The following is a 72089-nucleotide window of genomic DNA, read 5'->3' as shown; positions in this document are numbered from 1 at the left end:
GACAAGGGAGAACCAGTGGATGTGGTGTATTTGGACTTTCAAAAGGCTTTTGACAAGCTCCCACACAAAAGATTGGTGTGCAAAATTAAAGCACATGGTATTGGGGGTAATGTTCTGACGTGGATAGAGAACTGGTTCGCAGACAGGAAGCAGAGAGTCAGGATAAACGGGTCCTTTTCAGAATGTCAGGCAGTGACGAATGGGGTGCCGCAGGGCTCAGTGCTGGGACCCCAGCTATTTACAATATACATTAATGATTTAGATGACGGAATTGAGTGTTATATCTCCAAGTTTGCAGATGACACTAAGCTGGGTGGTGGTATGAGCTCTGAGGAGGAAGCTAAGAGGCGGCAGGGTGACTTGGACAGGTTAGGTGAGTGGGCAAACGCATGGCAAATGCAGTATAATGTGCATAAATGTGAGGTTATCCACTTTGGTGGCAAAAACATGAAGACAGAATATTTTCTGAATGGCGGCCGATTAGGAAAAGGGGAGTGCAATGAAACCTGGGTGTCAGAGTAAATCAGTCATTGAAAGTTGGCATGCAGGTACAGCAGGCGGTGAAGAAGGCAAATGGTATGTTGGCCTTCATAGCTAGGGGATTTGAGTATAGGAGCAGGGATGTCTTACTGCAGTTGTACAGGACCTTAGTGAGGCCTCACCTCGAATATTGTGTTCAGTTTTGGTCTCCTAATCTGAGGAAAGACCTTCTTGCTATTGAGGAAGTGCAGCGAAGGTTCACAAGACTGATTCCCGGTATGGCAGGGCTGACATATGAGGAGAGACTGGATCGACTGGACCTTTATTCACTGGGGGTTAGAAGGGTGAGAGGGGATCTCATAGAAACATATAACGTTCTAACGGGACTGGACAGCTTAGATGCAGGAAGAATGTTCCCGATGTTGGTGAAGTCCAGAACCAGGGGACATAGTCTAAGGATAAGGGGTAGGCCATTTAGGACTGAGATGAGGAGAAACCTCTTCACTCAGAGAGTTGTTAACCTGTGGAATTCCCTGCCGCAGAGAGTTGTTGATGCCAGTTCATTGGATATATTCAAGAGGGAGTTAGATATGGCACTTACAGCTGAAGGGATCAAGGGGTATGGAGAGAAAGCAGGAAAGGGGTACTGAGGGAATGATCAGCTGAGTTCTTATTGAGTGGTGGTGCAGGCTCGAAGGGCTGAATGGCCTACTCCTGTACCTATTTTCTCTGTATGTTTCAATGTATGTTTCTATGTATTATAAGTCTAGCCCTCCTTCTTTTCCATTTTTCCTATCCCTTCTAAAAATTAAGTATCCTGGAATATTTAGTTCCCAATTTAAGTATCCTGGAATATCCATCATCACTTCCTTGGTTTTGTACTCTCTGCATCTATTGATGAAGCCCAGGATCCCTTATGCTTTTTCAACGGCTTTCTCAACCTGCCCTGCCACCTTCAATGGTTTGTCGATATATACCCCAGGTCTCTCCCATTTAGAATTGTACCCTATAGTTTATATTGCCTCTCCTCGTTCTTCCTGCCAAAATGTATCACTCCGCACTTTTATGCATTAAATGTCATCTGCCATGTGTCCGCACATTGCAATTTACACGGACTGTATCTGTTATGTATGCAACCCTATGTAACCAGCATTCTACCGCCACCAAAGGGCGTATCTGTTGGAGTCCTAAGGGATTCCATCATCCCTTGGGAGCATTGTATATAAGCAGGCCTCCCATGCTGTACCAACATTCTTGGATTAGAATTAAGAGACTAAGGTCACACTTACTCATGTCTACAGTATTCAATCACATTACTCTATTCTGAACATAACAACTGGAGACGAGATAACGAACCATCATACGAAAATGCGGAGAACTTTTGGTATCCTGGAGAAATTCTCAGAAAATGACAATTGGGAGGCCTTCCTGGAGCGATTCGACCAATACTTCATGGCCAATGAGCTGGAAGAGAATGAGAATGCTGCCAAACGAAGGGCGATACTCCTCACTGTCTGCGGGGCAACAATCTATGGCCTCATGAAGAATCATCTTGCTCCGGTGAAACCAACAACCAAATTGTATGAAGAACTGTGTACACTGGTCCGGGAGCAAGTAAATCCGAAGGTGAGCATTCTGATGGCAAGGTATCGATTTTACGCATGTCAACGGTCTGAAGGCCAGGAAGTGGTGAGCTACGTTGCCGAACTAAGGCGCCTTGCGGGACATTGTGAATTTGATGGATTCCTGGAGCAAATGCTAAGAGACTTTTTTGTGCTTGGCATTGGCCATGAGGTTATCCTTCGCAAACTATTGACTGTTGAAACACCGAACCTGAGCAAAGCCATAACAATAGCCCAGGCATTTATGTCCACCAGCGATAACATCAAACAAATTTCGCAGCATAAAGATGTTTCGGCAAGTACGGCACACAAAGTAATGTCGTTTTCGGGCAGGAATGCATATGGCAGAACGTACATGCCTGCAGCTGCACGACCTCAGATGACTCATAGACCACCATCAAGTGTTAATGCGAGGCAGTTAACACCTTGTTGGCGTTGCGGAGGTGATCATCGAACCCATCAATGCTGCTTCAAACACTATGCGTGCAAAGGCTGTGGAACAATGGGACACCTCCAGCGAATGTGCAGACGAGCTGCAAACTCTGCAAGCCATCACGTTGCAGAGGAAGACTGATCCATGGCGGATCAAACTGAACTAGAAACTCAAAGCGAGGAGGCAGAAGTGTATGGTGTACATACCTTCACCACGAAATGTCCACCGATCATGTTAAAAGTTGAACAAAATGGAATTCCAGTTTCCATGGAAATGGACATGGGTGCTCGTCAGTCCACCATGAGCAAAAAGGCCTTCGACAGGTGTGGTGCAACAAGGCACACAGGCCCAAGCTGAGTCCCATTCACACCAAGCTGAGAACTTACACTAAAGAGCTGATCCCTGTAATTGGCAGTGCAGCAGTAAAAGTCTCCTATGATGGAGCAGTGCACGAACTACCACTCTGGATAGTACCAGGAGCTGGCCCCACACTATTCGGCAGAAGCTGGCTGGGAAAAATCCGCTGGAACTGGAATGACATCTGAACGCTTCCGTCCATCGACAACACCTCATGTGCCCAGGTTCTGAGCAAGTTTTCGTCGTTGTTTGAGCCAGGAATCGGAAGTTTCTCGGGGCGAAGGTGCAGATCCACTTGATTCCCGGTACACGACCCATCCACCACAAGGCACGGACAGTGCCGTATGTGAAGTGAGAGAAAGTGGAGATCGAGCTAGACAGGCTGCAACGAGAGGGCATCATCGCGCCGGTGGAGTTCAGCGAGTGGGTCAGTCCGATTGTTCCGGTTCTCAAGGGCGATGGCACGGTCAGAATTTGCGGGGACTATAAAGAAACGATTAACTGTTTTTTGCCGCAGGACCAGTACCCGCTACCCAAGGCAGATGACATATTTGCGGCGCTGGCAGGAGGAAAGGTGTTCACCAAGTTGGACCTGACCTCGGCCTACATGATGCAGGAACTGGCGGAATCTTCGAAAGGCCTCATCTGCATCAACACGCACGACGGTCTGTTCATCTACAATAGACGCCCGTTTGGAATTCGATTGGCCGCGGCAATTTTTAAAGGAACATGGAGAATCTGCTAAAGTCGGTTCCGCGCACTGTGGTTTTCCAGGATGACATACTGGTCACAGGTTGGGACACCATCGAGCACTTGCAGAAACTGGAAGAGGTTCTAATTTGGCTAGATCGTTTAAACGCTCGAGGTATGTTTTCCTGGCGACAGAGGTTGAGTTCTTAGGGAGAAGAATCGTGGCATGTGGCATCATACACACTGACGCCAAGATGGAGGCCATCAAGAACACGCCGAGACCACAGAATGTGACGGAGTTGCAGTCGTTCCTGGGACTCCTCAATTATTTTGGTAATTTCCTAACCAGTTTTAGCATCTTGCTAGAACCTCGACACATGTTGCTACGCAAGGGACATGGCTGTTTATGGGGGAAATCACAAGAGACTGCCTTTGAGTAAGCCCGAAATCTGTTATGTTCAAACAAACTGCTTGTCCTGTATGATCCTTGTAAACGTTAATGCTAGCTTGAGATGCGTCTTCGTATGGGGTGGGGTGTGTGTTACAAGCAAACGAATTGGGAACATTGCAATCGGTCGCTTATGCGAAGACCGAAAGGGCCGACAGCATGATTGAAAAAGAAGCTCTGGCATGTGTTTACGGGGTGAAAAAAATGCATCACTATCTGTTTGGGCTTAAGTTCGAGTTAAAAACTGACCATAAGCCGCTCATATCGCTATGCTCAGAGAGCAAAGGTATCAATACCAATGCCTCTGCTAGCATCCAAAGATGGGCACTCAAGCTGTCTGCATGTAGCTATATAATTCGTCACAGGCCAGGCACAGAGAACTGCGCTGACGCCCTCAGTCGGCTACCATTGCCCATCACCGGTGTGGAAATGGCACAGCCTGCAGACTCGCTCTTGGTGATCGATGCATTTGAAAATGAATAGTCACCCGTTACGGCCCACCAGATCAGGACTGGGCCAGCCAGGATCCTTTACTGTCCCTTGTCCATGGGAGCTGGTCCGGCGTCCCAGTGGAGATGCATGAAGAGATCAAGCCGTTCCAGCGGAGTAAAGACGAAATGTCCATACAGGCGGACTGTCTTTTGTGGGGTAATCACGTGGTTTTGCCCAAGAAAGGCAGGGAAACATTCATATGCAACCTACACAGTACTCGCCCAGGCATAGTAATGATGAAAACAATAGCCAGATCCCATGTGTGGTGGCCCGGCATCAACTCAGATTTGGAGTGTTGCATGCGCCAATGCAACACTTGCTCTCAACTGAACAATGCACCCAGGGAGGCACCGCTAAGTTTGTGGTCACGGCCCTCCAAACCGTGGTCTAGAATCCACGTTGACTTTGCTGGCCTGTTTCTAGGCAAAATGTTCTTGGTTGTTGTGGATGCTTATTCAAAGTGGATTGAGTGTGTAATAATGTCTGTAAGCACATTCACTGCCACCATCGAAAACCTACGAGCCATGTTTGCCACACACAACCTGCCTGATGTCCTTGTCAGCGACAATGGGCCGTGCTTCACCAGCGCTAAATTCAAGGAATTCATGACCTGCAATGGGATCAAGCTTGTCACATCTGCCCCGTTCAAGCCTACATCCAATCACCAGCCAGAACAGGCAGTCCAAATCATCAAGCAAAGCTTGAAACGCGTGTCGGAAGGCTTCCTGCAGACCCGCCTGTCCCGAGTCCTGCTCAGCTACCAGAAGCCACTCTCTCACTGGGGTTCCCCCTGCCGAACTGCTCATGAAAAGGGCACTGAACACAAGGCTCTCTCTAGTCCACCCTGATCTCCATGATCATGTCGAGGGCAGGCGGCATTAACAAAGCATGTACCATGATCGCGCAAGTTTGTCACGCCATATTGAGGTCAATGACCTTGTATTTGTACTCAACTATGGACATGGTCCAAAATGGCTTGCTGGCACTCTCGTAGCCAAAGAAGGGAGTAGGGTGTTTCAGGTCAAACTTGCAAATGGACAAACTTGCAGAAAGCACTTGGACTAAAACAAACTGCGATTCACAGAAACCAATAAGCAACCTGAAGAGGACACCACCAATTTCGATCCTACGACACACACACAAGTGGCAACCGATATCACGGTTGACCATGAAGCTGAACTCATCACCCTCTGCAGCCCAGCAAGACCAGCTGCGCAGCAACCCAGTGAAGAACCAACCAACTCACCTGCACCTGCATTTGTACCGAGGTGATTAACGAGGGAACGAAAAGCCCCAGATCGTCTCACCCTGTAAATAAGTGTACGATTGACTTTGGGAGGGAGTGATGTTATATATGCAACCCTATGTAACCAGCATTCTACCGCCACCAGAGAGCATGTCTGTTGGAGTCCCAAGGAATCCCAGCATCCCTTGGGAGCACTGTATATAAGCAGGCCTCCCATGCTGTTCCAACACTCTGGAGTTAGAATAAAGAGACTAAGGTCACACTTACTCACGTCTACAGTACTCAATCACATTACTCTATTCTGAACATAACAAGATCCAGTCTCAACCCACTGAAATTGGCTTTCTTCCAATTAAGTATTTTTACTCTAGATTGCTCCCTGTCTAAACCTTATAATACTATGCTCACTGTTCCCTAAAGGCTCCCCGACTGCCACTTGCTCTACTTGACCCACCTCATTCCCAGAACCAGATCCAGCAATGCCTCCTTCCTCATTGGGCCAGAAACATACTGTTCAAGAAAGTTCTCATGAACGCACTTCAGAAAATCTTTGCCCTCTCTGCCCTTTACACTATTACTATCCCAGTCTATATTAGGATAGTTGAAGTCCCCCATTATCACTACTCTATAGTTCTTGCCCCTCTCTGTAATTTCCCTGCAAATTTGCTCCTCTATATCCTTCCCACTAGTTGGTGACCTATAGAATACACCAAGTAGTGTAATGGCACCTCTAGTGTTTCTCAACTCGAACCAAATAGATTCTGTCCTTGACCCCTTCAGGACATCCTCTCTCTCCAGCACTGTAATAATCTCCTTAATCAATACTGCCACCCCACCTCCTTTCTTTCCTTCCCTATCTTTCCTGAACACCTTATATCCAGGAATATTTAATACCCAATCCAGCCCTTTATTGATCCAGGTCTCCGTTATCGCCACAACATCATATTCCCATCTGTCCATTTGTGCCTGCAGCTCACCAACCTCATTTACCACACTTCATGCATTCACACACATGCACTGTAAACCGCTCTTACACCTTCTTGTGTTCTCTCTTAGTCTGACCCTACCGAATACCGTAATATTTCTTACTCCAGTGCTATCTGTCTCCCCAATCCTTTGTGCACCTTGTTTCTCCTTTCTAATATAAGAAATAGGAGCAGGCCCCTCTTGCCTGCTCTGCCATTTAATAAGATCATGGCTTATCTGATCTTGGGCTTAGCTCCACTTCCCCGCCCACTCCCCATAACCCTTCACTCCCTTATCGTTCAAAATCTGTGTCTCTCCACCTTCAATATATTCAATGACCCGGCCTCCATGACTAATGACACATCCTGGTGGCCATCGCAGCTAAATTAGTTTAAACCCTCCCCAACAGCGCGAGCAAACCCCCCCACTTCGCCCCCCCATCCACCATCCCCCGCCCCCCCCCCAGGTCACCCACAAGGAAATTAGTCCCAGCTCTGTTGAGGTGTAACCCGTCCGGCCTGTACAGGTCCCCCCTCCCCCAGAACCGATCCCAATGTCCCAAGGGTCTGAAGCCCTCCCTCCTGCACCAAGCCATGTATTCATCTGCTCTATCCTGCTATTTCTCTACTCATGTGTTACTGACATATTTATAATTAAACACCAGCCTTTTAATTCAATGTAAACTGCACTGTAGGAGCAGTGACTGATGTTACTGGGATGCCGATATCAGGGCAGTCATTTCATTCATTAACATTCTCTGTGAATGTGGAGAAAATCGATGGTTTGTTCCTGACACCCACAGCAGGACAGACAGAGGGCAGGCAGGAGGGAGAATCACTTCATTCATTCTCCGCATGTTGGCGTTGCTGGCAAGGCCGGCATTTATTACCCATCTCTAGCCGGCCTTGAGAAGGTGGTGGTGCACTGCCTTCTTGAACCACTGCGGTGCGTGTGGTGAAGGTTCTCCCACAGTGCTGTGAGGGAGTGAATGTTTGAAGGGAAGAAGCCTTGGCGAGTTGCTTAAGTGCGTTTGTAGATGGTACACTCTGCAGCCACGGTGCGCCGGTGGTGGAAAGAGTGAGTTTGGCACTAATTAGATGTCAGCTATGGCTCAGTGGGCAGCACTCCTGCCTCTGAGTCAGAAGGTCGTGAGTTCAAGAGCCACTCCAGACACTTAATCCCATAATTAATGCTGACACTCCAAGTGCAATACTCCCAGCTGTACTGTATGAGGGGCAATACTGAGAGAGTGCTGCACTGTCAGAGGGGCAGTACTGAGGGAATGTTGGAGTCAGAGAGGCAGTATTAAGAGAGTGCTGCACTGTAGGAGGGGCAGTACTGAGAGAGTGCTGCACTGTCAGAGAGGCAGTACTGAGAGAGTGCTGCACTGTCAGAGGGGCAGTACTGAGGGAGAGCTGTATTGTCGGAGGCTCAGAACTGAGGGAGCGTTGCGCTGTCATAGGCTTAGTATTGAGGGAGTGCTGCACTGTTGGAGGGGCAGTACTGAGGGAGTGCTGAGAGGTGCCATTATTGAGATGAGATGTTAAACCGAGGTCCCATCTGTCTTTTCAGTTAAATGTATAAGATCCCACTGCATTCTTGATGAAGATCTTAATGTGTGCAGATTGGCTGCCACGTTTCCTGCATTACAACAGTGACTACACTTCAAAAATACTTCATTGTCTGTGAGGCGCTTTGGGAAATCCTGAGGAGGTGAAAGGCGCTATAGAAATGCAAGTCCATTCTTTCTTTACTGTCTGCGGCTCAGAGCTGGGGGGTTTCAGACCTGGTTCTCGCTCAGAGTGAAACGACTGCCTTTGTTCCCTGGGGACGGACAATAAATGACGGCAGATTTCAGATTCCACTCTGCCCCCGAGTCTCGGCCTCAGCTGATGTTTCCCGTCACGTTTCTCAATTCTCCTAGTTTTATTTTGATAGATCGGGCTGTCCATCGAGGATCGAATTCCATCGAGCTTTGCTCATTTATCTCGCCCTGTTTACAGATTGGTCTTTATTGCAAGGGGGCTGGAGTATAAAAGCAGAGAAATTCTGCTACAACTGTACAGGGTATTGGTGAGGCCACACCTGGAGTACTGCATACAGTTTTGGTCTCTGTATTTAAGGGAGGATATACTTGCATTGGAGGCTGTTCAGAGAACGTTCACTAGCTTGATTCCGGAGATGAGGGGTTTGAATTATGAGGAAATATTGAGTAGGTTGGACCGATATATATTGGAGTTCAGAAGAATGAGAGGTGATCTTTATGAAACATATATGATAATCAGAGGGCTTGACAAGGCAGATGCAGAGAGGATATTTCCACTCATAGGGGAAACTAAAACTAGGGGACATAGTCTTAGAACTGAGATGAGGAGAAATTTCTTCTCTCAGAGGGTTGTAAATCTTTGGAATTCTCTGCCCCAGATAGCAGTGGAGGCTGAATCATTGAATATATTTAAGGTGGAGATAGACAGAATTTTCAGCGATAAAGGAATAAAGGGTTATGGGGAGCGGGCAGGTAAGTGAGCTGAGTCCATGATCAGATCAGCCATGATCTTATTAAATGGAGGAGCAGGCTCGAGGGGCCAAATGGCCTACTCCTGCTCCGAGTTCTTATGTTCTTATTGTCACTGTAAATCCTGTGAAATGAGCGGAGCTGGGAGTTGGGGGATTGGGACTAATATCACACGGAGTGATTCAGGGAAATCATGGTGTGTGTAGCGGGAAATCAACAGGCAATCATCGTTAATTCATTCTCAGGATGTGGGCGTCGCTGGCAACGCTGGCATTTATTGCCCATCCCTGGCTACATAGCAACAGGAGGAGGCTATTGTGCCCCTCGAGCCTGTTTCACTTTACTCTCCATATAACCCTTGCTATACCTGCCCTGGGAGTGTTTGATGGGACAGTGTAGAGGGAGTTTTACTCTGTATCTAAACCATTCTGTTCCTGCCCTGGGAGTGTCTGATGGGACAGTGGAGAGGAAGATTTACTTTGTATCTAACCCGTGCTGTACCTGCCCTGGGAGTGTTTGATGGGCACAAAAAAGGGAGCTTTACTCTGTCTCTAACGCGTGCTGTACCTGCCCTGTGAGTGTTTAATGGGACAGTATAGCGGGATCTTTACTTTGTCTCTAACCCTGCTGTACCTGCCCTGGGAATGTTTGATGCCGACACTGGGTGATGAAATGGGGATGTGTTTCTGTCTCAGCACCAACATCCTTCACCTTCAGGAGCACAAGAGGAATGAAAAAAACTCCAGATTCTCATGTGATAAAAATGCAATGTGACTTTACTCAGATTCCTAGACCATAAATAATTCATTCCTTAACAGCAAATATTCATTGCTTGAGAGCTCGGCTTGTGACTGGAGCTCTGCAGATTGATGGTAACCTGGTTACTCTCGATCACTGACTGCAGATTGATGGTAACCTGGTTACTCTCGATCACTGACTGCAGATTGATGGTAACCTGGTTACTCTCGATCGCTGACTGCAGATTGATGGTAACCTGGTTACTCTCGATCTCTGACTACAGATTGATGGTAATCTGGTTACTCTCGATCACTGACTGCAGATTGATGGTAACCTGGTTACTCTCGATCACTGACTGCAGATTGATGGTAACCTGGTTACTCTCGATCACTGACTGCAGATTGATGGTAACCTGGTTACTCTCGATCGCTGATTGATGGTAACCTGGTTACTCTCGATCACGGACTACAGATTGATGGTAACCTGGTTACTCTCGATCGCTGACTGCAGATTGATGGTAACCTGGTTACTCTCGATCGCTGACTGCAGATTGATGGTAACCTGGTTACTCTCGATCGCTGACTGCAGATTGATGGTAACCTGGTTACTCTCGATCGCTGACTGCAGATTGATGGTAACCTGGTTACTCTCGATCACTGACTGCAGATTGAATTAATCCCACACTACCCGGGAGAATGGAATTGTCACTGTGAGTGTTTAATCCTCTCTCACTGCACTTCATGGGATTGAAGGCCGATAAATCCCCGGGGCTTGATAGTCTGCATCCCAGAGTACTTAAGGAAGTGGCCCTAGAAATTGTGGATGCATTGGTGATCATTTTCCAACAGTCTATCGACTCTGGATCAGTTCCTATAGACTGGAAGGTAGCTAATGTTACACTACTTTTTAAAAAAGGAGGGAGAGAGAAAACGGGGAATTATAGACCGGTTTGCCTGACATCAGTAGTGGGGAAAATGTTGGAATCAATTATTAAAGATGAAATAGCGGCACATTTGGAAAGCAGGACCAGTGACTTGGTCCAAGTCAGCATGGATTTATGAAAGGGAAATCATGCTTGAGAAATCTTCTAGAATTTTTTGAGGATGTAACTTGCAGAGTGGACAAGGGAGAACCAGTGAATGTGTGTATTTAGACTTTTGACACAATCCGTGTGGTGAAGGTTCTCCCACAGTGCTGTGAGGGAGGGAATGTTTGAAAGGAAGAAGCCTTGGCGAGTTGCTGCAGTGCGTTTGTAAATGGTACACTCTGCAGCCACAGTGCGTCGGTGGTGGAAAGAGTGAGTTTGGCATTAATTAGGTGTCAGCCATGGCTCAGTGGGCAGCACACTCACCTCTGAATCAGAAGGTCGTGGGTTCAAGAGCCACTCCAGACACTTAATCCCATAATTAATGCTGACACTCCCAGTGCAATACACCCAGCTGTACTGTAGGAGGGGCAATACTGAGGGAATGTTGGATTCAGAGGGGCAGTATTAAGAGAGCGCTGCACTGTAGGAGTGGCAGTACTGAGAGAGTGCTGCACTGTCAGAGAGGCAGTACTGAGAGAGTTCTGCACTGTCAGAGGGGCAGTACTGAGGGAGAGCTGTATTGTCGGAGGCTCAGAACTGAGGGAGCGCTGCGCTGTCATAGGCTTAGTACTGAGTGAGTGCTGCACTGTTGGAGGAGCAGTACTGAGGGAGTGCTGAGAGGTGCCATTATTGAGATGAGATGTTAAACCGAGGTCCCACCTGTCTTTTCAGTTAAATGTATAAGATCCCACTGCATTCTTGATGAAGATCTTAAAGTGTGCAGATTGGCTGCCACGTTTCCTACATTACAATAGTGACTACACTTCAAAAATACTTCATTGTCTGTGAGGCGCTTTGGGAAATCCTGAGGAGGTGAAAGGCGCTATAGAAATGCAAGTCCTTTCTTTCTTTACTGTTTGCGGCTCAGAGCTGTGGGGGTTTCAGACCTGGTTCTCGCTCAGAGTGAAACGACTGCCTTTGTTCCCTGGGGACGGACAATAATTGACGGCAGATTTCAGATTCCGCTCTGCCCCCGGGTCTCAGCCTCAGCTGATGTTTCCCGTTGCGTTTCTCAATTCTCCAAGTTCTTATTTTGATAGATCGGGCTGTCCATCGAGGATCGAATTCCATCGAGCTTTGCTCATTTATCTCGCCCTGTTTACAGATTGGTCTTCATTGCAAGGGGGATGGAATATAAAAGCAGAGAAATCCTGCTACAACTGTACAGGGTATTGGTGCGGCTACACCTGGAGTACTGCGTACAGTTTTGGTCTCCGTATTTAAGGGAGGATATACTTGCATTGGAGGCTGTTCAGAGAACGTTCACTAGATTCCGGAGATGAGGAGTTTGAATTATGAGGAAATATTGAGTAGGTTGGACCGATATAAATTGGAGTTCAGAAGAATGAGAGGTGATTTTTATGAAACATATATGATAATCAGAGGGCTTGACAAGGCAGATGCAGAGAGGATATTTCCACTCATAGGGGAAACTAAAACTAGGGGACATAGTCTTAGAACTGAGATGAGGAGAAATTTCTTCTCTCAGAGGGTTGTAAATCTGTGGAATTCTCTGCCCCAGATAGCAGTGGAGGCTGAATCATTGAATATATTTAAGGTGGAGATAGACAGATTTTTGAGCGATAAAGGAATAAAGGGTTATGGGGAGCGGGCAGGTAAGTGAGCTGAGTCCATGATCAGATCAGCCATGATCTTATTAAATGGAGGAGCAGGCTCGAGGGGCCAAATGGCCTACTGTCTTATTGTCGCTGTAAATCCTGTGAATTGAGCAGAGCTGGGAGTTGGGGGATTGGGACTAATATAACACGGAGTGATTCAGGGAAATCACGGTGTGTGTAGCGGGAAATCAACAGGCAATCATCATTAATTCATTCTTAGGATGTGGGCGTCGCTGGCAAGGCTGGCATTTATTGCCCATCCCTGGCTACATAGCAACAGGAGGAGGCTATTGTGCCCCTTGAGCCTGTTTCACCTTACTCTCCATGTAACCCTTGCTTTACCTGCCCTGGGAGTGTTTGATGGGACAGTGTAGAGGGAGTTTTACTTTGTACCTAACCGCTGCTGTACCCTCCCTGGGTGTGTTTGATGGGAGAGTGGAGAGGGAGATTTACTCTATATCTAACCCCATTATGTACCTGCCCTGGTAGTGTTTGATGAGGCAGTGTAGAGGGTGTTTTACTCTGTATCTAAACCATTCTGTTCCTGCCCTAGGAGTGTCTGATGAGACAGTGGAGAGGAAAATTTACTTTGTACCTAACCCGTGCTGTACCTGCCCTGGGAGTGTTTGATGGGACAGTTTGGAGGGAGCTTTACTCTGTCCCTAACCCGTGCTGTACCTGCCCTGGGAATGTTTGATGGAACACGAAAAAGGGAGCTTTACTCTGTCTCTAACCCGTGCTGTACCTGCCTTGCGAGTGTTTAATAGGACAGTATAGCGGGATCTTTACTCTGTCTCTAACCCTGCTGTACCTGCCTTGGGAATGTTTGATGCCGACACTGGGTGTTGAAATGGGGATGTGTTTCTGTCTCAGCACCAACATCCTTCACCTTCAGGAGCACAAGAGGAATGAAAAAAACTCCAGATTCTCATGTGATAAAAATGCAATGTGACTATACTCAGAGTTCCAGACCATAAATAATTCATTCCTTAACAGCAAATATTCATTGCTTGAGAGCTCGGCTTGTGACTGGAGCTCTGCATATTGATGGTAACCTGGTTACTCTCGATCGCTGACTGCAGATTGATGGTAACCTGGTTCCTCTCGATCGCTGACTGCAGATTGATGGTAACCTGGTTACTCTCGATCACTGACTGCAGATTGATGGTAACCTGGTTACTCTCTATCACTGACTGCAGATTGAATTAATCCCAAAATTTACATGAGAATGGAATTGTCACTGTGAGTGTTTAATCCTCTCTCACTGCACTTCGTGGGATTGAAGGCCGATAAATCCCCGGGGCTTGATAGTCTGCATCGCAGAGTACTTAAGGAAGTGGCCCTAGAAATTATGGATGCATTGGTGATCATTTTCCAACAGTCTATCGACTCTGGATCAATTCCTATCGACTGGAAGGCAGCTAATGTACACGACTTTTTAAAAAAGGAGAGAGAGAGAAAACGGGAAATTATAGACCAGTTAGCCTGACATCAGTAGTGGGGAAATGTTGGAATCAATTATTAAAGATGAAAGATGGAAAGCAGGACCAGTGACTTGGTCCAAGTCAGCATGGATTTATGAAAGGGAAATCATGCTTGAGAAATCTTCTAGAATTTTTTGAGGATGTAACTTGCAGAGTGGACAAGGGAGAACCAGTGAATGTGTGTATTTAGACTTTCGAAAGGCTTTTGACACGATCCCACACAAGAGATTGGTATGCAAAATTAAAGCACATGGTATTGGGGGTAATGTATTGATGTGGATAGAGAACTGGTTGGCAGACAGGAAGCAGAGAGTCGGGATAAATGGATCCTTTTCAGAATGGCAGGCAGTGACTAGTGGGGTGCCGCAGGGCTCAGTGCTGGGACCCCAGCTATTTACGATATACATTAATGATTTAGATGAAGGAATTGAGAGTAATATCTCCAAGTTTGCAGATGACACTAAGCTTGGTGGCGGTGTGAGCTGTGAGGAGGATGCTAAGAAGCTGCAGGGTGATTTGGATAGGTTAGGTGAATGGGCAAATGCATGGCAGTCTAATGTGGATAAATGTGAGGTTATCCACTTTGGTGGCAAAAACATGAAGGTAGAATATTATCTGAATGGCGGCAGATTAGGAAAAGGGGAGGTGCAATGAGACTTGGGTGTCATGGTACATCAGTCATTGAAAGTTGGCAGGCAGGTACAGCAGGCGATGTCGAAGGCAAATGGCATATTGGCCTTCATAGCGAGGGGATTTGAGTATAGGTGCAGGGAGGTCTTACTGCAGTTGTACAGGGCCTTGGTGAGTCCACACATTGAATATTGTGTCCAGTTTTGATCTCCGAATCTGAGGAATGGCATTCTTGTTATTGAGGGAGTGCAGCGAATGTTCACCAGACTGATTCCAGGTATGGCTGGACTGACATGTGAAGAAAGATTGGATCGACTAGGTTAAAATTCACTGGAATTTAGAAGAATGAGAGGGGATCTCATAGAAACATATAAAATTCTGACGGGATTGGACAGGTTAGATGCAGGAAGAATGTTCCTGATGTTGGGGAAGTCCAGAACCAGGGGACACAGTCTGAGGTTAAGGGGTAAGCCATTTCGGACCGAGATGAGGAGAATCTTCTTCATTCAGAGAGTTGTTAACCTGTGCAATTCTCTACCGCAGAGAGTTGTTGATGCCAGTTCCTTAGATATATTCAAGAGGGAGTTAGATATGGCCCTAACGGCTAAAGGGATCAAGGGGTATGGAGAGAAAGCAGGAAAGGGGTACTGAGGTGAATGATCAGCGATGATCTTAATGAATGGTGGTGCAGGCTCGAAGGGCCAAATGGCCTACTCCTGCACCTATTTTCTATGTTTCTATTCCCCTGTGGGACACAGTATCCCAGCACAGTCCCCCATTCCCCTGTGGGACACAGCCCAGTATCCCAGCACAGTCCCCCACTCCCCTGGAAGGTGCACGGCTGCACATGCATGGTATCTTGAAAAGGTCGCGCGGCCCGGAATTTTTTTTATGGGCAACAATAGTTTTAGGGTGGAAGGAGGTTACAGAGATAGGGAGGATGTAGGGCTGGAGGGGGTTACAGAGATAGGGAGGGGTGTAGGGCAGAAGGGTGTTACAGAGATAGGGAGTGTGTAGGGCTGGAGGAGGTTACAGAGATAGGGAGGGGTGTAGAGCTGGAGGAGGTTACAGAGATAGGGAGGTTTGTAAGGCTGGAGGAAGTTACAGAGATAGGGAGGGGTGTAGGGCGGAAGGGGGTTACAGAGATAGGGAGGGTGTAGGGCTGGAAGAGGTTACAGAGATAGGGAGGGTATAGGGCTGGAGGAGGTTACAGAGATAGGGAGGGTTGAAGGGCTGAGGAGGTTACAGGCATAGGGAGGGTTGTAGGGCTGGAGGAGGTTACAGAGATAGGGAGGGATGCTGGGCTGGAGGGGGGTTACAGATAGGGAGGAGTGTCGGGCTGGAGCAGGTTACAGATAGGGAGGGGTCTGGGGCTGTAGGAGGTTGCAGAGATCGGGAGGGGTATAGGGCTGGGGGGGAGGCGGTTACAGAGATAGGGAGGGGTATAGGGCTGGAGGTTATAGAGGTAGGGAAGGGTGTAGGGCTGGAGGAGGTTATGAGATATGGAGGGGTGCAGGGCTGGAGGAAGTTACAGAGATAGGAAGTGGTGTATGGCTGGAGGAGGTTACAGACATAGGAAGAAGTGTCGGGCTGGAAGGGGTAACAGAGGTAGAAAAATACAAACATAGAAAATAGGTGCAGGAGTAGGCCATTCGGCCCTTCGAACCTGCACCACCTTTCAATAATATCATGACTGATCATTCCATCAGTACCCCTTTCCTACTTTCTCTCCCTACCCCTGGATCCCCTTAATGTAAGGGCCATATGTAACTCCCTCTTGAATATATCCAATGAACTGGCATCAACAACTCTCTGTGGCAGGGAATTCCACAGGTTAACAACTCTCTGAGTGAAGAAGATTCCCCTCATCTCAGTCCTAAATGGTCGACCCCTTATCCTAATACTATGTTCCCTGTTTCTGGACTTCCCCAACATTGGGAACATTCTTCCCGCATCTAACCTGTCCAGTCCCGTCAGAATCTTATACGTTTCTATGAGATCCCCTCTCATCCTTCTAAATTCCAGTGAATAAAGGCGCAGTTGATCCAGTCTCTCCTCATACGACAGTCCAGCCATCCCTGGAATCAGTCTGGTGAACCTTCGCTGCATTCCCTCAATAGCAAGAAGGTCCTTCCTCAGATTAGGAGACCAAAACTGAACACAATATTCCAGCTGAGGCCTCACTAAGGCCCTGTACAACTGCAGTAAGACCTCTCTGCTCCTGTACTCAAATCCCGTAGCTATGAAGGCTAACATACCATTTGACTTCTTCATCGCCTGCTGTACCTGCATGCCCACTTTCAGTGACTGTTTAACCATGACACCCAGGTCTCGTTGCACCTCCCCTTTTCCTATCTGCCACCACTGATAATATTCTGCCTTCGTGTTTTTGCCCCCAAAATATATAACTTCACATTTATCCACATTATACTGCATCTGCCATGCATTTGCCCACTCACCTAACCGTCCAAATCACCCTGCAACCTATAAGCGTCCTCCTCACTGCTCACACCGTCACCCAGTTTAGTGTCATCCGCAAACTTGGAGATATTACACTCAATTCCATCATCCAGATCATTAATATATATTGTAAAGAGCTGGGGTCCCAGCACTGAGCCCTGCGGCACTCCACTAGTCACTGCCTGCCATTCTGAAAAGGACCCGTTTATCGCGACTCTCTGCTTCCTGTCTGCAAACCAGTTCTCTATCCACGTCACCCCCAATACCATGCGCTTTGATTTTGCACACCAATCTCTTTTGCCGGACCTTGTCAAAAGTAGGGAGGGGTGTAGGGCTGGAGGAGGTTACAGAGATAAGGAGGGGTGTAGGGCTGGAGGAGGTTGCAGAAATAGGGAGAGATGTAAGGCTGGAGGAGGTTACAGAGATAAGGAGGGTTGTAGGGCTGGAGGAGGTGACAGAAATAGGGAGAGGTGTAAGGCTGGAGGAGGTTACAGAGATCGGGAGGGGTGCAGGGCTTGATGGGTTTCCGAGAGAGGGAGGGGCGTGGCCCTGGAAGGATTTGAAAACAAAGATGAGAATTTGAAAATCGAGGCGTTGCAGAGATCCCAGTTTTATTTCAGTGACAGCAGAGTGTGGAATTTTGAAGGTCTGTTTATATTTGGATCGATTTCTTTGTCCTCAGATATCTTTTAAATCTAATCTCAGGATCAGTTTACAGAAGTCTCTCTAAATATAAATAAATGGCGAGCTATTGCTTGTGTTGTTCTGGGGTTTATCAAACGGACACGTTGATTGTTGTACAGTGTTCCTTGGGGGAACAGTGTGGAGCAGAGTTTGGGAGAGAATTCCTTTCACCGTATCTAACCGCACGGCCGAGAGTTTGATCGAGTCGATGGTCCAGCCAGCGATCCGAAGCAACTCGACCTGGGTGTGTGGCGACGCTCTGATCCGGATTGACGGGCTGAGGAGTTGCTGCTGCAACAATTGAGATGCCTGAAGGACAGAAGTTTATTCGGCGAGTCTCTGCGATCCGGGCACTGGCTGTGTTGGTCACTGAGGCTTCGGAGCGGGAAATCTGCGGATGTCCCAGATCAGGAGGGGTGGGTAATGGTTCAGAAGGTCCAAGGGCCCGGCACAGGGACATTATGGGATGGGGAATGGACTGGACAGAGGCAGGGGGATATTATGGGATGGGGAATGGGCTGGATTGCCTTCATTTCTCGAGTTAAATGCTGCAGGCCGATGTGTCCATGAACCCCCCACCCCAAGGTTTATGTGTTTAATCCTTCCATTCAATCAGACAGCACAGGAGGGGGTCATTCAGCCCATTGGGCCTGTACCGGCTCTTTGAAAGAGCGATCCAATCAGTCCCACTCCCTGCTCTTTCCCCAGAGACCTGTACAGATGGGATATTATTCAGCTCTCCCGGGAACATTGTAAACAGCAACAGGATAGATCCCTAAAGCAGTGAAGACATCTGACCTCCACCCTGACTGTCAGCTCCCCTCCCTCATATTATTAAATCTGTCAGTACCGCATTTCATGTGGAATTTTTTACATAAGTAACAGCAGAATACTTTTCACAGTTCACAACCGTGCTGAATATCCGATTCGTTTTGATTGGGACAGACGAGTGTTAAAGGATTTGGGTAGATAACTTGGCGGGCTTTAGGACCGCGCGGAATGCTGAGCTGGGGCGACGTTCCCAGTCTGAGCCCCTGGATTGAGATTTCAGTTTTCTCTCTCTGAGTCTCGTGATCGCGATCTCTCTCTCTCGTTTTTTTTTCCCTTTTCTCTTTCTCTATTTCTCTCTCTCTCAATCAAATTTTCTCTTTCTGTTTCTCACTCCCTTTCCTCACTTCTGTCTCTTTCTCTTTTGTTCCCTTCCCTCTCTCTCCCCTCCCTCTCTTCCTCTCTTTCTCTCCCTCAATCTCTCTCCTCTCCCTTTTTCACTCTCTTTCTGTTTCCCTCCCTCTCCCTCCCTCTCTCCCCCTCTCTCTCACTCTCCCTCTCCCTCTCTCTTCCTCTTTCCCTCTCCCTCACTCTCTCTCCCTCCCTCCCACCCTCTCTCTCCCTCCCTCCCACCCTCTCTCTCCCTCCCCCTCCCTCTTCCTCACTCCCTCACTCCCTCCCCCTCCCTCTCTCCTCCCCCTCCCTCTCCCCCCCTCTCTCCCTCCCCCTCCCTCTCCCCCCCTCTCTCCCTCCCCCTACCCCCCTCTCTCCCTCCCCCTCCCCCCCTCTCTCCCTCCCCCCCTCTCTCCCTCCCCCTCCCCCCCTCTCTCCCTCCCCCTCTCTCTCCCTCCCCCCCCCCTCTCCCTCCCCCTCCCCCCCTCTCTCCCTCCCCCTCCCCCCCTCTCTCCCTCCCCCTCTCTCTCCCTCCCCCCCCCTCTCCCTCCCCCCCCTCTCCCTCCCCCTCCCCCCCTCTCTCCCTCCCCCTCCCCCCCTCTCTCCCTCCCCCTCCCCCCCTCTCTCCCTCCCCCTCCCCCCCTCTCTCCCTCCCCCTCCCCCCCCCTCTCTCCCTCCCCCTCCCCCCCCTCTCTCCCTCCCCCTCCCCCCCCTCTCTCCCTCCCCCTCCCCCCCCTCTCTCCCTCCCCCTCCCCCCCCCTCTCCCTCCCCCTCCCCCCCCCTCTCTCCCTCCCCCTCCCCCCCCCTCTCTCCCTCCCCCTCCCCCCTCTCTCTCCCTCCCCCTCCCCCTCCCTCCCCCCCTCTCTCCCTCCCCTCCCCCTCCCCCCCTCTCTCCCTCCCCTCCCCCCTCTCTCCCTCCCCTCCCCCCCTCTCTCCCTCCCCCTCCCCCCCCTCCCCCCCTCTCCCCCTCCCCCCCTCTCTCCCTCCCTCTCTCCCTCCCCCTCCCCCTCCCCTCCCCCTCCCCCTCCCCTCCCCCTCCCCCTCCCCCTCCCCTCCCCCCTCTCTCCCTCCCCCCTCTCTCCCTCCCCCCTCTCTCCCTCCCCCCTCTCTCCCTCCCCCCTCTCTCCCTCCCCCCTCTCTCCCTCCCCCCTCCCTCCCTCATTCTCCCTCTCCCCCTCATTCTCCCTCTCCCCCTCTCCCTCTCCCTCCTTCCTTCCCCTTGAGGGCAGATTCTGTGCTAAACTCCTCCGGTCCATTGAGGAGGCTCTTGGACTTGTTGCTGAGCAATGCGGAGCTGTCTCCGGGATCTCGCCGCGCCCGGAGCTCGCTGATCTCCCCCAGAGTGAGTCAGACTCTGTCCCGGGATCTCCCGGGATCGCCTTGCTGTTTGCAGCAGCGATTGGCGGCTTGGCGCGGGGATCAGGCAGGTTCCTGTGTGGATTGTATCGGAGGGCTGGAGAATTGGAGAGGACGATTCTGTGTGCATTCTAGAACAGCAATCTTCCATTGGATAAGAGTGCATTGTATCTGAGGATTGCAGGCATTGTACAGGAGAGCTGTGCATTGTATCGGAGCGCTGCAGCAATCTGTACGATGAAGGAACACATTATACAACAATTTGCATTTATAGAGCGCCTCAACCCAGTAAAATATCCCAAGGCGCTTCACAGGAGCGTAAATCAGGTGTGACTGGAGATGGTGAGTGTGTGTTGTGGGTGTGACTGGAGACGTTGGGGGTGTGACTGGAGACGGTGAGTGTGTGTTGGGGTGTGACTGGAGATGGTTGACGTGTGCTGGGGGTGTGACTGGAGATGGTGAGTGTGTGTTGGGGGTGTGACTGGAGACGGTGAGTGTGTGTTGGGGGTGTGACTGGAGATGGTGAGTGTGTGTTGGGGGTGTGACTGGAGATGGTGAGGGTGTGTTGGGGTGTGACTGGAGATGGTGAGTGTGTGTTGTGGGTGTGACTGGAGATGGTGAGTGTGTGTTGGGGTGTGACTGGAGATGGTTAGCGTGTGCTGGGGGTGTGACTGGAGATGGTGAGTGTGTGTTGTGGGTGTGACTGGAGATGGTGAGTGTGTGTTGGGGTGTGACTGGAGATGGTGAGTGTGTGTTGGGGTTTGAGCAGGAGGAGTGACGTCAGTCCCAGAAGGTGACTGTGGATTGTGATGCTCGAGCTGAAGGGGAACAGCATTACGGGGGAGGAAGTGAGACATTCAGAGACTATTCCTGCTCGCAGTGCAGCAGTTTGTAAAAGCTCATTGAATTCATTATAGAAAATAGATTATAAATATCCCCGTTACTAGTCTGTAGATCAGTCACAGCCCAGAGTAACACCTTGTGTCATAAAACAGGCTGTGGGAGGGTCACCAAACACAGAATCTGTCAGTGTTTAAAGGGGCGACTTTTTAAAGTAGGCAGTAGAATAATTTTGCCTTTCCAGTGTGAGCTCTGAGCTTGAGGTGAGATGATGGAGTAAGGAGAATAGATGTTGCTGAAAGAGCTGACTCACTCCCACTCCGGAGACTCGAGCCCAGCATCCAGGCTGACACTCCCAGTGCAATACTGAGAGAGCGCTGCACTGTCAGAGGGGCAGTACTGAGGGTGTGCTGCACTGTCAGAGGGGCAGTACTGAGGGTGTGCTGCACTATCGGAGGGGCAGTACTGCGGGAGTGCAGTACTGGCGGAGGGGCAGTACTGAGGGGGTGCTGCAATGTCGGAGGGGCAGTACTGAAGGAGTGCAGCACTGTCAGAGGGGCAGTACTGAGGGGGTGCTGCAATGTCGGAGTGCAGCACTGTCGGAGGGGCAGTACTGAGGGAGTGCTGCACTGTTGAAGGGGCAGTACTGAGCGACTGCAGTAATGTCAGAGGAGCAGTACTGAGGGAATGCTGCACTGTCGGAGGGGCAGTTCTGAGGGAATGCTGCACTGTCGGAGGGGCAGTACTGAGGGAGTGCTGCACTGTTAAACACTCCATCTTTTGGACAAGGCGGTAAACCGAGGCCCCGTCTGCCCTCTCTGCTTCACATCAAAGATCTCTCGGCTTTATTTCAAAGAAGAGCAGGGGAGTACTCCCCAGTATCCTGAGCAATATTTATCCCTCAACCAACATCACTAAAATAACATAATTGTTCATTTGTTTCATTTGGTATATTAACGAGAGTGATTTAGCCACCTCCTATTGGTTGCAGTGATTCCCAACTGGTGATTATTTCTGTGTAACGCTACAGCTAATGGGAGGCGGAGTTGGAGGGTGGGGTCGAAGGTCAGGAGCAGCATCTGTTCCGAAATGCATTGATTATATTTCTCTCCTCACAGGGAACTGATGGCAGAAGGAAGAGATGATCGATGGGAAACAGACTCTGGTCAGGAGATAGTCATCACGTTGGCTCCCAGTACTGAATGATCAGCCAATCAGAGCATCTGTCTGACACAGCGGGCAGCTGGGGGGAAAACAGCTGGGATCCCAACACCTGGAACATCTGCACCAACACTGGGAAAACAGCTGGAATCCCAACATCTGTAACATCTGCACCAACACTGGAAAAGCAGCTGGAATCCCAACACCTGGAACATTTGCGGCAACAGTGGGAAAACAGCTGGAATGTTAACATCGAGAACATCTGCACCAACTGGGGAAACAGCTGGAATCCCAACGTCCAGAACATCTAGCAATGCTGGGAAAACAGCTGGAATCCCAACACCTGGAACATCTGCAAGCATAGAGATCGCCCCTCTCTGAGCGGGTCCAGTCAGTGCAGTGCCCCCCTGAATCACCCCCAGACGGACTAAGTTTGCCCCTCTCTGAGCGGGTCCAGTCAGTGCAGTGCCCCCCTGAATCACCCCCAGACGGACTAAGTTTGCCCCTCTCTGAGCGGGTCCAGTCAGTGCAGGGCCCCCCTGAATCACCCCCAGACGGACCGAGATGGCCCCTCTCTGAGCGGGTCCAGTCGGAGCGATGTGTCTGTCCGGTTTGTTGCCCCTTCAGGCCCTTTGGGTGGCCCTGTCTTTCGCCGTGCAGCATTTCCAATCCTGGGGTCACTACGACCTGTGTAAGGCCCAGCTTCACTGGGACCAGGCCATGAGTTGGGATTACATGGCCTGCCATCCCGAGGCCGCCCTGCTCACCAGGTCACTGAAGGTCAGCTTAGATCCCTCCGACAGTACGTGTGGAGAGACCCCCGAGATGTACTGCACACTGGTGAGTAGAAGCCTTTCTGAGACAGCCTCTGTTGTGTGTCGCGCTGTGAATGGACGCTCACTGAACGGCCTTTATCAAAGTGAATTCCATCCAAACTCCTACATTTGCTTCATTAACAGAGGCATTGAGTGCAAAAGCAAGGGAGTCATGGTGAACCTTTATACATCATTGGTTAGGCCCCAGCTAGAGTATTGTGTCCAATTCTGGGCACCACACTTTAGGAAGGATGACAAGGCCTTGGAGAGAATGCAGAGAAGATTTACTGGAATGTTTCCAGTGATGAGGGACTTCAGTTATGTGAAGAGACTGGAGAAGCTGGGATTGTTCTCCTCAGAGCAGAGAAGGTTAAGGGGAGATTTGATGAGGTGTTTAAAACCATGCAGGGTTTTGAAAGAGTAAATAAGGAGACACTGTTTCCAGTGGCAGGAGTGCCGGTAACCAGAGGACACAGATTTCAGATAATTGGCAAAAAAGCCAAGGGGGGGGAGATGAGGAGAATGTTTTAATGTAGCGAGTTTTTATGATCTGGAATGTGCTGCCTGAAAGGGAGGTGGAAGCAGATTCAATAATAACATTCAAAAGGGAATTGGATAAATACTGGGAAAGGAGAAATGTACAGGGCTATGGGGAAGGAGCAGGAGAGTGGGACTAACTGTTCAGCTCTGAGCCAGTGGCAGAGACAGATGATATCACGGAGGTGAAAGTGGGCGGGCTTGGTGAAGGAGGAGATATGGGGATGGAATAACAGTCTGATAAGTTGCATTTCGTGGAACTGTGAGGAGATGTAAAACTGCTGGACTGAACAGGAAAGGTCAGGACACGTAAACCACAAAACTCGCTGCTTCCCAGTGTCGCACCGTAAGGGGTGGCAGTGTTTGTAAAATTAGACACAGTAATAGATGTGAGGAGGGAGGTCGAATGTTTATAAACACTCACTGGAGCTCCTGACCCCTGTGTCTGAGCCCTGCCCAATATCTCCAGTGGGGAATATGTCCCATTGTGTCTGAGCCCTGCCCAATATCCCCAGTGGGGAATATGTCCCATTGTGTCTGAGCCCTGCCCAATATCCCCAGTGGGGAATATGTCCCATTGTATCTGAGCCCTGACCAATATCCCCAGTGGGGAATATATCCCATTGTGTCTGAGCCCTGCCCAATATCCCCAGTAGGGAATATGTCCCATTGTGTCTGAACCCTGCCCAATATCTCCAGTAGGGAATATGTCCTTGAGATGTAAATTCAAGCCTGTTTCTAAATATTAATGATGCTCTTGTTGAGTGAATCATCTCCTCAGGATAATTGGTTCCTACATCATTGTTCGAGGGGAAACGCCTGGTTTAATAATCAGCCGTATGTTTCAGCAATAATTGAAAATGTATAATTTATTGCAGAACATGCAGTTTATCAGAGGGAATTATTCTCCAGCTCAATTAGTAATCTGTTATAAAAATAATACGAGTCTTTGAGGTAAATCTTCCAGCTGTTCCATATCCCATTGTGAGAGCTGTGTGTGAAACAGGGCGCGGACCCAGTGAGACCACACTAGATGTTACTGTCTCAGTTTCACATCTCAGGACATCCCAAAGTGCTTCACAGCCAATGAAGGACTTTTTGAAATCGCAATAATTTTTCTTTCACCGATTAAAAACGCGGCTGAATTTATCGGCCTTTATCTCACAGTTTGCATTTTTTAATATGTAACAGTTTTTGACAGGTGTACTCGCTCCTTCTTTCCCGATGTGTCCCGACTCCTGAACTTGTGTTCCCTGATTGTGTGTTGACTGTGAGTGGGTGAGTGAGACGGAAAGACCCCTGGGTGAGAATGTATTCAGACTGTGGCTGTAACCTTGGTGCAAAGACACGAATTCCTGGTCACAAGCTGTTGTGATCGAATGTACCGGGGCACGGTGGTGCAGGGCTTCTGTGACTGGACTAGTAATCCACAGAACCGCACTTCCAATCCCTTCATGGGCTGTCAGACTGGGCAGAGGGAGACACTGCCGGTCCTGCTGGAAGACTCAGTCCCAGGCACATCCTTTAGTTTTTCATTTGTTCCTGGGATGTGGGCATCGCTGGCAAGGCCAGCATTTATTGCCCATCCCTAATTGCCCTTGTGAAGATGGTGATGAGCTGCCTTCTTGAACCGCTGCAGTCCGTGTGGTGAAGGTACTCCCACAGTGCTGTTAGGGTGGGAGTTCAGGATTTTGACCCAGTGACAATGAAGGATCATTGAATATATTTCCCAATCAGGATGCAGTGTAACTTGGAGGGGAACGTGGAGATGGTGGTGTTCCCATGGAGACCATGGGTTTGTGAGGTGCTGCTGAAGAAGTCTTGGTGAGTTGCTGCAGTGCTTCTTGTAGATGTTAAACACTGCAGCCATGGTACACCGGTGGTGGAGGGAGAGAATGTTTAAGGTGGTGTTTGGACTGCTTTGTCCGGGATGGTGTGAAGCTTCTTGCGTATTGTTGGAGCTGCACTCATCCAGGCAAGTGGAGAATATTCCATCACCCGCCTGACTTGGGCCTTGTAGGTGGTGGAAAGGCTTCGGGGAGTCAGGAGCTGAGACACTCGCCGCAGAATACTCGTCTCTGACCTGCTCTTGTACCACAGTATTTATGTGGCTGGTCCAGTTAAGTTTCTGGGCGTTGGTGATCCTCAGGATGCTGATAGTAGGGGGTCCAACAATGGTAACGCCGTTGAATGTCATGGAGAGGTAGTTGGACTCTGGCTTGTTGGAGATGACCATTGCCTTCCACTTGTGGACCACAAATGTTACTTGACACTTTGGTGTTGCCGGACTGGGAAACAACATCAGTGAGTGAACACAGAGGTGATGGGGAACAGGACTTGTGTGTGTTAGGACACGGGCAGCACAGGTTTGGATGAGCTGAAATTTACGGAGAGTGGAAGATGGGTGTCCGGCCAGGAGAACATTGGAATGGTCGAGTCTGGAGGGAACAATGTTTGGATGAGGTTTTCAGCAGCAGATGTGCTGAGGCAGGGGTGGAGATGGGCAATGTTACCGAGGTGGACATAGGTGGTCTTGGTGATGGAGCGTATATGATTGTTTGTTTTAGTTCTTCTCGACCAAAAGGCACCAGTTAATGCTCATCGATCTCCGTGTTGGAAATAGAATCTCCCGCTGGTCTGTAATCCCCAATTTGATTAATCTCTGGCACCAGCTCAAAGTATTCGCCTCCAATTCCACTTCAGTGCCAATTTGTTCATTGATTTGAGTGTTTCTCGTGCTGCAAAGCAAAAGTCACAGTGTCTGAGCACAAATTGAGGGAGAGGCACATCTGGAATACTGCGGGCAGAGTGAGCTCCTCATTGTAGTGGCGAGATGGGACATGGGGCACAGGGACACAGTGTGACCGGAGGTAAGGGGGTGAGGGGAGAAAGAGATGGGGCACAGTGACACAGTGTGACCAGGGGTGAGGGGAGAGAGAGATGGGGCACAGTGACACAGTGTGACCAGGGGTGAGAGGGTGAGGGGAGAGAGAGATGGGGCACAGTGACACAGTGTGACTGGGGGTGAGGGGAGAGAGAGATGGGACATGGGGCACAGGGACACAGTGTGACCGGGGGTGAGGGGAGAGAGAGATGGGACATGGGGCACAGTGACACAGTGTGACCAGGGGTGAGGGGGTGAGGGACTGTGTTATGAGGTTAGCTCGAACAGTCGAATTAAAGGGAGGATCGTGATCACTTCTGTAGAAACACAGTCTGTGCCTTGCTCGGGTAAAAGTCTGACAGCCAATTATTTCTGAATCCGATCACCAATTCTGGAAATCCCAGCGAGTGGTGACAGCTGGTGAATGTTAACGTGGAGTTTCTGGGTAATTTCTGTAAGCTGAGTTTGAACTGATTGTAAACTGGTGCCTGGAGATTGTGTCTGATCCTCTCGGGATTGTTAACATCTGTATCCATTCCCCCGCCAGCTGTTCACACAATCTCACAGCACAGCAGGAGGCCATTCGACCCATCGTGCCTGTGCCGGCTCTTTGAGAGAGCGATCCAATTAGTCCCACTCCCTGCTCTTTCCCCATAGCCTTGCAAATTTATTCTTTTTCCCAAATTTATCAAGTATATTTTTCCCTGTTTTCAGGGAGTTTAGTTGAAGCAGGTTCAAACAGCTCTTCAAAGAGCGTGCACAGGCACGATGGGCCGAATGGCCTTCTGTGCTGTGAGATTCTGTGATATTGCCCCTGTTTTGAGGGAGTTTATTTTCAGCAGATGCGAGCAGCAGATAAGATTTCAGATGAATGAACCAAACATTCTCTTTGTAATATTGCAGTCCGTTCTATTGGGTCTGGGACTAAAACTTTAATACTCAGATGGGAAATCGAGGGTTTGGGAGAGGCCTACAGGAAGTGGATTAAACCTGAGGCCATAGACTTTATCCCCATGAATCCTCCCCCTGCCCAATATCTCACTCACTGCCCACTGTCCCCATTAAACCGGCTGCACATTAAACTTTCCCAGTCTCTTGATTCCTGGATCAGAGCTCCCTCACTGCGCTGCTGTCTGACAATGTTCCACTCACTTTAGCAGCTCAGACAGGAGAATATTTGAAGAATGATTTACTGTTGTTGTGGCACTGACTGACTGATCCCTGACACTGTCATCAGTGGATGGATTTTTCTATCAGGCAGTTTGAATGATGAGGAATCTCGGTTCCATCTCCTGTTATTCTCTGTTCCCCATTTTCTGTATTGGCCATGCGCAAATTTCATTATAAACACAGATAGAGGCAGACAGGCAAGGTCGAGGGTTCATGTCCCACTCCAGAGACTTGAGCACAAAACCCAGGCCGAGACTCTCAGTGCAGTACTGAGGGAGTGCTGCACTGTCGGAGGGACAATACTGAGGGAGCGCTGCACTGTCGGAGGGGCAATACTGAGGGAGCGCTGCACTGTTGGAGGGGCAGTACTGAGGGAGTGCTCCACTGTCGGAGGGGCAGTACTGAGGGAGCGCTGCACTGTTGGAGGATCAGTACTGAGGGAGCGCTGCACTGTCGGAGGATCAGTACTGAGGGAGTGCTGCACTGCTCTCATCCTGAGCTGGTGAATGGCGCTTTAGAATTCAGTCTTTGCTCTCTCTTTCTCTCCTCTCTCTTTCTCCCTCTTGCTCCCTCCTCCCCTCCCACATTACACGGGCTCATTCACCAGAAACACCCTTTTGCCGAATTTGCCCTCCGACCGAAAGGGGGCGCACTCACTGAGCGAGACGATTTTCCCCGCCCCAATCCATGGAGTGGAGAGTTGAGCAAAATTCAGCTCTTTGTAGATTGTTTTTGTTGCGGGCGGTGCAGTCAGTTTGCGGCGGGGTGGAAGTGCGTGGGGAGCGGGGCGGACGGCGGTATATGTCTGCGAGCTCCTGTTTTATTTCCCACCCCCAGGAACCTGCTGACTGACGGAGCTGAAATGAGCCTGGGATTAAAGTGTTTGTTTGAACCTGGTTTGACAGACAGTCGGTGGGTTCCCTGAACACCTGCTCACAGCCCTGAGTCTCCGTGAGGCTGGGGCACTGGGGACATTAGTTTGGGGAGAAGGCCCTTTATTGGGGACCTTTCATTAGAAGGAGGTCACCCATTGGGGACGGATGGTTTAAAATTGGAAGCTGGGTGTTTAATGAACGATGGCTGTGGTCTATAAGGGCCGATCGACACAGGCCGGTCAATAATGTGGGATTACACCACAGCTGGTTGAAGATTTGCTGCAGATTCTCAATCTTTCCCCAGTCTGGTTTCTTTCTCTGAAACCTCCCTCTGGTCTTCTCATTGCTGAAATGTTTAGACACAAACACCAGGTGCAGAGTTCTGGGTTTCATTAACTTGAACAAACATTCATTTCTGCCGGCTCATGTTCTTTATAATTAAATTCCAAAGTGTAGAATCCCATCGAGCTCCCTGGCAAGATGTTGACTTAAAACCGCCGTTCCTTTATTAAATTAATTCTGGGGATGTGGGCATCGCTGACATGGCCGGCATTTATTGCCCATCCCCAGTTGCCCTGAGAAGGTGGGGGTGGGCCGCCTTATTGATCCGCTGGGAGCAGGTTTGATACAAACTGAGTGTCTCGCTCGGCCACTTCAGAGGGTCATTAATAGTCAACCACGTTGGTGTGGGCCTGGAGTCACATATAGGCCCGGGCAGGGTACGGAGTCAGGTTTCCTTCCCTAAAGGACATTACTGAACCAGTTGGGCTTCACGGCAATCTCCCTGAGCTGTGGGCCGTGGGGAGATGGACCCTCTCCCTGAGCTGTGGGCCGTGGGGAGATGGACCCTCTCCCTGACCCACTGTGTGCCGTGGGGAGAGGACTCTCTCCCTGACCCACTGTGGGCAGTGGGGAGAGGACCCTCTCCCTGACCCACTGTGGGCCGTGGGGAGAGGACCCTCTCCCTGACCCACTGTGGGCCGTGGGGAGATGGACCCTCTCCCTGACCCACTGTGGGCCGTGGGGAGAGGACCCTCTCCCTGACCCACTGTGGGCCGTGGGGAGAGGACCCTCTCCCTGACCCACTGTGGGCCGTGGGGAAAGGACCCTCTCCCTGACCCACTGTGGGCCGTGGGGAGATGGACCCTCTCCCTGAGCTGTGGGCCGTGGGGAAAGGACCCTCTCCCTGACCCACTGTGGGCCGTGGGGAGAGGACTCTCTCCCTGACCCACTGTGGGCCGTGGGGAGAGGACCCTCTCCCTGACCCACTGTGGGCCGTGGGGAGATGGACCCTCTCCCTGACCCACTGTGGGCCGTGGGGAGAGGACTCTCTCCCTGACCCACTGTGGGCCGTGGGGAGATGGACCCTCTCCCTGACCCACTGTGGGCCGTGGGGAGATGGACCCTCTCCCTAACCCACTGTGGGCCGTGGGGAGAGGACCCTCTCCCTGACCCACTGTGGGCCGTGGGGAGATGGACCCTCTCCCTGACCCACTGTGGGCCGTGGGGAGAGGACCCTCTCCCTGACCCACTGTGGGCCGTGGGGAGATGGACCCTCTCCCTGACCCACTGTGGGCCGTGGGGAGATGGACCCTCTCCCTGACCCACTGTGGGCCGTGGGGAGTGGACCCTCTCCCTGACCCACTGTGGGCCGTGGGGAGATGGACCCTCTCCCTGACCCACTGTGGGCCGTGGGGAGAGGACCCTCTCCCTGAACCACTGTGGGCCGTGGGGAGAGGACTCTCTCCCTGACCCACTGTGGGCCGTGGGGAGATGGATGATACCAGAAATGAGAGGGTATACATATCAGGAAAGGATGAACAGAAAAGAGAATGCTGAGGGGTGATCTAATTGAGGTTTTTGAAATTATGAAAGGTTTTGATTGAGTGGATACAGAGAGAAGCAAGAAATCCAATAGAGAATTCAGAAGAAACGTCTGTACCCAAAGAGTGGTGAGAATGTGGAACGCGCTACCACAGGGAGCGGTTAAAGCAAATAGTGTAGATGCATTTAGGTGAACTTGACAAGCGTATGAGGGAGACAGGAATAGATTTAGATGAGGAAAGACGGGAGGAGGCTCGAGTGGAGCATAAACACCGGCATGGACTGGTTGGGCCGAATGGCCTGTTTCTGTGCCGTGTATCCGACGTAATCCTAAATGTAATCCTATGTAATCTTTCAGCTCAGCACTGGCCCACTAAATGCTGCTAACTGAGCAACTCTGCTCGAACATTAACTCCAACAAAGGGCCTGATTACTGGGTGATGGGAAGTGACATCAATCTGTGGGATTGTACTTTATGGAGCCACTAACTTCTGTACTCAATAATACACTAATTAATATCATTAACCAGGGGAGTGAACCGTGCTGACAGCGAGTGGTTTAGTTAGTGATAACGACAGGCTCTTCGTCACACCACACAGTGTAAATGCGAGACAGCAACACTTAAAGCCCGAAATAAATGTCAAGGGATGAGTGGATTTGAGAAGGAACAATGATTTATAAGATGCTCCGTTTATGCTCCAGTGTTGCAGGAGCAGTTTCTGTAATACATGATCCTTATATTGAAATATCTTCCCTTCCCGCGTTGATGCAGCCACACACAGCAGGAGCCTCTTATGTCTCTCTCTCCCTGGGCTGTTTGGTGATGTTTAATTATTATCTTCTTCTTAGGCTGTCCCCTAGAGTCGAGGATGAATTGCTTCCACATTCAAATGAGTTCTAAGGTGACTGATGAGACCAATGTGGGATCCACAGTCTCTGTCACAGGTGGGGTAGATGGTGGTTAGAGGGACGGGTGGGTGGGGTGCTTGGGTTGTCGTACGTTCCTTCTGCTGTTTGTACTTGGCTTCCACATCCTCCCGGCAAAGAGACTCGATGTGTTCGTCGCCTTCTCGGATGCTTCTCCTCCATTTTGAGCGGTCTGGATCCAAAGATCCAAGATGCGGCCACTCACAACATCATCGAGCAGACAATAGGGGTGCTCAAGCAGCGTTTCCGAAGCCTGGACCACTCTGGAGGCAGCCTTCAATACTTCCCTCAACAGGTGTCGCTATTCATTGTGGTGTGCTGCATGTTGCACAACTTGGCCATCATGAGGGCCCAGGCCTTACCAGCGGGGAGTGCAGCCCCAACTCAGGAGGAGGAGAAAGAGGAACAGGAGCCTGGCGAGGCCCCGACTGGCCAGCCAGAGGAGGAGGTGCAGCAGCCACGGAGGAGACACCGTGGCACTGCTCCCGATGCAAGGGCCACATGTCAGTGGCTCATCATACATCGGTTCTCCAACAACACAACACAACCTCTGACCAGCAACTAATAAACATTTAACAACAGCCCCTTGAAACACCATAACACACAATTAACATCAACAATATCTGTACACAGGCCCCTGCCATTTGTCATTCCACAACAGTATCCATGTGCCATATTAGGCACATACACTTACAACAATAGCAGGCGTCAACAGGCCAGATCGTGACAAATACAGAGTGATGCCATGGATATTTACAGGGTGAGGCCTTCTGTCCATTGTGGCTAAAGTTTTTATTGAGACTAGCTCTGGCATTTGCTACCCCTTACCTCAACCTCCTCCCACACCTCCTGCTCCTCCTCAATGTTGCCCCAGTGCCTGCAGCAAGGCTGCTTGAGGGCTGCTGTGTGTGTAACAGACACTACAGATGGCCGAGTAGGATACATTGGACCAGCTCTGGGCCTGGAAGGCCCGGCTGCGGACTGCACCACCTCAGCATCGGCGGCAGCAGTCTAGGTTGGCTGGTGTGTAGACCGCGGCAGGTGCAAAGGCAGAATGGCAATGGTGGGAGCCAGAATGCTGTCATCTTGAGCAAAGACAACACGTTCCATTTCCCACGGCCCACTGCCACCTCCCCCAGGGCGGAGCCTCAAATATCCGGAGCAATATGTGGGAGCGCGGATTACTGGCCTGCTTCGGCACCGTTACCTCCCCGTTGGACTGTGGGGAACAGAGAGGATGGCAGCAGTCAGTGTTTGCATGGCATCACTCTGTGACTGACTCAGGACAGCCTGAGTCTCAAACGCAGCGTTCTGAGAGTTGTTGCCACAATCATTGACAGTATCACATCACAAAGACCTTGCGTGGCTTGGGTCTGTGATGCGATAGCTGCTGCCACATCAACCATGGCACGCGCTCTCCCCTCTGCGACTCCACTGTCGCTGGTTGAGTCCATCTCCCTCTGTAAATGGGCAAGGATGGGTTCATTGAACTGCTGAGAGGCAGGGACAATGCTTGAGGCGGTCTCCCCCAACCTCAGTGCAAGTGTATCCATGCTCTGCGGGACCTTCTCCAATGCACCCATTGGCTCGCGGTGCATTTGCGTGGACTCTCTGAACATAGCCTCCAAGTCCAGGTCCACGTCTGACTGTCTCTGAGCAGGACTGATAGGCCGACTCACTCGCCGGGGCGATGGCCCCCGAGCTTCCCCTCGCTCTGGGCGCTGCTGCATGCCACTGGATTCAGGAGCCTCAGGCTCTTCAAAGCCCAGGAATGTTGGCTCTTCCACCAAGGTGGTGACCCCACTCGATGCAACTGATGGAGGGTCCCACACAGACACCACACATTCCTCACCTTCCTCATCATCTTCCCCGTCAGTCGAAGTGCACGGCGCTTGCTGTCAAGGGTCAAGGATCTCACAGAAATGCCAAAGGGCATACACATACCGTCACGGTCCACAGGGGGCGCTGCTTCTCCGGCCACTACCGCACCAACTGGTGTGCCCATGGGGATGGACACTCGCTCCTTCACGTCACTGAGGGCTTGTATGTCAGGCTCCCCTCCACCGGTGCACTGCTGCTCTCTCCTGTTGTGAGCTAGTTTCACCTGCAGTAAGAAGCACAAGAAGGTGTGAGTGAGTGTGCAGCTCATCGTGTGCCACATGTGTCTTCCATAGTTGAATAGTTGCTGCTGTGTGGATGTGTGCAAACGTGCATTTGAATCTGCGTGGCTGCTCACAGTGCATGTGTGAACGGTGGGATGAGGTGAGAAGGGCCTCAGATTAGGGATGAGGCTGAAGTCTTGAGAAAGGGTAGTGTGAGGAGGGGTGAGGCTGAGTAGGGAACCAGAAGGTGAGCCAGGTTTGGATGGGCCGGGCATGGCTGGTGACCTGAGTCTGAACCTTTATGGTGCCTTCACCAACAAAGACCACGGCCTGGGACACACAGTGATGGAGCAGTCGGAGGTCAGTTGTAGCGCTGGGGCATGGTGCTGTTAATTATGTCCCGAGGACACGGCATTTCAGAAGCACGTCACATCTGCACCGTTCCATTATTCATTCATACTTTACACAGCTTTAGGATTCTGGTACTAATGTTACTCCATTCCTTCTACATTGAGTATTAAAAATAACCAATCCAATATGCGGCTTTAGTCACTGCCTTTAGTCGATGCTGTGACGATTGTAGATTCATTAATCTCTATGATCTCTGTATATTGCCGCGCTCTCCATCTTTATCACACACATTAGTTTTATTGATTGCTGCAACAGCCACTTGCTGGGGATGAGGATGTTACAGGTGAGCTGTCTGATCATTTGGAAAAGGATGTCGGGCTGATTCTGTGTTGCCGATGTCAGGCAGAGTCCCAGTGTGTCCGATCCACAGGATGCACTGCAGCAACTCGCCAAGGCTTCTTCAGCAGCACCTCCCAAACCCGCCACCTCCAGCACCTAGAAGGACGAGGGCAGTAGGTGCCTGGGAACACCATCACCTCCAAGTTCCCCTCGAGTCACACAGTGTCCCGACTTAGAATCACAGCATCATAGAATGATACAGCACAGAAGGAGTCCATTCGGCCCATTGTGCCTGTGCTGGCTCTTTGAAAGTGTTACCCAATTAACCCCACTCCCCGCTCTTTCCCGGAGCCCTGCAAATCTTTCCCCTTCAAGTATTTCTCCAATTCCCGATTGAATCTGCTGCCACCGCCCTTTCAGGCAGCGCATTCCAGATCACAACATGTGGAGCTGCCGCTGTGTCCATCGCTGCTTTACCGCGGAAGGTCAATGACCTGAAGTGACCACGAGGGAGCCCTGCCACCTCTGACTGCTCCCTCACAAACCAGCCTGAGGTGAAGCATCATTCGGCCCACAGACCCAGGGATATGGCTTGAGCACAAATAAGGGACTGTTTTCACAACAGACGATAAAAAGACAAGTTCCCGTTAATCATTCCGCCCACAAAACTCTTGCCCTTTCTCTCTCTCTCTCTCTAACCCAAACAGTCAGCTGCAGTGAGACTCATTTTCCTATCTCCAGAGGTCAGAGGTCGAAGATTCTTTCACTGAACATGAACTTTGGAAAATCTCAACAAAGAAAACGTCCAAAATGTCGTCATGTCAGAAATCTGTCCAAATATCAGCTCCCTGGTCTCTTTACAATCCATTTTATTTTGCTCAAAACGATTCCCAAGGATAATTGGGGAACTGAGAGGATCTAACTATGGGGAAAGGCTGAACAGGCTGGGGCTCGTTCCTGATCCCAGGGATGTGGGACATCAGTTACAAAGAGAGACTGGAGAAGCTGGGATTGTTTTCCTTACAGCAGAGAAGGTTAAGGGGAGATTTAATACAGGTGTTCATGGTCATGAGGGGTTTAGACAGAGTAGATAGAGAGAAACTGTTCCCATTGACGGAAGGCTTGAGAACCAGAGGACACATATTTAAGGTGATTGACAAAAGAACCAAAGGCGACATGAGGAAAATTGTTTTTGCGCAGTGAGTGGTTAGGATCTGGAATGCACTGCCTGAAAGGGTGGTGGAGGCAGAGCCCAGCGGGAGAATTGTGTCGAATTCTGGGCACCACACTTTAGGAAGGATGTCAAGGCCTTGGAGAGGGAGCAGACGAGATTTACTGGAATGGTCCCAGGGATGAGGGACTTCAGTTATGTGGAGACTCTGGAGAAGCTGGGATTTTCTCCTCAGAGCAGAGAAGGTTAAGGGGAGATTTAATACAGGTGTTCAAAATCATGAAGGGATTTTGATTGAGTAAATAAGGAGACACTGTTTCCAGTGGCAGGAGGGTCGGTAACCAGAGGGCACAGATTGAAGGTGATTGGTGAAAGTACAGAGGGGAGATGAGGAGACCCCACTTTCTGCCTTCTGACACTCTGAATAGCTGCCCTTTACCCCGACTCTCTGCTTTATGTCCTGAAGCCAGCTAGCTATCCATTCTGCTACTGGCTCCCTGACTCTGCATTCTCTGACCTTATTCATTAGTCTATTATGTGGTCCCTTATCGAAGTTCTTTTGGAAATCTGGATAAATTATATCTAATGTATTACCCTTGTCTGCTCTCTCTGTTACCTCTTCAGAGAATGCAATGAGGTTGGTCAAGCAAGACTTTCCCTTTTGAAATGCATACCAGGTTATTAAAAAGATGGCGGAAGTTATAGCAGATGCATTCGTTATAATCTACCAAAATTCTCTGGACTCTGGTGGCAGACAAAAGGCAGGTAACTATAGGCCAGTTTGTTTAACATCTGTCGTGGGGAAAATGCTTGAAGCTGTCATTAAGGAAGAAATAGCGGGACATCTAGATAGGAATAGTACAATCAAGCAGACGCAACATGGATTCATAAAGGGGAAATCATGTTTAACTAATTTACTGGAATTCTTTGAGGATATAACGAGCATGGTGGATGTGGTGTATTTAGATTTCCAAAAGGCATTCGATCAGGTGCCACACGAAGGTTACTGCAGAAGATAAAGGTACGCGGAGTCAGAGGAAATGTATTAGCATGGATCGAGAATTGGCTGGCTAACAGAAAGCAGAGTCAGGATAAATGGGTCCTTTTTTGGTTGGAAATCGGTGGTTAGTGGGGTCCCACAGGGATCGGTGCTGGGACCACAACTGTTTACAATATACATAGATGACCTGGAAGAGGGAACAGAGTGTATTGTAACAAAATTTGCAGATGACACAAAGATTAGTGGGAAAGCGGGTTGTGTAGAGGACACAGAGAGGCTGCAAAGAGATTTAGATAGGTTAAGCGAATGGGCTAAGGTTTGGCAGATGGAATACAATGTTGGAAAATGTGAGGTCATCCACCTTGGAAAAAAAATCAGTAAAAGGGAATATTATTTGAATGGGGAGAAAGTGCAACATGCTGCAGTGCAGAGGGACCTGGAGGTCCTTGTGCATGAAACTCTTTTTGGAGTTTATCTGCAAAACAAAAAACATTAAACCGTGCCACCTGCCGTGGATGACACAGCAGACATTTACAAGGCCCCTTTTTTTTTTCTTTTTTTTTTGTTTTTTTTTGGGCGCTAAAATCACATTTTTTCCAGTGCCCCCTATAAAAGGGGAGGGGGACACTAAAAGCACCGGCAATTAAAACAAATTAAACTTTAAAACGTAAAATCAAATAAAAATTTGGTTGCCGGACGTGATGATGCACTCCAGTCCCTCCGGTGCCCACCTCTCGCGGAAGGCCGCGAGCGTACCGGTGGACACCGCGTGCTCCATCTCCAAGGACACCCTGGACCGGATGTAAGAGAGGCAGGCAGTCAGGTTGAATGACCCCCTCGACCGCCCGCTGCCTGGACCGGCTGATGGCACCCTTGGCCGTGCCCAGGAGCAGTCCTACGAGGAGGCCTTCGGACCTACCCGCTCCCCTCCGCACAGGGTGCCCAAAGATCAGGAGAGTGGGACTGAAGTGCAGCCAGAATTTCAGGAGCAGCCCCTTCAAATAATAAAACAGGGGCTGCAACCTCGTGCATTCCATAAAAACATGGAACACGGACTCTTCCAGACCACAGAAATTGCAGGCAGCCTGGGAGTCCGTGAACCGGCTTAAAAATTTGTTGCACGGCACTGCTCCATGCACCACCCTCCAGGCCAAGTCCCCGATGAATAGTGGGAGGACTCCCGCATAGAGTGCCCTCCATCGGGGACCCCCGCCTCCTCCGGACGGCAAGATGGTACGCCATGGCGTGTCCGGACAGTCGGCGAGGATGGCAAAGTTGAGAGTGTGCAGGAGCAGCCCGTACAGGAAACCCCTCCGCGCGGAACTGAAAGGCACGGAGGGGATTTCCCCGAGGCGGCTCAAGTTGTGAGGCGCCGGCCCCCGAGGGAGGTTCCGGGATTTGGCGCCGATGAGGAATTCCGTCCGGACGGGGGTCAGTTCCGACGGGATCTCCACACATGCTCGAGCCTCCTCGATGCACCTAACAGAGTCAGGGCCCAAAGCTGTTTTTAGCAACTCGATGGCATCGGCCGCGTGGCGGACGTTGGCAGAATTTAGGCGCCGCGCCAGCGTGTCTGGCGCCATCCAGCCCGCTCCTCCGCCATCGAGCAGGTCCCTGACCCTGGTCACCTCACCAGCCACAGCCCTCTCTTCCGACCGCCACATAAAACCTCGGCCGTGGAGGTACGGATTCCCGAGCAGCGGCTCCTGCAGGACAGCCGCCACTCCAGCCGGCGGAGAGCTGCGCTTGGTGGAGACTTTGTTCCAGACCCTGATGAGGTCCCTGTAAAAGACAGGCAGCTCCCGGAGGGCGGTCCTGACACCCCCCAAGTTCACAAACAGGAGCTGCGTGTCATAATTGAGGTCGAGCTGCTGGCGGAAGAAATACGTCGCCAGAGCGCACCACCTAGGAGGGGGCTCGACGTAAAGGTATCTCTGCAGGGTCTGAAGACGGAAAGTCGCGAGCTGGGCGCTGACGCACACCAACGACTGACCGCCTTCCTCAAGCGGGAGACTCAAGACCGCAGCAGAGACCCAGTGCTTCCTGTTGTTCCAGAAGAAGTCCACCAGCTTCTTCTGTATTTTGGCGACAAACGCAGGGGGAGGGGTCAAAGTGACCAGCCGGTACCACAACATTGCGGCCACCAGCTGGTTTATGACTAGCGCTCGACCCCTGAAGGACAGCACTCGGAGCAGTCCTGTCCAGCGCCCTAGGCGAGCGACGACCTTGGCCTCCAGCTCCTGCCAGTTCGCCGGCCAGGCTCCCTCGTCGGGGCTAAGGTAGACTCCCAGATAGAGGAGATGGGTCATGCTCCAGGCAAAAGGCCTGAGCTCCTCCGGCAGGGAGTCCACCCGCCACTGACCCACCAGGAGTCCGGAACATTTCTCCCAGTTGATTCTGGTGGAGGATGCGGCCGAGTAAATCTCTTGGCACTCACGCATCCTCCGCAGGTCAGTGGGATCCTCTACCGCGAGGAGCACGTCATCGGCGTAAGCCGAGAGGACGACCTCCACGCCCGGCCCTTGCAGAGCCAATCCCGTCAACCTCGTCCGCAAGAGGCGCAGGAAAGGCTCCACGCAGATGGCAAGTTAGTTTGCAGGTGCAGAAGGTAATCAGGAAGGCGAATGGAATGTTGGCCTTCATTGCGCGAGGGATGGAGTACAAAAGCAGGGAGGTCATGCTGCAACTGTACAGGGTATTGGTGAGGCCGCACCTGGAGTACTGCATGCAGTTTTGGTCACCTTACTTAAGGAAGGATATACTAGCCTTGGAGGGCGTACAGAGACAATTCACTAGGCTGATTCCGGAGATGAGGGGGTTACCTTATGATGATAGATTGAGTAGACTGGATCTTTACTCATTGGAGTTCAGAAGGATGAGTGGTGATCTTTTCGAAACATTTAAAATAATGAAAGGGAGAGACAAGATAGAGGCAGAGAGGTTGTTTCCACTGGTCGGGGAGACTAGAACTAGGGGGCAGAGCCACAAAATATGGGGGAGCCAATTTAAAACCGAGTTGAGAAGGAATTTCTTTTCCCAGAGGGTTGTGAATCTGTGGAATTCTATGCCCAAGAAAGCAGTTGAGGCGAGCTCATTGAATGTATTCAAATCACAATAGATAGATTTTTAACCAATAAGGGAATTAAGGGTTATGGGGAGCGGGCGGGTAAGTGGAGCTGAGTCCACGGCCAGATCAGCCATGATCTTGTTGAATGGCGGAGCAGGCTCGAGGTGCTAGACGGCCTACTCCTGTTCCTAATTCTTATGTTCTTATGAAGTCCATGCTGACTATTCATTATTATACTTTTGCTTTCTAAATGTTCTTCTATATTCTCCTTTAGTAAGGATGCCATTATTTCTTCAACACCGATATTAAGTTGACCGGTTTTCAGTTCCCTGGACATGCTCTATCTCCCTTCTTAAATATAAATATTACGTTCCCTATCTTCCCATCCTCAGGTACGACACCTTTTTATAACTAATTATTAAATATGTGCCTCTGCTATTTTTTCCCCAGGTTCAATTCTAAAGCACAGAAGTGTTCCGTCCAGACCTGGGGTTATATTTAACCCGTGCTGTACCTGCCCTGGGCGTGTTTGATGGGACAGTGTAGAACGAGCTTTACTCTGTATCTAACCTGTCCTGTACCAGTCCTAGGAGTGTTTGATGGGACAGCTTAGAGGGAGCTTTACTCTGTATCTAACCCATGCTGTACCTGCCCTGGGAGTGCTTCAAGGGACAGTATAGAGGGAGCTTTACTCTGTATCTAACCCGAGCTGTACCTGCCATGGGAGTGTTTGATGGCACAGTGTAGAGGGAGTTTTACTCTGTATCTAACCCGTGCTGTATCTGCCCTGGGAGTGTTTGATGGGACAGTACAGATGGAGCATTACTCTGTATCTAACCCATGCTGTACCTGCCCTGGGAGTGTTTGATGGGACAGTGTACAGGGAGCTTCACTCTATATCTAACCCGTGCTGTATCTGCCCTGGGAGTGCTTCATGGGACAGTGAGAGGGAGCTTTGTTCTGTATCTAACCCGTGCTGTACCTGCCCTGGGAGTGTTTGATGGGACAGTGTAGAGGGAGCTTCACTCTGTATCTAACCCGTGTTGTTCCGTCTCTGTTTCCAGGAGAACCCGTACATGTGCAACAACGAGTGTGATGCTCACATGCCCGAGCTCGCACACCCGCCCGAGCTGATGCTGGATGATGAGGGGCGGATTCCCAACACCTTTTGGCAAAGCATCTCCTGGAGGAGTTTCCCCGAGCCCCTCCTGATCAATATCACTCTGTCCTGGGGCAAGACCATCGAGCTGACCGAGGACATAGTCATCACCTTTGAGTCGGGCCGGCCGGAGCAGATGGTCCTGGAGAAGTCTCTGGACCATGGCCGGACGTGGCAACCCTACCAGTTCTACGCGGCCGACTGCCTCACCTCCTTCGGGATGGAGCCGAGAAGCGCCCGGGATCTGAGCCCGGCCTCGGTGCTGGATATCATCTGCACGGAGCAGTACTCCAGGGGCTACGTGTGGAAGGTGGACAAGATGGTCCGCTTCGAGATCCAGGAGCGTTTTGCCCTGTTCGGGGGGCCCCGTCTCCAGGACATGGCCTCGCTGTACGGCCAGCTGGACACCACCAAGGACCTGAGGGACTTCTTCACCCTGACCGACCTGCGGGTCAGGCTGCTCCGGCCGGCCACTGGGGCCACCAGTGTTGACCAGCACAACCTCTCCAAATACTTCTACGCCATCTCCAACCTGGACATTCGTGGCCGGTGAGAGCTCCTCGCCCCTTCTGGCCAGAGTCGCTGACCCCACACTTCACACGCAGGAGGCGTCGTGTCTCATGCCAACATATGGGGCACTCACACGGCCACGTTCTGGGGCACTCACAGGACCAACATCTGGGGGTAATTCACAGGGACACCTGGGGGGGAACTCACAGGGTCAATATCTGGGGCACTCAGGGTCAACATCTGGGGGCACTCACAGGGCCAACATCTGGGGGTAACTCACAGGGGCAACATCTGGTGGTAACTCACAGGGGCAACATCTGGGGGTAACTCATAGGGACAACATCTGGTGGTAACAGGGACAACATTGTGGTTAACTCACAGGAACAACATCTGGGGGGCACTCACAGGGCTAACATCTGGGACACTCAGGGTCAACATCTGGGGGCTCACAGGCCAACATCTGGGAGGGCATTCACAGGGTCAACATCTGGCGGGGCTTAGGGTCAACATCTGGGGCACCCAATGTCACCATCCGATGGGAACTCACAGGGCAACATCTGGCGGCACGCTATCGGGGCCAACATCGGGAGCACGCTTTCTGGGTGCACATCTGGGGGCACCCACGGGGCCAACATCTGGGGGCACTACCAAGGAGAAATCTGGGACACTGTATCAAGGCAACATCTGGGGAACTCTATCAGGGCCAACATCTGGGGGATACTCTCAGTCTATCAACTTGGTGATACTCCATCAGGGCAAATAGCTGGTGTTCCCTATCAGAGCTAACATCTGGGATACTCTATCAGGGATAACATCTGGCATGGCACTCTATCAGTTATCATCTGGAGGGCACTATATCGGAATAAACATCTGACACACAATTTCAATGAACATCTGAAGGGCAGTCTATCAGGGCCAACATCTAATTACGAGGAGGGATTACACAAACTAGGGTTGTGTTCCCGAGAATTTAGAAGGTGATTTGATTGAAGTGTTCAAGATATTAAGGGGAACTGAAAGGGTAGATACAGAGAAACTATTTCCCTGGTTGGGGATTCTGGGAGTAGGGGCATAGTCTAAAAATTAGAGCCAGACCTTTCAGGTGTCAAATTCGGAAACACTTCTACACACAAAGGGTGGTAGAAGTTTGGAACTCTCTTCCACAAACGGCAGTTGATGCTGTACCAATTGTTAATCTTAAATCTGCGATTAATAGATTTTATTAGCCAATGGTATGGGGCAAAGGTGGGTGAATGGAGTTAGGTCACAGATCAGCCATGATCTCATTGAATGGTGGAGCAGGCTCGAGGGGCTGAGTGGCCTCCTCCTGTTCCTGTGTGAACGCTGGGTAACTGGGGAGGTTTGACAGCGATAGATGGGGATCTCTCCCCTGGCCCACTGGGCACCGCCAGCTGCCCCTGTGTCGGGTGTTTGAGCTTTCCTGAATGGCCCTGCGACAGTGGGCACAGACCAGCACTGTGCCAGCTCCCCCTGCCCCTGTCGATGGGCCCATTAGCGAGCTTTCACAGTCCTGCTGGCTGACTGGCGATGAGTCAGCGAGTTCCTGCTCAGTGTTCAACCAATCGAGCAGCACGGAGCGAGCAGAGTCTGTCCCTTTACTCTCAACACTGCCGAGCTCCAGTCTGATCAGGATTCAGAGAGTGAGAGGATCACACAACACAGGGGGAGGCCATTCAGACCATCGGGCCTGTGCCGGTCTTTGAAAGAGATACCCAATTAGTCCCACTCCCCGCTCTTTCGCCATAGCCCTGCAAATCTTTCCCTTGAAGTATTTATCCAATTCCCTTCTGAAAGTTACGAATTAATCTGCTCCCACCGCCCTTTCAGGCAGCGCATTCCAGATCACAACAACTCGCTGCGTAAATAAACTCTCCTCATCTCCCCTCTGGGTCTTTTACCAATTACCTTCAACCTGTGACCTCTGGTCCCCGACCCTCCTGCCACTGGAAACAGTTGCTCCCTATTTACTCGCTCCAAGCCCTCCCTGATTTGAGGAATGATTGTGACTGAAGGCTTCCTTCGTGTTGGATCTATATTCAGTCTGGGTCAGCGAGTTCCCATTCTCCCATCACACAATCTCCGGGGCTCGGAGCCATTCCCTCATTATTCCACACTCAGCTTCTGGGAGGCTCGTTCCAGCTTTTAGCCGAGGACAATCTTCAGACACTAATTAGAGAACAGGAGCAGTAAAATGTTTACGCTGCCGTTAATGTGACTCCAAGGAACTGTCTGGGTATCTGCTTAGTTCAGCAAACAGTGCCCAGAACTGACAATTTGCTGAATGTGCAACGTACAATCTGCGGATTGTGAAGCTTCACCCTCGCAGTGAGTTAAACTGCGGCTCGATGCTGTTAGCACAGAGTCACCGAGACCAGCGTTCTCACGCTTCACGGCACAGAGACCGTCACAGCACTTTGGGCCTTTCCAAATCGCAACAACAACAACAATTTCTCATCCTTGTCTAAAAATCCCTCCTTGGCCTCTCCCACTCCCTATCTGTGTAACATCCTCCCACCCTACAGCCCTCCGAGATCTCTGCTCTCCTCCAACACCAGGAACAGCCCTCCGAGATCGCTGCTCTCCTTCAGCACCAGGAACAGCCCTCCGAGATCTCTGCTCTCCTCCAACACAGGCCTCTTGTCCATCCCCCACTCCCTTCGCCCCACCATTGGCGGCCGTGCCTTCAGCTGCCTGGGCCCTAAGCTCTGGAATTCCCTCCCTAAACATCGCCGCCTCTCCACCTCTTTCTCCTTTAAGACGCTCTTTAAAACTGACCTCTTAGACTAAGCTTTTGGTCACCTGACCTAATATCTCCTTATGTGGCTCGGCGTCAGTTTATCTGATTTATGCTCCTGTGAAGCACCTTGGGACGTTTTACTAGCTATAGGCGCTATATAAATGCAAGTTATTGTTGCAGTTGTAGATGTTGTTGTTGTTGTTGTAAAGAAATAACTTGTGAGAGGCGCTCTATAAATGCAAGCTCTTCCTTTGAGGGGCCTGGAAGGCCGGAGCTGATCAGAAACTCTCTCCTAACGTGTTCTTATTGCTGCCCAGAATCTGATCGTCAATCAGCGGAAACACACCCAGAAACTGACTCGCCGCCTGGGTTGAAAGGCAGTAAGTGGGAGAAAAATGTTGCTGTTTCCAGAGCGAAGCTGGGAAAGGGAGAGCGGACTCGTGGAACGGCCAGTCCCCAGTCTAACCCGGCTGCTCAGCTTATTTTAAACCAGCTTGCTGTTGTTTTTTGCCAGGTGTAAGTGCAATCTTCACGCCAACAACTGTATCTGGGAGAAGGGGAAGCTGAGTTGTGAGTGTGAGCACAACACGACGGGGCCGGACTGCGGGAGATGCAAGAAAGGCTTTCAAGGCCGAGCGTGGAGAGCAGGCTCGTACCTCCCAATCCCCAAAGGGACGGCCAATGTCTGTGAGTAACCAGAGCTGCTCCGGCCCGGCCCAGTGCCGGCACCAGATTCCCTTCACATTTCATTCTCAGCCCAACTCCCGCAACGTGCCAACTCCAAAATACAACCCACCCATCTTTGTCATTGTGTTCATGTGGGAACAGAGACTCACAGCGGGAAATTGGACAGAGCCAGGGACAGAGATAGGGTCCGTGCCCACAGCTCCATGCTGAGGGAGGCGGGGCGGAGTGGGGGGGGAATAGGGGGAGGGGGGTGGAGAGAGAGAGGGGGAGTGGGAGGGAGAGAGAGAGGGAGTGTGGGGGGGGCGGGGGAGAGGGAAAGGGGGGTGAGGAAGAGAGGGAATGTGAGGGAGATTGGACAGAGCCAGGGACAGAAATAGGGTCCGTGTCCATAGCTCCACACTGAGAAGGGCGGGCGGGGAGAGAGAGAGAAGGGCAGAGGGAGGGAGCGAAAAAGGGGGGAGAGAAAGAGAGATGGAGGGAGAGAGAGAGGGGTGTGTAGAGAGAGAAAGAGAGAAGTAAAGAATGAAAGAGAACAAACAGAAAGTGGGAAACAGTGAAATAGAGAATGTGAGAAAGAGGGAGAGAGAGAAGCAGAGTAAGTAACTGAGAATGAGAGATGGAAAGTAAGGGAGAAGAAAAGAGAGAGAAAAGGAAATTGAGAAAGAGAATGGAAGAGATCTGGAAAAGGAAATAAAAATGAAAGAAAGATTATCCAATTAGTCCCACTCCCCGCTCTTTCCCCATGGACCTGCAAATGTTGCCTTTTCAAGTATTTATCCTACTCCCTTTTGAAAGTTACGATTGAATCTGCTCCCACCGCCCTTTCAGGCAGCGCATTCCAGATCACAACAACTCGCTGCGTAAAAATAATCCTCATCTCCCTCTGGGTCTTTGGCCAATCACCTTCAATCTGTGTCCTTGGGTTACCCACCCTCCTGCCCCTGCAAACAGTTTCTCCTTATTCACTCCGTCAAAACCCTTCCTCATTTTGAAGCCCTCTGTCAATATAATGTCGGGGTCAGTGAGCGAGGGGGGATCGCTGGCATTATGTAGAGGGTGAGGTTGTCATAGCCGCAGGGGTTGAATTTGCTGAAACCTCACTCCGGACACCCACACATACAGAGCCAGCAGTGAGGTGCAGACTGATGTGAGAATGGAATGTTCACAGCTGGATGAACATCTGGGGAACAGCTGGGGAGGGTGAGAGGAGAATAAGCCTCTGTGTAATCAATATCTGAAGCAGATCAGGAAGTGAAGGTTGTGAGGGACATCTGTGGCCTGCTGTGTGTGGAATGTCCAGAGATCAATATCCAGATAGTGAGCTGACTGGGCAGTGGGGGAGGGGTGTGTGTGACCACTGATGCCCTTCCGTATTAACTCTGCGTACTTACACACTAATCGCACGTAGTGGGAGCGTCCCCACGTACTACTCTCACACACCTTACGGGAGCACTTTAGCAACTCTACCTGGTCTCACACAGGGCTGGTGTGAGCGCTCAGAGGATGCAGCACGCCAATCCCCCATCAGTTCCTTGTTCGTGAGTTTGAGTGACGTCGATCTGATGAACACTCCGTGTAATGGGTTGTGGTAATGTGTTTATCGATAAAGATTGTTAATCAGATGTCTCTCTAACTCTGTTTCCGTTTCCCTCTCCAGGCCTCCCTCACCCCTCCGTGGCGAGTGGCCGTAAGTATGCTCTCTGACCTGTGACTTGCTGACCCAGAGCTCATTTCTGTATTGGGAATGATCCGCTTCCCTCAAACCTCCCTTGTCGCTCAGTGAGCGAGGAACAGGTGTAGGTGTGAGCAGGGATTGAGTGTGAGCAGGGGCTGATTGTGAACAGATGAAGGTGTGAGGCAGATTAGGTATGAACAGGGCTGGGATCGGGAGTCTGCTTGCCCGTGTATCTATGCAGTAAAGTATAATCTCCTCGAGCAGTGCAGCAGATATAAAGCAGGGAAGATGTAATATATACGACGCACATCTTAGCTGAGACGAAAATGCTTCTTAACTGTGTCTCAGTGAGAACGTTCAGTGGGAAGTGGAGGGAAGATTTGTAGAAATCCATATGGTGGTTGAGGCCGAGATCAATGGGGACCTGTTGTTATCCCAGATGCAGGAATGGGAACTGGGTGAGTGTCTCGGCCTCAATCTGTTCCCCTTTGTTCCTGGATCTTACATCAACTTGTTCCCGTTTATTTAACCCTTCGCATGCTGTCCATGTCATTCCAAACCATCCGCCATATCGCAACCCTGAACCAACACCCAGACTGACCAGGAGCAGAGTGACCATAATTTCTCACACTGACCAGGAGTGACCATAACTCCCCATACCGACCGGGAGTGACCATAACTCCCCACACTGACCAGGAGTGACCATAATTCCCCATACTGACCGGGAGTGACTATAACTTTCCACACTGACCGGGAGTGTCCTCAACTCCCCACACTGACCAGGAGCGACCATAACTCCCCACACTGACCGGGAGTGTCCTCAACTTCCCACACTGACCAGGAGTGACCATAACTCCCCACACTGACCGGGAGTGTCCTCAACTCTCCACACTGACCAGGAGTGACCATAACTTCCCACACTGACCAGGAGTGACCATAACTCCCCACACTGACCGGGAGTGTCCTCAACTCTCCACACTGAGCAGGAGTGACCATAACTCCCCACACTGACCGGGAGTGACCATAACTCCCCACACTGACCGGGAGCGACCATAACTCTCCACACTGACCAGGAGTGACCAAAACTCCCCACACTGACCAGGAGTGACCATAACCCACCACACTGACCGAGACTGGGGGTCAATGAAACGTTACACTTTGACCCCAAACCTGCTCCTTTCTTGACCAGGTACAGCCAGAACTGATACTCAAAACCTTCATCACCGACACAAACTGAACGAAAGACAAACTAGTTCTAATATCTGGCGAAGAATCTCCATTTTCTGCTGAATTACTGAGTGAGTTGTTGCTGTATTCAGTCACACTGAATAATAACAGGGAGACTCCGTCACATCTGGCATTACACAGTTTGCCTTTCAAACTCTCAACCCACTCGAATGTACCCCCGTAATCCCACAATAACAGCCTGTCACGGCCTCACCCCATTTAATCATCGCTCCGCGGACCAGATTCCCACTAATTATCCATCGATCCGCTTCGAGCGACAGCCCGGGCAGTGAGTAGACCCGGGGAAGTGATTGATTGATCCGACATTGGTTCCCGGTCCAGCAACGCCTCCAATTTATAATTCTCATCCTCGCGTTCAAATCCCTCCGTGGCCCCACCTCTCCCTATCAATAAAGCCTCACACCCTACAGCCCTCCCTATCTCTATAACCCCTCCCACCCTACACCCCTCCCTATCTCTATAATCCCCTCCCACCCTACAACCCTCCCTATCTCTGTAACCTTCTCCATTCCTACCGCCTTCCCAAGCCTCCAGCTGCCTGGGTCCAAAGCTTTGGAATTCCCTCCCTAAACCTCTCCATACCACCTCGCTCTGCTCCTTTAAGAATTTCCTTAAAACCTATCACTTTGACCGAGCTTTTCGTCACCTGTCCTAATATCTCCTCCCGAGTCTCGGTGTGAGTTTCTGTCTGATTGGCGGTGTAGCGGAGATGGAAATGTCCGTTTACTTGTCTCTCGGATACTCCTGCCATCCCGGACAGTGTCCACTCGATGTGTGTGCGTACAGTACTGATGTTCTGTTCAGAACGCGTTGTTCTCCAGCTGGGATTAATAATTGCTGATTTCTCCTGACACATGCAGCTGACCCAATGCTCGGTCGCACACGGCCAAGAATCTCATCACTAGAGGTCACGATCCCAGAGCAAGATAGGAGCTCTCAAACACCGCGACTGGCTCAGAGCACATGAGAAAGCAAGGATTTGCATTTATATATTGTTCCCTCAGGACTGCCCCTCCGGCAGGGCAGCAATCCCTCAGTACTGCCCCTCAAACAGTGCAGTGTTCCCTCAGTACTGTCCCTCCGACAGTGCCGCACTCCCTCAGTACTGTCCCTCTGGCAGTGCAGCAGTCTTTCAGTACGACCACTCCGGCAGTGCAGCAATCCCTCAGTAATGCCCCTCACACAGTGCAGCACTCCCTCAGTACTGCCCCTCCATCAGTGAAGCAATCCCTCAGTACTCCCCATCACACAGTGCAGCACTCCCTCAGTACTCCCCCTCACACAGTGCAGCACTCCCTCAGTACTGCCCCTCCATCAATGCAGCAATCCCTCAGTACTGTCCATCTGACAGTGCAGCGCTCTCTCAGTACTACCCCTCCGACAGTGCAGCACTCCCTCAGTACTGTCCCTCCGACAGCACAGTGCTCCCTCAGAACCGCCCTTCCGACAGTGCACCACTCCCTCAGTACTGCACTGGGAGCGTCAGTCTGGATTATGGGCTCAAATCTCTGGAATGGGACTTGAACCGATGACCTTCTGACTCCGAGGCGAACGTGCTGCCCACTGAGCCACAGTTGAAAGGCCCCTAACTTGGCAGTGCTGTGTAAAACCCGGCACAGAATCTATAACCTGGGATTGGGACCATCCATTGCCATCTGCCTGATTCAATGCAAACCGTAACTAGCCAGGAGTCTGATGTTTTCCCCTCACTGCTAAAAGCCTCAGTGTTCCCTCCCTCCCTCCCATTCCAGCCATTTCCTCCCCACCTTTCATTCCTGCAGCATGTGACCCTCTCACAGTCTGCAAACTGTCTGTGTCCCATCTACACTCTCTGTCTTTTCCCTGCAAGCCTGCGAATGCTTCGGCCATTCGAACCGGTGCAGTTACCTCGAGCTGCTCACCACCGCCATTTGCGTGAGCTGTAAGCACAACACTAGAGGCCGACACTGCCAGTTATGTCGGCTGGGCTACCACCGAAACCCTTCAGCACAGCTGGACCACCACAACGTTTGCCTAGGTCAGTTCCTGTTACAATCTCTGCTCTCTCCTTCTTTCACCCTTCTGCTTTCAGCCCAAAACAAGATAAAGAAACAAAGAAAATACCTTCAATAGGGCTGAGCAAAGCACGTCGGAAATCAGCCCCTCTTTCCCCAGTGACCAGTCTCAACCCAACCTTTCCCCAGTGACGAGACCCCGACCCAACCTTTCCCCAGTGACTAGACCCCGACCCAACCTTTTCCCAGTGACTAGACCCCCAACCCAACCTTTCCCCAGTGACTGGACCCCGACCCAACCTTTCTCCTGTGACTAGACCTCGACCCAACCGTTCCCCAGTGACTAGACCCCGACCCAACCTTTCCCCAGTGACTAGGCCCCGACCCAACCTTTCCCCAGTGACTAGACCCCGACCCAACCTTTCCCCAGTGACTAGACCCCGACCCAACCTTTCCCCAGTGACTAGACCCCGACCCAACCTTTTCCCAGTGACTAGACCCCCAACCCAACCTTTCCCCAGTGACTGGACCCCGACCCAACCTTTCTCCTGTGACTAGACCTCGACCCAACCTTTCCCCAGTGACTAGGCCCCGACTCAACCTTTCCCCAGTGACTAGACCCCGACCCAACCTTTCTCCTGTGACTAGACCTCGACCCAACCTTTCCCCAGTGACTAGGCCCCGACTCAACCTTTCCCCAGTGACTCGACCCCGACCCAACCTTTCCCCAGTGACTAGGCCCCGACTCAACCTTTCCCCAGTGACTAGACCCCGACCCAACCTTTCCCCAGTGACTCGACCCCGACCCAACCTTTCCCCAGTGACTAGACCCCGACCCAACCTTTCCCCAGTGACTAGACCCCGACCCAACCTTTCCCCAGTGACTAGACCCCCGGCCCAACCTTTCCCCAGTGACTGGACCCCGACCCAACCTTTCTCCTGTGACTAGACCTCGACCCAACCTTTCCCCAGTGACTAGACCCCGACCCAACCTTTCTCCTGTAACTAGACCCCGACCCAACCTTTCCCCAGTGACTCGACCCCGACCCAACCTTTCTCCAGTGACTAGACCCCGACCCAACCTTTCTCCTGTGACTAGACCCCGACCCAACCTTTCCCCAGTGACTAGACCCCCGACCCAACCTTTCCCCAGTGACTAGACCCCGACCTAACCTTTCCCCAGTGACTAGGCCCCGACCCAACCTTTCCCCAGTGACTAGACTCCGACTCAACCTTTCCCCAGTGACTAGGCCCCGACTCAACCTTTCCCCAGTGACTAGGCCCCGACTCAACCTTTCCCCAGTGACTAGACATCGACCCAACCTTTCCCCAATGACTAGACCCCGACTCAACATTTCCCCAGTGACTAGGCCCTGACCCAACCTTTCCCCAGTGACTAGGCCCCGACTCAACCTTTCCCCAGTGACTAGACCCCGACTCAACCTTTCCCCAGTGACTCGGCCCTGACCCAACCTTTCCCCAGTGACTAGACCCCGACCCAACCTTTCCCCAGTGACTAGGCCCTGACCCAACCTTTCCCCAGTGACTAGGCCCCGACCCAACCTTTCCCCAGTAACTAGGCCCCGACCCAACCTTTCCCCAGTGACTAGGCCCCGACCCAACCTTTCCCCAGTGACTAGGCCCCGACCCAACCTTTCCCCAGTGACTAGGCCCCGACCCAACCTTTCCCCAGTAACTAGGCCCTGACCCAACCTTTCCCCAGTAACTAGGCCCCGACCCAACCTTTCCCCAGTGACTAGGCCCCGACCCAACCTTTCCCCAGTAACTAGGCCCCGACCCAACCTTTCCCCAGTGACTAGGCCCCGACCCAACCTTTCCCCAGTGACTAGACTCCGACCCAACCTTTCCCCAGTGACTAAACCCCGACCCAACCTTTCCCCAGTGAGTTTGCCCCAACCAGTCTTTCCCTAGTGATGAGGCCTGGCCCAGGCTTTCCCCAGCGATGAGGCCTGGCCCAGGCTTTACCTAGCGATGAGGCCTGGCCCAGGCTTTCCCTAGCGATGAGACCTGGGTCCACCCTTTCTCTGGCGATGAGGCCTGGCCCAGGCTGTGTTGAGATAAATTGAAAGCTCTGTGTTTTGACGATATAATCATTGCCTCCCTGTCTCCATTGTTTTTTAGGAATTTGTATGTTGTTTGTAATATGTCCTTACTATACAGTATAAATGCACACGAGGCCCACATTTGAGAGAAGGTCACTCTGTGACCAGTTACCTTTATTGCCAAGACCTCAAGAGACAGACGGTGGGTGGAGCTTCCCCTTTTGTACCAGGAAGTCCAGGTTAGGAGTGTCTCCCACAAGTTCGCCCCCTGTGGTCAGTGTTCTCAAGGTGTACAACTTAGGTTAGCTTAAACATGGGTCACAATGACAGTTGAATACATCACCACCCCCCCAAAGTCTTATTGGGATCACAGGTTAAGTCTCTCTGGTGGTTGATGCTCCCTTGTAAAGTGCCTGAGTTGGGGCTCCGGTTGTTGGGCGCTGGCCTGAGTGTCTGCTGTTTGCAGTGCCTCAGGCGTGTCCGGACTGCCCACAGTGACTGGGCTCTCCTCCACTTGGTTCTGGTGTTCGGTCACCTGTGGTGGAGTAAACTCTACGTAGTGTTCTTCCTCTGCTTCTTCTATGGGGTTGCTGAACCTCCTTTTAGTTTGATCCACGTGTTTGCGGCAGATTTGTTCATTGGTAAGTTTAACTACCAAAACCCTATTTCCCTCTTTGGCAATCACAGTGCCTGCAAGCCATTTGGGCCCTGCAGCGTAATTAAGGACAAAAACAGGGTCATTGACATCAATACACCTTGCCCTCGCATTCCTGTCATGGTAGTCACATTGTGACTGACGCCTGCTCTCAACAATTTCTTTCGTAGTAGGGTGTATAAGGATAACCTGGTTTTGAGCGTCCTTTTCATTAGCAGCTCTGCAGGTGGAACCCCTGTGAGCGAGTGTGGTCGGGATCTATTGGCCAACAGGAGACGTGACAAGCAGCTTTGTAGGGAACCCCCTTGGATTCTGAGCATCCCCTGTTTGATTATCTGCACTGCTCGTTCCGCCATTTGAGGCCGGCTTGAACGATGCCATTCTGACATGGTTGATTCCATTGCCTGCCATGAAGTCCTGGAATTCAGTACTTGTGAAGTACAGGCCATTGTCGCTGACCAAGACGTTCGGTAGACCATGGGCGGCAAATATTGCCCATAGACTTTCTACCGTGGCAGAGGATGTGCTTCAATTTCAAATGGCACACTCAATCCATTTGGATTAAGCGTCTACAACAACCAAAAGCATTTTTCCCATGAAAGGACCTGCGTAGTCCACATGGCTTGGCGGGCCAGGACCAGGGCTATGGGGGGCTTCCCTGGCTGCGTTGCCCAGCTGAGCACATGTGTTGCATCTGCGAACACAAAGTTCCAGGTCTGCATCTATCCCTTGCTACCAAACATGTGACCTGGCAATTGCCTTCATCATGACAATGCCCGGGTGCTCATTGTGAAGTTCTCTGATAAACACCTCTCTGCCCTTCGGTGCATGTCTACTCGGTTTCCCCACAGTAGGCAATCAGCCTGAATCGAGAGTTCATCCTTGCGCCTATGAAACGGTTTAAACTCCTCAGGGCATGCCCCGTACATGGCTGCCCAGTCCCCATTCAGGACACATTTCTTAACTAAAGACAGCAGCGGGTCTTTATTTGTCCAGACCTTAATCTGATGGGCTGTCACAGGTGAGCCTTCGCTTTCGAAAGCTTCAACAGCCATGACCATCTCAGCATCATGCTCAGCTGCCCCCTCAGTGGTGGCTAGTTGGATCCTGCTGAGTGCATCAGCGCAGTTTTCAGTGCCCGGTCTGTGTCAAATTGTGTAGTCATAGGCAGCTAAGGTGAGTGCCCACCTCCGTATGCGGGCCGATGTACTCGCATTTATGGCCTTGTTGTCGGCCAAAAGGGATGTTATTGGTTTGTGATCTGTCTCCAGCTCAAATTTCCTGCCAAACAGATACTGATGCATTTTTTTTACTGCATATACACATGCTAGCGCTTCCTTTTCTACCATCCCGTAGCCCCTTTCTGCCTGGGACAGACTTATGGAGGCATAAGCTACCGGCTGTAACTGACCATTGGCATTCATATGCTGCAACACACACCCGACCCCATAGGATGACGCATCATCTGTTAAAATTAGTTTCTTACACGGGTCATATAACGTTAACAGTTTGTTAGAGCACAACAAATTGCGTGCTCCATCAAAAGCCCTTTCCTGGCTGTCCCCCCAGACCCAATCACGACCTTTGCGTAGGAGCACGTGTAGCGGCTCTAACAGCATGCTCAATTTGGGAAGAAAGTTACCAAAATAGTTCAGGAGCCCCAGGAGCAAACGCAGCTCTGTCGTGTTATGGCTCTCTGGATCGTTTCCGTTTTGGACGCAGTAGGTCTGATTCAGTCTGCTGCTACCCTCCTCCCGAGGAATTCGACCTTTGGAGCTAAGAAGGCGCACTTCGCCTTTTTCAGTCGCAACCCTACCTGGTCCAGTCTGCATAGCACCTCCTCCAAGTAGTGGAGGTGTTCTTCAATATCGTGACCCGTGATGAGCATGTTGTCTTGAAAGACCACTGTCCTTGGAATCGACTTGAGGAGGCTTTCCATATTTCGCTGAAAGATCGCGACGGTCGAATGAATCCCGAACGGACATCTGTTATACTCAAACAACCCCTTGTGTGTCGTGATGGTGGTCAGCTTCTTTGACTCACTCGCCAGCTCCTGGGTCATGTAAGCTGAGGTCAGGTCCAATTTTGAAAAAAGTTTGCCACCGGATAGCGTCGCAAAGAGGTCCTCCACTCTCGGTAGCGGGTACTGATCTTGGAGTGATACCCGATTGATGGTGGCCTTGTAATCGCCACATATCCTGACCGACCCATCCACCTTGAGCATCGGCACGATTGGGCTCGCCCAGTCACTGAATTCGACTGGCGAGATGATGCCTTCCCTCAGCAGGCGGTCCAATTCGCATTCTATCTTTTCCCGCATCACGTACGGCACCGCTCTGGCCTTGTGGTGTACTGGCCTGGCGTCCGGGTTTATGTGAATCACTACCTTGGTCCCCATGAAAGTGCCGATGCTGGGTTGAAATATTGAGTCAAATTTGTCCAGGACCTGTGAGAATGATACTCGCTCCACAGAAGAAATTGCATTGACATCGCCCATTTCCAGTTCATGACAGCAAGCCAACTCCTCCCCAGTAGTGCGGGACCGTCCCCCGGGAAAATCCAGAGTGGCAACCTGTTCTCCGAATCTTTGTGGGCCATGGCTACCGTGGTGCTACCTAGCACCGGAATGATCTCCTTTGTATATGTCTGTAGCAGTGCGTCAATCGGCAATAATTTTGGCCTCCTGGCCTTGGACACCCACAACCTTTCGAACTGTTTGATACTCATCAGGAACTGGCTGGCCCCCGTGTCTAGCTCCATTAATACTGGGATGCCATTGAGGAGCACTTTCATCATTATCGGTGGCATCCTGGTGTATGAACTGTATATGTGCTCCACCTGAACTCGCTGAACTTCAGCTTCCAGTGATTTCCCCCAGTATTCATTTGGCTTCGTAGGGCTTACATCGGGCCCGTCCTCCTCGTACATCAACCTGGCTGCAGGATTCCTGCACATACGCGCCAAGTGACCGCTGATGTTGCAGTTTCTGCAGGTATATTGCTGATACCTGCAAGCTCTGGCTGGGTGTTTGCTTCCACACCTGCAGCATGAGCTGGAGGCTCCATTGTTGGAAACAACAGATCCCTTACCAGTCGATCGTCTCTGACTATCTCTGTAACTGTCCTTATGCGCACCATTAACAGATATTGATGAACCCATTATTGGCCGCACATTGTCCATTGCGATGGCCTGAATCGCCGTTCAGCTAGCCATTGTCTCTGTTGAATTCCCCCTTTGGGTTCGACTGCATGCTGGGGCATGTCTGATTGCCCATGTCTGCCTCGAGAACTGTGTGCCGCGTTAACAATGTTGACTCCCTGGTCATTTGACGCATTTGAGCCAAGATTTTTGCCAAAAATCATTCTAGTCTCTTCCTCCCCTGAGATAATTGTCTGGGCTATCAGAGCCGCCACTTCCAAGGTCAAGTCTTTGGTCTCAATCAGTTTCCTGAAAACCCCAGCATGCCCGATGCCCTCAACAAAAAAGTCTCACAGCATCTCCGCTCTGCATGCATCTGGGAACTTACAGAGTGACCTTCTCTCAAGTATGGGCCTCGTGTGCATTTTTACTGTGTTGAGGTAAATTGAAAGCTCTGTGTTTTGACGATATAATCGTTGCCTCCCTGTCTCCATTGTTTTTCAGGAATTTGTATGTTGTTTGTAATATGTCCTTACTACACAGTATAAATGCACACGAGGCCCATATTTGAGAGAAGGTCACTCTGTGACCAGTTACCTTTATTACCAAGACCTCAAGAGACAGACGGTGGGTGGAACTTCCCCTTTTGTACCGGAGAGTCCAGGTTAGGAGTGTCTCCCACAAGTTCGCCCCCTGTGGTCAGTGTTCTCAAGATGTACAACTTAGGTCAGCTAATACATGGGTTACAATGACAGTTGAATACATGACAGTTTGTATTCTCGTTAAACGGCCATCCTGCATCGTAGCAGCGTTGCTTTCCTCTGCTCAATGTTACCCCTCCCCCCCAGTGTCCACCAACAATCCTCTCTCTCCATTTCCTCATCTCCTCCCATTCTCCACACACACAATTACACAGAATGTGCAGCACTGAAACAGGCCATTCGGCCCAACCGCTCCATGCCGGTGTTTATGCTCCACACGAGCCTCCTCCCACCCCTCTTCATCTCACCCTATCAGCATATCCTTCTATTCCTTTCGCCCTCATGTGTTTATCTCGCTTCCCCTTAAATACATCGATACTATTCGCCTCAATCACTCCCTGTGGTAGTGAGTTCCATTCTCTGGATAAAGAAGTTTCTCCTCCATACCCTATTGGATTTATTAGTGACGATCTTATATTTTTGACCCTAGTTTTTGACTCCCCACAAGTGGAATCATCTTCTCTACGTCCACCCTATCAAACCTCTTCACAATTTTAAAGACCTCGATCAGGTCACCCCTCAGTCTTCTCTTTCCCAGCAAAGAGCCCCAGCCTGGTCAGCCTTTCCTGATAGGTACAATGTCTCAGTTCTGGTATCATCCTTGTAAATCTACTTTGTACCTTCTCCAGTGCCTCTATGTCCTTTTTATAATACGGAGACCAGAACTGTGCCCAGTGCTCCAAGTGCGGTCTAACCAAGGTTCGATACAAGTTTAACATCACTTCTGTGCTTGTGCATTCTATCCTCTATTGATGAACCTGGTTTGTTTTTTCTGGCCTTGTTAACCTGCGTTAATTCTGTGCAGTCGCCCCAGGGAGTGGAACACGGGCCGTGTGCAGTCAGTGTGTGGAGGATTGAAGCTGTTTGTAAAGTGTTGGAGACTTGTTTCACCCCCACAGTCTGAGGCTCCCTTGTCCTGGCTCGCACTCATTCCTGTCGCTGAGATTGTGTCGCTGTATTTATTGGGAACAGCCGTGTGCAGTGTGTGTGTTGTCTTGTTTCTGCAGACTGTGAGTGTCACCCTGATGGCTCGCTCCACCATCGCTGTAATGCCACGGGATATTGTGACTGTAAGGAGGGGGCGACCGGGCCCAAGTGTGATAGGTGCCTGCCCAGATATTACTGGCACAGGGGCTGTCGAGGTAAGTAACCGTTCCAGCACCAGCCCCTCCCCTCACTCCGCCCCGGCTTCTGGGTGTCAGGGTCAGCAGAGTATCCGATAGCAGAGGTACCGTGGGGGGAAACACAGAGGCTTTTAGTGAGTGAATCCCCCTGGACTCTCCCATCACCTGCCACACAATTAGTGGCACAGCTCCTCGCAAAGGGAGGCCTGGAGTTCAGTGAGGGCGGGTCATAGAATCAGACAGCACAGAAGGAGGCCATTCGGCCCATCGGGCCTGTGTTGGCTCTTTGAAAGAGCGATCCAATTACTCCCACTCCCTGCTCTTTCCCAATAGACCTGCACATCTTTCCTTTTCAAATATTTAACCAATTCCCTTTTGAAAGTTACGATTGAATCTGCTCCCACCGCCCTTTCAGGCAGCGCATTCCAGATCACAACAACTCGCTGCGTAAATAAATTCTCCCTATCTCCCCTCTGGTCCTTTGCCAATTACCTTCAACCTGTGACCTCTGGTCCCTGACCCTCCTGCCCCTGGAAACAGCTTCTACTTATTTACTCGATCAAAAACCTTTCATAATTGTGAACACCACTATTAAATCTCCCTTTAACCTTCTCTGCTCGAAGGAGAAGAATCCCAGCTTTTCCAGTCTCCCTCATAACTGAAGTCCCACATTCCCAGTATCATTCCTGTAAATCTTCTCTGCTCCGTCTCCAAGGCCTTGACATCCTTCCTAATGTGCCCAGAATGAGACAGAATAATTGGACACAGAATTTAATCCTCAGTTTCTGCCTCAATATTTAATCCCATCCTAACTTGCACCAAGTCCCGTTCACCCATCCCACCTGTGCTCGCTGATCCTCATTGGCTCCCAGTCTGGCAATGCCTCGAATTTAAAATTCTCATGTTTGTGTTCAAATCCCTCCATGGCCTCATACCTCCCTATCTCTGTAATCCCCTCCACCCGACACCCCTCCCTATCTCTGTAATCCCCTCCACCCGACACCCCTCCCTATCTCTGTAATCTCCTCCACCCGACACTTCTCCCTATCTCTGTAACCTCCTCCCACCCTACACCCCTCCCTATCTCTGCAACCCTCTCCAGCCCTACACCCCTCCCTATCTCTGTACCCACCTCCAGCCCTACACCCCTCGCTATCTCTGTAACCCCCTCCAGCCCTACACTCCTTCCTATCTCTGGAACCCCCTCCAGCATTAAACCCCTCCCTATCTCTGTAACCCCCTCCAGTCCTACGCCCCTCCCTATCTCTGTAATCCCCTCCAGCCCTACATCCATCCCTATTTCTGTAACCTCCTCCAGCCCTACACCCCTCCCTATCTCTGTAATCCCTCCAGCCCTACATCCCTCCCTATAACCTACTGCAGCTCGACACCCCTCCCTATCTCTGTAATCTGCTTCAGCCCTACACCCCTCCCTATCTCTGTAACCTCATCCAGCCTCATAACCCTCCCTATCTCTGTAAACCCCTCCAGCCAAATAACCCTCCACAAACTCTGTGCTCTTCCAGTTCTGTCCTCTTGCATATTCCCGACTCTAATCGCTCAACCATTGGCGGCCGTGTCTTCAGCTGCCTGGGCCCGAAGCTCTGGATTTCACTCCCTGAACCTCTCCACCTCTCGCTCCTCCTATAAGACCATCCTTAAACCCGACTTTTTGGGCCAAGCTTTTGGTCCCCTGTCCTAATATCTCCTTTTGTGTCTCGGTGTTAAATTTTGTCTGATAACCTGTGAAGCACCTTGGGACGTTTTATTACGTTTAAGACGCTATATAAATGCAAGTTGTTGTAAAAGTGAGAGAGAGTTGGAACAATCTGTAACGTGGGAGAGTTTCTATGACCTGACCTTTCTTTTCTCTGACCTCTTGCAGCGGGCGTGTGCGATAACTTTCTGACGCGGTGTGAGAACGGAGGAGTGTGTGAGGACAATGGGAGGTGTGTGTGCCCCGCTCCCTACACCGGGCTCCTGTGTGAGAAAGGCCAGTGTAGGGAGGAAGTGGGAGGGTGTGTCTCCCAATCCCCGCGGGACCCCACCTTACACCGGGTGCTGCTGTCGCTGACTGCGCTGCTAACCACCGCTAATGGCCGCCCGCCGCTCTGACCGGCTTCCAGCGCCATGGCCGCTCACGGGAAGGTGCGAAGAGCGTAGGAGTATCCAGCGTTTACTGCGTCGCCGGTAAAACACGCTCCCCTCCCCCGCCCCCAACCCTGGGAAAGGCAAAGTGGAACCGAGGCCGGAGCCCACCCAGCCCGACTGGACGTGAGAGGCCGGACGGAATGGGCAGTCAGTGGGGACTGGACTCTCGGACTCCCCGCGGGGCCCAGGCAGCTGCTAATATTCATTCTGTAATCGCTAGCCGCTCGGCCCATGTCCAGCTTTGGGACAAAGAAAGAAAGAAAGGACTTGCATTTCTACATCGCCTTTCACCCCCTCAGGACGGCCCAAAGCGCCTCACAGACAATGAAGGACTTTCTCAACAAACAGCAATGTGATAATGACCAGAAAATCTGTTTTACTGATGTTGGTCAAGGGATAAATATTGGCCAGGACACTGGGGATAACTCCCCCACTCTTCTTCCAAATAGTGAAATGGGATATTTTACACCCACCTGAGCGGGCAGACGGAGCCTCGGTTTAATGTCTCATCCGAAAGATGGTACCTCCGATAGTGCAGCACTCACTCACTCACACTTGTTACTGTTATGTCTGTAATGCACTTGTGAATGACTCCATGAGGCAATGTGTTGTACTCAAACTGTAGTGACCTTGTTCCTTTATTCATAACTCCAGAGTCAGGCACAAGCTTGGTGGGCAGCCTTTTATACTGGGCCCTGCAGATCTATGCAGGTGATCCTCAGGTCTCCCACCGCAGTGCCCTCTGGTGGACATCCTCTGCCACAGGGGCAGGAAACCCCGGTCTCCACCAGTTGCACCCTCTAGTGGTGCCAGCATAATATATACACAGTGTAAACCTTATTGACAGTACATCAGGTAACAAGTCTCCATCTTATGCAACTATACAGTGACTACACAGAGAGTATATCTATAGTCTGCACATATAACAGTTACACGCTATCACTCTCAGTCCATCCACTCCCTCCCTTCCTCACTCTATTTGACAGTGCAACACTCCCTCAGTACTGCCCCTCCGACAGTGCGGCGCTCCCTCAGGACTGCCCCTCCAAAAGTGCGGCGCTCCCTCAGTACTGCACCTCCGACAGTGCGGCACTACCTCAGTACTGCGCCTCCAACAGTGCAGCACTCCCTCAGTACTGCCCCTCTGACAGTGCAGCACTTCCTCAGTACAGCCCCTCTGACAGTGCAGCAGTTCCGCAGTGCAGCCCCTCTGACAGTGCAACACTTCCTCAGTACAGCCCTCCCTCAGTACTGCCCCTCTGACAGTGCAGCACTCCCTCAGTACTGCCCCTCTGAAAGTGCAGCCCTCCCTCAGTACTGCTCCTCTGACAGAGCAGCACTCCCTCAGTACTGCCCCTCTAACAGTGCATAGATGAGATGACATCACTCCTTCGGTACTGCACTGAGAGTATCTGCCTGGATTATGGGCTCAAGACTTTAGGGGCCAACTTGAACCCATGACCTTCTGACTCAGAGGCAAAATGCTGCCCACTGAACCACAGCTCATACCTAAAGTTCAACTTTCCTTTAAAAATCTCTGAAATTTCTCCGAACCTGTTTCTCATCGACTGTCAGATCGAAACCTGAGCAGACAATGATACCAACAGACTTCCTCAATGAAATATTTACTGCCTCTTTTGACAGGATGTCGAATGAGAGTTAAAAGAAGTTGAAATAAACAGGTCGAAAAGATCAATAATTCAAAGATGTGTTTCTTATTTCTGACTGAAGTCAGCTGAAATATAAATCTCAGGCCCGGGCACACGGGACAGGGAGAGCCTGTGGAAAATATTTGGGTTTCTTTGTATTCACTTTCCAGTGACCTTTTTATCAGTATTGATGTTTATTTGTAAACTTCTCCCTTCTTCCTCCTTCATTGTTACAACCATTCCATCTTCCTTTTCCCTCCCTCTCACTGCCCAACATTGACTGGATGTGAGGGTGGGCTTGTAACTCCCTCCCAGGCCTCTGACACAGCTGCTGCAACATCTGGGGAAGGGCCTTAGACTCAAACATCAACATCCTTTAAAGAAAGATCTTGCCTTGATATAAATGGTGCTCAGGAGATAGAAAGTCCTTGAATATAGAAATATTTCTCAAACCTCCATTATTTTTCGAATTGGGCGTTAAACTAATGAAGGGTGGGTGGGAGGTTTCAGGAAAGAGTAAATTTAAAAGCAGCAAGAGAAATGTCAAGGCACTGGAGCAGAGTCGAGTTTTGGGTAAAAATAAGCAGAGTGGGTCAAGAAGAGTCAGAGAAAGTAACAACGGTAATACGGCATCAGTGACTAAGGTGACATCAGGGAAGAATATAAATAAGTCAAAGCTAAAGGCACTACATCTGAATGCACGAAGCATTCACCATAAAATAGATAAATTAATAGCGCAGATAGAAATTAATAGGTTTGATCGAAGAGCCATTACAGAGACGTGGTTGCAAAGTGGCGAAGGTTGGGATTACAGGGATATTTTAGAAGAGATGGGCAACATGGAAAAGGAGGAGGGGTAGCATTGATAATAAAGGATGGGATAAAGACAGTAGAGAGAAAGGACCTTAGCTCCAAAAATCCAGAAATAGAATCAGTTTGATTGGAGTTAAGAAATAGCAAGGGGATGAAAACTTTGGTGGGAGTTGTTTATAGGCCCCCGAACAGGAGTTGTAATGTAGGGCAGAGTATAAATCATGGGAATTTGGAAACGCATGTAATAAGGGTAATGCAGTAATCATGGGGAACTTTAATCTACATATAGACTGGGCAAACCAAATGTTCAGTAGTAGTGTAGAGGACGAATTCATGGAATGTATACAAGATAGTTTTCTAGATCAACATGTTGAGGAACCTACTGGGGAACAGATTATTTTAGAATTAGTATTGTGCAATGAGGAATGGTTCATTATTAAGCTGTAGTAAATGGGCCTTTAGGGAAGAGTGACCATAATATGATAGAATTTTACATAACTTTGAAAGTGATTTAGTTAAATCCGAAACTAGGGTCTTAAATCTAAACAAAGCAAACTACGTAGGTATGTGGGGTGAGTTGACTAAGGTAGATTGGAAACTACATTAAAAGTTATGATGGTGGACAGACAATGGATAGCATTTAAAGAATTAATACATAATTTATAACAAAAATACATTCCTTTAAGGTACCAAAATCCCACAGGAAATGTGGTTCAATCGTAGCTAACGATAAGTTAAAAATAGTATTAGATCAAAGGAAGAGGCTTATAATGTTGGCATAAAAAGTAGCAAGCCAGAGGATTGGAAGGATTTTAGAATTCAGCAAAGGAGGACCAAGAAATGCTTAAAGAAAGAGAAAATAGAATATGAGAGTACAAACAGACTAAAAGCTTCTATAGATATGTAAAGAGGTATAGGTATATAAACAGGAAAAGATTAGTGAAAGTAAATGTGGGTCCCTTACAGGCTGAATTAGGAGAAATTATAACGGGGAATACAGAAATAGCAGAGAAATTAAACAGATATTTTGTGTCTGTCTGTCTTCACCGAAGAAGATGCAAACAACTTAGTGGAAATAGTGGAGAACCAAGTGTCTGGCGAGAATGAGGAACTGAAAGAAATTAATATTAGTAAAAAAATGGTGCTGGAGAAATTAATGGCATTGAAAGCCTATAAATCCCCTGGACCTGATGGCCTACATCCGAGGGTTTTGAAAGAGGTGGCTATAGAAATAGTGGATGCATTGGTTATCATCTTCCAAAATTCTATAGATTATAGGATGGTTCCCGCGGATTGGAAGATAGCAAATGTAACCCCACTATTTAAGAAAGGAGGGAGAGAGAAAACGCGGAAATACAGTCCAATTAGCCTGGCATCAGTTGTAGGGAGAATGCTCGAATCTATTATTAAGGGCACATAGAAAATAATAATGAGATTGGGCAGAGTCAACATGGATTTATGAAAGGGAAATCTGTCTGTCTGTGGATCATCAATACAAGGGACATAGGGCCAGAATATTAATCCTCAAAATAATTAAATCCTGTTCACTCTTAATAAATATGCATCATTTTCTGCAAATTAATGCAATTCCTTACGAAAATTGATCTAATCCCCCTCCAATATCTAATCCTTTCTGATATCACCATTCTAAAAACCTGATCCTCTTTCCACAAATATGAAATCTCAGTCATAGGTTCAGTCTCAAAGGCCCCAATCTTTGCTCCTGCTGTCTCCTGTCTGGGCTCAGATGCTGCAATGTAGTTTCTGTTTCATTTCTCCTGGTATTTGTCAAAGAAAGATTTCTCCCTCACTAACCTCATGATGTGCCTGAGATCAGACAGCTCCAGCATTCAAACCCAGCGACCTTACCCTCATATCCACCTCACATCACAGCAGCTCCCACACTTTCTCATTTTACTCCTTGGGTTTTGCAGCTTGTGACCTCCTTCCACCAATCTCCCGTCATTGGAAAATGGTCACATTGCTTTCTGTAACTGTCGGGACCAGAGCTCAGGATTCCGCCCCTCTCTGAATGTAAAAATAAATCAGATTCTAATCATGGGTTCAGTATCCAGGGTCAGTGTGAGCAAAGTATAAATCAGGACATTGCTGGTACAGGATAATAAGCAGCAATCATCCCAATCCCAACCCCAACCAGACCCCAAACCCCAAAATAATATAATATAATCCCTGCAAGGTCAACACCCAATAGTTCAAGGGTCAATCTGATGGACACCATTCGGTCCAAGGGTCAGTCTGAGGTCACTACTCGGTTCAAGGGTCAGTCTGACGGACACCACTCAGTCCAAGGGTCAATCTGAGGTCACCACTCGGTTCAAGGGTCAGTCTGATGGACATCACTCGGTCCAGGGGTCAAGGGTCAGTCTGATGGACAGCAGGCTCGGTCAATTTGATTGACGGGGAATTGTTGAAAGGAAAGTTGTTGTTATATCACAGTTTAATAACGGGAGTGAAATAAAATTGAAATCCGGAGACGAGAAGCAGGATGAGAATCTCAATAACCCGTCAGATTGCAAACACTGAAATCTCTGATCCTTTGTGTGCAGGAAGCTCTTTATGGAATAATCCCAGGGATTAGAGGAATGAGACTGACATTGTCCCAGTCCGGCCACATTTCTTTCTTCAATCTCCAAACTGACCTCGTTTCCTCATTCGATGCATCAGTGAAAAAACAATTTTAACCAACAGCTCCGTGTCAGCCGTGGCTCAGTGGGCAGCACTCTCGTCTCTGGGTCAGAAGGTCGTGGGTTCAAATCTCACTCCTGAGATTCAAGCACAGAATCCAGACTGACATTCCTCGTGCAGTACTGAAAGAGCGCTGCACTGTCGGGAGCACTGCATTGTCGGAGGCACAGTACTGAGGGAGTTTTGCATGGTTTTTTTCGCTCATTATACAACAGAGTGTGTGGAATATACTGTGGTTGGGAATAATTGTAAGGTATTTGGGATAATGTAAATGAAAGATTTGTCAAGGATTTCTGGGAAACAGTGAGGATTATCCGATGGTTAATGATTGTAATAAATCGAGGCCAACACACTCTATAATTGAACGTTACCGCTGGAAATTCTTGATCTGCACCAGGCCATTACGGTGAGAGATGGGACTCGACCACTCAGTGAGAGCGTTGAGCGAGACTTAATCTTGTCTTATTCCAGTAATTCTGTGTAATTTTACCGCCTGTGTAATGCTACTGATGTTCTCGGTATTGATATTGTGTTAACACAATCTGTCAGGGTTATGGGTCAGGTTATTGATACTATTAGCGCTCCCAGTAATACCAGGAGATCTGAGTATCAATGGCCTGAATATCAACCAGGAGGCACTCGCTGATTCCTGGAAAGTTTGGGCTCAATTCAGGCCATCGTTAGTTAACACTGCGCTCTCTCACAATAATTCTTCATTCATCACTATGTTAACAGTATCATGGGATGTATCAGCGGGGCACGGTTAGAGTTGTGGCCATCCTATAACAACATCCATTTGCATTTATATAGCACCTTTAATACAGTAAAATATCCCAAGGTACTTCACAGGAGTGTAAATCTGACAAAATATGACACCGAGCCACATAAGGATAGGTTAGGGCAGGTGACCAAAAGCTTGGTCAAAGAGGTAGGTTTTAAGGAGCATCTTAAAGGAGGAGAGAGGTGGAGAGATGGATTGGTTTCTGGAAGGAATTCCAGAGCTTAGGGCCCAGGCAGCTGAAGGCACGGCCACCAATGGCAGGGTGATATAATTTAGAGATTCACAAGAGGCCAGAATTGGAGGACCACAGAGAGCTCAGAGGGTTGAAGGGTGGGAGCAGGTTACAGAGATAGGGAGGGGCAATGCCATGGAGGGGTGTGAAAACAAGGATGAGAAGTTAACATCGAGGTGTTGCCAATGTAAGACAGCGAGCACAGGGGTGATGGGTGAGCGGGACTTGGTGCGAGTTAGGACTCGGGCAGCAGAGATTTTGATGAGCTGTAGTTTACGGAGGGTGAAAGATGGGAGGCCGGCCAGGGGAGCTTTGGAATAGTGGAGTCTAGAGATAACAAAGTCATGGATGAGGATTTCAGCAGCAGATGAGCTGAGGCAGGTGCGGAGTCGGGTGATGTTACGGGGATGGAAATAGACGGTCTTGGTGATGGGGAGGATTTGGGGTGGGAAGCTCAGCTCAGGGTTAAATAGGATTCCAAGGGTGTGGACGGTCTGGTTCAGCCTCAGACAGTGGTCAGCGATGGGGTCGGGGGTCAGGGAACAGAGTTTGTGACGGGGACTGAAGATAATGGCTCTGGGCTTCCCAAAATGTCAATATGTAAAGGTCTTGTTTCAGTGTAAATTCTGTTCTCCAACAAGAGACCTGGTGTTGGGATATTCATCATTCACACAGAATAACAATCGGAAGAATCCCAATGGATATTCAACAGAAATTACCCTTCACAAACCATGAGAATATTTGCCAGCACTCTGCCAGTTTCTGAGCCAGACCTTTAACTCTTTCCCTGTTCACAGTGGGGATCCCGAGACAGACGGTCCCTGGGCTGTGAGTCTGTTCCAGCAAATTATCACATTGTTCGCAATAATAAGCCGTATAAATCCCAGCCTTGTTTCTGAAATGAACAAATGTGTAAAGCACAAAAAAACAAAAGGATCATCAGGCGATAAAGCAATCTTATTTCAAATAAAGCTGGTCATTGATAATGAGAATGGTTGGAATGTCTCCCGGCTGGTTGTCCCCTTTCAGAATCTGGGTCCTGTTCAGGGTTACGGTTACACAGGGAGGGGCAGTGGGCCCAGACACTTCCTTTGGGATTCTGGGGAAGAGATTTTCTGGAAGGAGGATGTGGTAGAATCAATTAGAAATGGGACTGGATCAGCCCAGGCATGTTTGGGAGAATCTAGCACCAACACTCTGAACTGTGACTCTCCCTCTGGGAATGAGCAGTGAAGTTTAAAGCTTGGGGAGGAGGGCTGATGGGAGCCAATCGAGGACTGAATCTCCGTCTTTAAAGAGTCTCGGGAGAGACAGTCTGAAGATGAAGTTATAAATCACAGAATAGGGAGAGATTCCTCGGAGGAGCAGTTTCAGTTCAGTGAGATTCTGACTGAGATCCTGGAGGCAAATATGGGAATAAAGGGCCGATGTAAAACAGGACAAAGAGACAGGCTCCCAGTGCAGGCACAGTGTGGGAATATTGGAGTAATATGGGAATAAGGGCCGATGTAAAACAGGACACAGGGACAGGCTCCCAGTGCAGGCACAGTGTGAGAATACTGGAGTAATATGGGAGTAAAGGCCGATGTAAAACAGGACACAGGGACAGGCTCCCAGTGCAGGCACAGTGTGAGAATACTGGAGTAATATGGGAGTAAAGGCCGATGTAAATAATATGGGAGTAAAGGCCGATGTAAAACAGGACACAGGGACAGGCTCCCAGTGCAGGCGCAGTGTGGGAATACTGGAGTAATATGGGAGTAAAGGCCGATGTAAAACAGGACACGGGGACAGGCTCCCTGTGCAGGCACAGTGTGGGAATACTGGAGCCTTGTCTCCGTTCAACGGGTTGGGATTTACGGTCGACCAGAATCGATCTGCTCTGGGATTCCAATCCCAAGGACATGGGGAAGAGGTGAGAAGAATGGCATTTTTAAATGCACTTAAAACTCGTGAGAGAGATTCACAAAATTCACAGGAGGATATGTCACAGTCATCAGGGACCGCTGCACTGTCAGAGGGGCAGTACTGAGGGAGTGCTGCACTGTCAGAGGGGCAGTACTGAGGGAGCGCTACACTTTCAGAGGGGCAGTATTGAGGAAGCGCTGCACTGTCACAGGGGCAGTACTGAGGGGGCACCATACAATCAGAGGGGCAGTACTGAGGGAGCTGTTCGGGACGGTGTTGCAGGAATTTGACCCAGCGATGATGAAGGAATGGCCGATATATTTCCAAGCCTGGATGGTGTATGTGACTCAAAGGAGAACTTGCAGGTGATGATGTTCCCATGCGCCTGCTGCCCTTGTCCTTCGAGATGGTGGAGTTGGTGGGTTGGGAGGCGCTGTTGAAGAAGCCTTGGCGAGTTACTGCAGTGCATCCTGTGGACTGTACACACTGCAGCTTCGTGCGGTGTGGGTGGAGGGAGTGGGTTTGGGAGGTGCTGTTGAAGAAGCCTTGGCGAGTTGCTGCAGACACTAAGGTAGAGAAGAGCAGCAGTGAGGAGCGGCTGCAGGGAGATCGGGGGTGAAATCCGTTCACCCCCATTTCTGGTCACGATGGGATCTACTGCTCCCGCTGTATCCGCCCCTCCAGTGAAATGAAACGCCCGTGTTCACCAGCTGATATATCACAGCTCCCACACACTTCAATGTTATTAGATTGTTTCATCTGAGACCCGCTGAGCCTCAATAATCTGTTTAAAGATTCTGGTTAAACGCAACAACACTGAACATCTGAACATTGTCTTTAAGTGCGATCTTTCACAAAGATTTCTGCCTCTGGCAGCGAATGAAAGCTGACCTCCCAAACAACCCATAATCCGGGGGCTCCGCTCTCTCGCTTTGATGCTCAGTTCTGATTCTGGGCCACATTTGGCTAATAGTGATCTGTTCATCGCTCTAATTAATGTCTCATTGTGTTAACCCGGGTCCCACAGTCCATGGGATTTAGTGCAACACTCGCCCATATCTCCGATCCTCAAACACAGCTCAGTGTGTGAATGGGAACATGTGAGAGAATATTCAACTGTACAGAAATCCAACCCCTTATTACTGCCACCTTCTGGTCTTCTCCCTCTGCCTAATATTTCTGGTGATCAATCGATGTGATTAACCCCGGGACAGGCCAGAATACCAAGGACATAATTGCGGCCAGCAATCTGTCAATCAGCCTCGCGAATTGATATCAAACGGCTCACTGTTTGAATAGAATAGCAAAAACATTGATATATCACTCCTCCTCCCCACCTCAGAGTAAACACATTGATATATCACTCCCCCTCCCCACCTCAGAGTAAACACATTGATATATCACTCCCCCTTCCCACCTCACAGTGAACATATTGATATATCACTCCCCCTTCCCACCTCAGAGTAAACACATTGATATATCACTCCCCCTCCCCACCTCAGAGTGAACACATTGATATATCAATCTCCCTCCCCACCTCAGAGTAAACACATTGATATATCACTCCCCCTCCCCACCTCAGAGTGCAAACATTGATATCTTGGATCTCACAGCTCTCTGTATAATTATTACTTCAGGGGTATAATTAAACCACGACACAGCTATTTGCTATAAAATGCTCTGTTTGGCTCTACTTGATCACATGATCTGATTGCTAATTGGTCCCCTTGGAGGGTAAGACACATCCAGAAGTTTCTCTGGAATGTGTAATTGGAACTGCCCAGCCCAAGTTCTGAGTGACTTTGAAAAATGTAATTCGAATCATTCTGACTTCAGAGCCCAGACAGGATAAAGCTTCCTCCTCCCAGCCCAAGTTCCTACCCCATTCCCACCATAGATGGGGCATTGTATGTGGGTCACGGATTGTAAACAGATTTATTGGGTATGAAGTGAATAGTGACAGTGGCGTGACTTCCAGATTTTATCCATTCCAGTGATGTCCCTTGTCATACATGCACCGAGCTTTCTGAAAAATCGGGTGTGGGCATAAAGGGGGATGGAATAACATGATCTGTCTCCCACTTTCCCTCTGTCTCCCTCCCCCAGTCTCCATCTCTCTCCCCCAGTCTCCATCTCTCTCCCTCCCCCAGTCTCCATCTCTATCCCACCCCCACTCTCTCTCTCTCTCTCTCTCCCTCCACAGTCTCTCTCTCTCTCTCTCTCCCTCCCCAGTCTCTCTCTCCCTCCCCAGTCTCTCTCTCTCTCTCTCTCTCTCTCCCCAGTCTCTCTCTCTCCCCAGTCTCTCTCTCTCTCTCTCCCTCCCCAGTCTCTCTCTCTCTCTCTCTCTCTCCCTCCCCAGTCTCTCTCTCTCTCTCTCTCTCTCTCCTTCCCCAGTCTCTCTCTCTCTCTCTCTCTCTCTCTCCCCAGTCTCTCTCTCTCTATCTCTCTCCCCAGTCTCTCTCTCTCTATCTCCCTCCCCAGTCTCTCTCTCTCTCTCCCTCCCCAATCTCTCTCCCTCCCCAATCTCTCTCCCTCCCCAATCTCTCTCTCTCTCTCTCCCTCCCCAATCTCTCTCTCTCTCTCCCTCCCCAATCTCTCTCTCTCTCTCTCTCTCTCTCCCTCCCCAATCTCTCTCTCTCTCTCTCTCTCTCTCCCTCCCCAGTCTTTCTCTCTCTCCCTCCCCTATCTCTCTCTCTCTCTCTCCCTCCCCAATCTCTCTCTCTCTCCCTCCCCAATCTCTCTCTCTCTCTCTCTCCCCAATCTCTCTCTCTCTCTCTCTCCCCAATCTCTCTCTCTCTCTCTCTCTCCCTCCCCAATCTCTCTCTCTCTCTCTCTCTCTCCCTCCCCAGTCTCTCTCTCCCTCCCTTCCCTCCAATGTTTTCTTTCCCACAGACGACTGTGAAAATGTTCCAAATAATCCAAAAGCTAGAAGCAGCTCCAGCTCCAGCGGCTGTCTCTCTGCCTCGCGCCCCATTTCCGACTTCCTCGTACGTCGCACTGCGCATGCTCAAAAAGCGGGCGGAGTCCAATACGCATGCTCAGAAGGACACAGAAAAACCTGGTGCAAATAGTCACTCACTCTGAGGATTTAACCCGCACTCCCATCGTTCCCAAGGCAATGGCACCCTCTAGTTTTGGACTGTTGAATATAAAAATCAATCCAATAACCAGAGATTAACCACAGCTTGTATTAATCATTCTGCTACTTGTGCCCTGACTCCACATTCTCTGACCTTGTTCATCAGTCTATTATGGGCTACCTTATCGAAGGCCTTTGAAAATCTAGATAAATTACATCTATTTCATTACCCTTGTCTACTCTCTCTGTTACCTCTTCAAAAAATTCAATGAGGTTGGTCAAGTAAGACTTTCCCTTTTGAAATCCATGCTGACTATTCATTATTATATTTTTGGTTTCAAGATGTTCTTCTATTTTCTCCTTTAGTAGGGATTCCATTACTTTCCCTACCACCGATGTTAAGTGACGGGTCTAAAATTCCCTGGACATGTTTCATTCCCCTTAAATATAGGTATTATGCTTATATGGAGGATATAATTTTTTTCTACGCAGAAAAAGAATGTAAAAAGTTATATATGGAGACAGGATATGGAATTGAGATTAGAGTAGATTACTCCAGTTTAATCGCTAAATACGGTGGAATGAAAGACTTCTATCTGTGCTGCAATTTCTTTGATTCTATAAAGGCAAACAAATTATAAATGAATCTTCAATTGTTACATCATTCTTTCAATGTTCTTGCAAACCACACATGGAAACAAGTTGAAACACTATCCAGTTTTTCTGTGTGTAAATGGCATGTGAATGAATGTACCATTGAAATAAATCTCTTTATGTAAATGGAGGAGGTGGCCATATCATTGAAAGAAGGACCATTGAAAGAAAGAAGAAAAGCATTAATGAATGTACAATCATAAAATGAAACTTTCTTCAAATAGTGATGAACGTCATATTTGGTGACAATTATAACATTCTCCCGTTACTCAATTTTGAAAATGAAAAATTTATTTGATTCTATACAGGCAAACAAATTATAAATGAATCTTCAATTGTTACATCATTCTTTCAATGTTCTTGCAAGCCACACATGGAAACAAGTTGAAACACTACCCAGTTTTTCTGTGTGGAAATGGCATGTGATTGAATGCACCATTGAAATAAATCCCTTTCTGTAAATGGAGGAGGTGACCATATAATTGAGAGAGCGACCATTTAAAGAAAGAAGAAAAGCATTAATGAATGTACAATCATAAAATGAAACTTTTTCAAAAGTCATTTTTGGAGACAATTATAACATTCTCCCGTGACTCAATCTGGAAAATGAAAAATGTCTGAATGGATTTGTGGCAGATGCTACCAAAACTACTGGGCAGCCAACCATTAGAATGGGTACAAGAGGTTTCCAATAATTTGTCCCTACTTCTGATCTGACAGGTATGGTCATTCTCATAATCTGTTCACACTTGGAGGTAGTCCCTAATCACATACAAATCCATTTACTAGCAATATAATATGCAAAGAGCTGTC

General features: G+C 49.9%; 1 protein-coding gene across 2 annotated transcripts; it reads left to right on the top strand.

Moving 5' to 3' along the window:
- Nucleotides 1-22931: 22931 nt before the first annotated feature.
- On the top strand, nt 22932-59418 carry LOC139266961 (netrin-G1-like). 2 transcript variants are annotated; one of them, XM_070884599.1, is made up of 7 exons: nt 22932-23309; nt 40596-41239; nt 44473-44649; nt 45886-45905; nt 49418-49585; nt 57187-57321; nt 59189-59418. In XM_070884599.1, exons 1-7 carry the CDS (start codon nt 23067-23069, stop codon nt 59416-59418), a joined length of 1617 nt encoding a protein of 538 aa, XP_070740700.1. In that variant the 5' UTR covers nt 22932-23066. The 2 variants fall into 2 exon arrangements, with proteins under 2 accessions (XP_070740700.1, XP_070740699.1); XM_070884598.1 differs by lacking the exon at nt 45886-45905 and having other exon boundaries at nt 49368-49585.
- Nucleotides 59419-72089: the final 12671 nt, after the last annotated feature.

The sequence above is a fragment of the Pristiophorus japonicus genome, chromosome 7 (genome assembly GCF_044704955.1).
Source record: "Pristiophorus japonicus isolate sPriJap1 chromosome 7, sPriJap1.hap1, whole genome shotgun sequence".
NCBI classification, from domain to species: domain Eukaryota; kingdom Metazoa; phylum Chordata; class Chondrichthyes; family Pristiophoridae; genus Pristiophorus; species Pristiophorus japonicus.
This window is presented reverse-complemented; position numbering and strand designations above follow the sequence as displayed.

Coding starts and splice junctions, on each gene's coding strand:
- LOC139266961 (XM_070884598.1), top strand. CDS start 23,067: ATGTGTCTGTCCGGTTTGTTGCCCCTTCAGGCCCTTTGGGTGGCCCTG. Junction 23,310..40,595: donor CCGAGATGTACTGCACACTG/GTGAGTAGAAGC, acceptor CTCTGTTTCCAG/GAGAACCCGTACATGTGCAA. Junction 41,240..44,472: donor AACCTGGACATTCGTGGCCG/GTGAGAGCTCCT, acceptor GTTTTTTGCCAG/GTGTAAGTGCAATCTTCACG.